General features: G+C 34.4%; 3 protein-coding genes across 11 annotated transcripts; all 3 read right to left on the bottom strand.

Annotated features, from left to right (window-relative positions):
• Positions 1–20,477: 20,477 nt before the first annotated feature.
• Positions 20,478–26,954, bottom strand: LOC132283778 (ras-related protein RABB1b). The gene is made up of 6 exons (XM_059785792.1): positions 26,543–26,954; positions 26,233–26,372; positions 22,108–22,190; positions 21,133–21,337; positions 20,982–21,050; positions 20,478–20,756 (listed from the first exon to the last, which is right to left on the bottom strand). Exons 1-6 carry the CDS (start codon positions 26,586–26,588, stop codon positions 20,667–20,669), a joined length of 633 nt encoding a protein of 210 aa, XP_059641775.1. The 5' UTR covers positions 26,589–26,954; the 3' UTR covers positions 20,478–20,666.
• A 2,693-nt stretch (positions 26,955–29,647) lies between these two features.
• LOC132282811 (E3 ubiquitin-protein ligase RGLG2) lies at positions 29,648–37,145 on the bottom strand. Of its 6 annotated transcripts, none has more exons than XM_059784612.1 (12): positions 36,917–37,145; positions 35,777–36,144; positions 34,826–34,910; positions 34,601–34,741; positions 34,387–34,500; positions 34,212–34,309; positions 31,725–31,804; positions 31,521–31,626; positions 31,284–31,411; positions 31,001–31,187; positions 30,188–30,244; positions 29,648–30,095 (listed from the first exon to the last, which is right to left on the bottom strand). In XM_059784612.1, exons 2-12 carry the CDS (start codon positions 36,089–36,091, stop codon positions 30,015–30,017), a joined length of 1,392 nt encoding a protein of 463 aa, XP_059640595.1. In that variant the 5' UTR covers positions 36,092–36,144; positions 36,917–37,145; the 3' UTR covers positions 29,648–30,014. The 6 variants fall into 6 exon arrangements, with proteins under 6 accessions (XP_059640595.1, XP_059640596.1, XP_059640594.1 ...); XM_059784613.1 differs by having other exon boundaries at positions 35,777–36,139; XM_059784611.1 differs by having other exon boundaries at positions 35,777–36,103.
• A 4,789-nt stretch (positions 37,146–41,934) lies between these two features.
• Positions 41,935–57,647, bottom strand: LOC132280852 (probable hexosyltransferase MUCI70). Of its 4 annotated transcripts, XM_059782611.1 has the most exons (12): positions 57,383–57,643; positions 57,154–57,277; positions 55,478–55,843; positions 55,308–55,395; positions 51,665–51,722; positions 51,188–51,314; positions 50,910–51,089; positions 48,130–48,201; positions 47,844–48,043; positions 44,811–45,226; positions 44,216–44,400; positions 41,935–42,604 (listed from the first exon to the last, which is right to left on the bottom strand). In XM_059782611.1, exons 6-12 carry the CDS (start codon positions 51,267–51,269, stop codon positions 42,234–42,236), a joined length of 1,506 nt encoding a protein of 501 aa, XP_059638594.1. In that variant the 5' UTR covers positions 51,270–51,314; positions 51,665–51,722; positions 55,308–55,395; positions 55,478–55,843; positions 57,154–57,277; positions 57,383–57,643; the 3' UTR covers positions 41,935–42,233. The 4 variants fall into 4 exon arrangements, with proteins under 4 accessions (XP_059638594.1, XP_059638593.1, XP_059638592.1 ...); XM_059782610.1 differs by lacking the exons at positions 55,308–55,395; positions 55,478–55,843 and having other exon boundaries at positions 57,154–57,310; XM_059782609.1 differs by lacking the exons at positions 55,308–55,395; positions 55,478–55,843.
• Positions 57,648–72,089: the final 14,442 nt, after the last annotated feature.

Raw genomic sequence — 72,089 nt, 5'->3', positions numbered from 1 at the left:
GTGTGAGTGCAAATTACCCTTTATGTTTTTTGCCATATAAACCTAATCAATCTCAAAAACATTTCAAGAAGCAGCAATTATCATAGGCCATTTTTGAATTGTACAATATCCAAATCCTTAATATTATGTTTGGGAATACAGTTTAATTAAATTTCTTTCGATTCTAAATATAAAATATTCACTGGGTGTTCTAAATACATCATAAGACCATTTCTATATTAACTTAATCAACCTTAAATGAAAATAATTTTTATTTTCAAAATTTTGTAAACATTTCATCAGTCGCATTTGAACATTTATGATCTCTTTATTGGATATGATTCTCAATATCAGCAGTGTTTATTTCCCCAAGTCACTTATTATACCAAGTCAATTTTATTACAACTTCGGTGAATTTTATTAATAAAAAAAAATGCAACCATTTACTCGATCGCATTGGAACTATTTGAGATCCACCACATTTAATGGCCAAGGTGAGATAATAATAACATTTAAGAAAATAATATAGGTGTTTTCTGGCTTTCAAGAAGTTCGTTCTGCTATTGAAAATTTGATTACAGGAAACCCATTTCAATAGGCAAGGTGAGGTTCCAGTCTCTTGTTGATGCTACAAACAACCCAAGAACAAATCACCGAATTATACGGTTCAATTTATTGAAAGGACTTTAAGATTGTATTTGATATTGTAAGAAGAAAAAAAAAAATTAAAGAGTAAGGTGAAAAAAAACTCTCCTGAATTATAAGTCAATTACACAAAACTACTCTGAATTAATAATTGTCTCTCTGAACTATCAAAAAATTGCAGTTAAGGTCAAAATTAAAAACTATTGTCACCGAAAATGTTAGATTACAAAGATACCCTTTGTGAGACGCCCTCGTTGTTTCAAATACAATCTCAACTACTGCCAAACACAGCCTTGCCCTTACGGTTCTCTCTCTCTCTCTTCGCTCTCCTTCTTCCACAGCCGACACCAACCAATCGCAACCTCTTGCAGCCAACTTCCGTCGACCAGATGGGTCTTCAATGAAGTTCTCGGGTTGGGTCTCCAAAGATGCTCACTAATTAGTCAGCCGTGTTTGTATGATGCTCACCGGAAAGCTTTGCCGCCTGTCTGTTTGTGGTTCACCGGAATGAGACTCACTGGTTTGATCGCTGCGGTTGTGTCTCCGATTGTGTCGTTGATGCTTAGAGCTTCTCGCCGGCGGTCATGAATTTTGAGGTTGGCTTTCATGCTCGTTAATGCTTAGAGTTTCTCGCCGGCGATCATGGAGTTTGACGTTGGCCGGTGAGAGCCCAACCTCAAACTCCTAACTTTCATTTTGTAGGTGAAATTGCTTTAATTTACGGTGAGATGATGAAGGCTATGTTGTCAAAGTCTCAATTATATGCCAAAATGATTCTATGACCGTTTATATATATATATATATACATATATATATTATGGGCAATATAAACCATTTTGCTGGAAGTCAATTGTTTGTTTGCTTCTTAGAAGATGAGGATGACCAATCTTTAATTGTTGGAGAAAAAAAAACTAACAATTCTAGGCTACCAATCGCAAACGAATAATTGAAAAAACAAGTTTTTTTGGTAGCATAGAATTGTTAGTTTTTTTTTTTTTTTTCTTGTGTAGCTTGTTCCCAGCCCACACCAACCCATCATCACCTCCAATTATCCAAACGAAGTTTTTTTGCCCAAATGTTCAAACCCAATAATTGTGCACAACTCAAGGCGGCATCGGATTCCGGTAGCCATGGAAAAACATCAACAACAAAAGCAAAATTCAGACTTGAAATGCAAAATTTTGAACAACATGTTTAAAATTATCAATTGTCTTATGCACTTTTAAACAAGCTACTAAAGCTTATCTTGAAAGGCACAAGTGATTTAATTAAGGTTGATTTTGTGATTATTTTGGTTTGATTTGCCCAAATCAGCGCCGAGGTTTGGGTTTTGAACGTGGTCAATGGAGAAGGTATATATGTTTTAAATATATATATATATATATATATATATATATAGTATAGTATAACCTATGTATTTTGTATATAAGGGTAGGATTGCCATTTATAATATACAGCATATAGGGGCGGCCAAAAATTAACCGGAACAGTATCACCTTGGTTTCTTTTGCAAAAATGGGGATAAATAAATGATAATATCAGTTCTAATTATTGATGGTTTAGAATTCAGTCGAATCTCTTGGTGATGCTACAAATAATCCAATGAACAAAGAAACAAATTACGAGTTCACGACAGAAACACCTGACACAAAAAAAATATAGAGATTTATGATGTTCGATATAAGTTGGACTAACGTTTAATGTGAAAATCCAACAAATATTTTCATTATGTAAAAAATAAAAAATTACATGTTTTAGCCTCAAACACTGACTCTCGTTCTTACTCTCTATTATACGGTTTTTTGTGTGTGTGGTGATTAAGCCCAACAAACTCGGGATTACTTGAGTTATGTTTTTTGAAAAAAAAAAAATGCAGAATTGGTATTTAGCTCAACTTTAAAACCCAACCCGGAACACTCCAGAAAGCATTGGGTGTAGGGCACCCTATGATTGGAAAGATCTGGTCTACTTTTAAATGCAAAAAACGGTGTGCAATTTTGTCATTCCGTTATGGCATTTTTCGTGTAGTGTGATTTTTGCTGACCCATAAATCTGAATTCGAGAAATTGAAAGTTTTTGGACTGTTTATTTATCTTCTTGGTTCCAGCACATTTTGACAAGTTTCCAAGTGCGTTATTTTTGGACTGTTTATTTATCTTCTTGGTTCCAGCACATTTTGACAAGTTTCCAAGTGCGTTATTCTCATTTTTAGGTTTTCTTTTGATGGACTTTTAGGTTTTCTTTTTTGCGTGGTCTTTATGTAATTTGCTTTTAAAAATCTACCTATTGATGGAGGGTTGTGATCCATCTCCCTATTTAAGCTCGTATTGATGTATTAGTCTAAGATGTAAAATTGTAATCAAGATATTTTGATAATCAAAACATATTCGGATCGAGTTGTAATTTTTTTAATTTTCATTAGAGTCTTTATTTCGGAAGCAGAAAATTCAAGTGAAGCTACTCACATTCTCGATTCGACAATGGACAATAAATAATTAAGATAAGTGTGTGAGGATGACTAAGTATGAATTTAAAAATTAGATTTGCTTATTTTAAAGTTTTTTTTAGCAAAATCAACCAATTGGACTTCATTTTTTAACGGATTATGTTATATTTTCAACGCAAAGACCAGCCTCTGTCAAGCAACCGCTTGAGTAGTTGAGTGACGATGCTGAGCATTTTCTTCTCATCAAGTAAACATTTAAGCAAATCATTAAATAAACAATAAAGCAAGCAGTTGAGTGACAATGTACAGCATTTCTTTCATATTAAATAAGTAATATTTATGGTGATTGAAAAGTATATGGTCGCAGTTGCTTAGTTCTGTGAATTTTGGAGTGTCAAGTTTCGACTCTCCATCAACTAACTTAACATCTAATACTTTTTACTTAAAAAAATAAATAAATAAATAAAAATAAAATCAAAAATCATCATAACAACTGTATTGCATATCATATGGTCGGATTAATCAAATTCTAACATTTTTTTATTTGTTATTTGCATTGATCAAATTAAATTGTCATATTTAGTAGATTGGTGATTTTAATTCAAAGTATTTTAAGCTAGTTTTTATTTTAGTGAAAGCATGTTAATATGTACAACACTATGACGTAACTTGTGCAATAATTTTTGTGCTCGAATTATGCCAAAAACGAAAAGAAAAAAAGAAAGAAGATTTTATCGTAATAATTATCATCAAATCAATTTCATGATAGCCTTGTTATCATGTATAAAACACTAGATCTTTTTGTAATATGATCAATATATTAAAAAGATTGCAAGTTCTAGCATCGTCCGTCCATTGGACAAGATTGATCTAGGGAGTAGAGTACACCGTACAGCTCAGCTCAAAAACTTTAAAATAACCATAAAAATTGGGTTGATTAAGGCTTTGATTGATTCCGAAAAATAATAATAATAAAATAAAATAAAATAAAAAATAAAATTGCCTTTGTTTGGATTTTTTTAGTTATGGGAAAAAGAAATGAAATGTTTTAAGATTGGTGAGAGAAAAAAATAAAATAAAATAATCAAATTACTATAATACTCTCTTTCTATATATACATATAAATATCACCATCGGGAAATGGGTTCCAATGAGCGGAATAGACTTTTATGGTAAACGGCAAACACGAAATTGAAAAGTAATATCAAATATTATTGATAAATAATAATTATTCTTCTCATGTATCTATAATAGCAAAAACCTAATATCAAAAAGTACATAAAAAGAACACTAAGATGATACTAACTCTAAAAAGACCCAATTCCAATTTCAAAAAGCCTAACGGACAGACTTATATAGTAAACGCCAAACACAAGTTGAACAGTAATTTGAAATATTATTAGTAAATAATAATCATTCTTTTCACAAATTTATAATAGCAAAAACCTAACATCATAAAAAAAAATATAAAAAGAACACTAAGATGGTACTAATTCTAAAAATTACGGAAACAAAAAGAGAAAAAAATTAATCACTAAACTAATATAAAAACGCTACCAACACTTATAGATTAGTGTTACTTTCTCAAATTTTAAAGTAGAAAATAGAGAGTTTAAATTTCTTGTCAAAGTAAAAAATAAAAAATAAAAATTAAAGATATATAAATACTAAAAATCAGCTTAATTGGAATCCATATCGAGCAAGTTCACTCAAGGGATTAGATGTTAATAGGCAGTACCATCTCAACAGAAAAAAATAATCATTGGGTGACAGAAGAAGGAAAAAACGATAAGAAAGGCCTATAGCTACTTTTACGGCCCATACCCACATGGACATAATTATAGGACTTGTTATTGCCTCAAAGTGGAATATATTCTGCATATGTTAAGTGTCAGGAGGAAATGATTTATACAGAGAGAACATTTTTTTTTTTTCCCTGGCAAACAAAGGAAGCACTAACAACAACAGGCATGAGAACAATTAAGCATTGCTAACTGAAACACTTCAGGAAGAAGTTGAGAGAGAACATCATCAGCTTGCATAGTCGAAGATGAGAATGAAGCAAGAGTATGGGCCACTCTATTGCCTTGTCTGCAGACATAAGAAATTTTAACCAAAGAGAAAAGGCTGAGGTCATGCCGGATATCAAAGATAATAGGATAAAGAACAGAAGGCCACTTGCTGCCCATATTCAAAGCTTCCACAAGGAGCTTGGAATCACTCTCAAACCAGACCTAAAGGAAGGAGAACACACTAGCCCATATAACTGCAAGCCTGAAAGTGTACGCCTCAAAAAACAAAGGAGAATAAGCTGGAAAATGCTTAAAGACAACAACATGAAGAATAGAGCCATCTGAATCACAGAAAACGGCTCCCCCGCCACCCATCCCAACTGAAGATAAAAAAGAAGCGTCAACGTTGTATTTAACAACACCAACAGAGGGTGGGAGCCAGGTAGAAGAAGAAACGTGTGGCTTAGGAGCCGCTAACACATATTAACAACTGCGTTAGCAATAAGTGAACTCCCAAAACGTTTGAATAGCCATTGCAGCCACGGCACAGGGAGTCCACACCTCCCCTTCAAAAATCAATTTATTCAGAGCTTTCCAAATGAACCAGCAGCAAAACGATGTCAAACTTAACAAATTGACCCTCTCCGCTGGCCTGCTAACTAGCTTCTCAGGACTTAACCTATAACGACCCGAATCCGTAGGTCCGAACCGCTAGCCGGGTCCTTACCCAAACCCGAGGTTACCTAAGTAATTAACTTCAGTTCTAGGGTCAATACATCATTATCACGTCATATTTATACCTCATGAGGACTCAAGACAAGGTTACAAGGCTTTGGGCTAATTATATCAAGAGATGGAACAAGGTTCACAAATTAGTAGCATTTTGGCCGACCGAAGTGGAGCTTTGGTCGTCTGAAATGGCTCCTATACCGGTCAACCGAAATAGCTATTCCGGTCGGCCAGTTGTGACCCCAACAGTAGCTGAAGCTACTGGAATGTTTGGTCGACCAAAATGCCCATTTCGGTCTACCGAAATGGCTTGCGAACTGTAAAAAATTGCAATGAGTTTGTTATGTATATGGAAATGATAAATAGTCTCAATAGAGACCTTGAAATTGGTCCAAACCTATCCCAAAGCACTGCAAAATGGTATACCACATCCCATACATTCAAGACATGAAATTTACATAATTTCAAAGTCGTTTACATGAAAATAAACATTTGTACATCAAGTGTGTTAAACACTAATTGACTCTAAAAAGGGGGTGAATAGAGTCAATGGCCAATTTTTCAAATTTACAAATTCAACTTTCAATCTACTAGTATGCAATAAACAATGATGGTAGATAAATCATACAAAGCATAAATATAAGAGAGATAAGGATAAGAGATTGCAAACAGTGACACGAAGATTTTAGCGAGGTTCATAAATTCCTACTCCTCAGCTCAAGATCCCTCTTGAGACTTCCCAATCTAATAAAGCTTCTCCTTAATGGTGGAGAGCAAACCTTCACATGAAGTAAGTCCTTGCTTCTCCCTTTTTCTAGGAGAACACCCTTCCCCTAGGCTTCTTTGGGTCACACCAACCCTTACAAGTTTGTAGAAAAGTTTGTAGGTGAAATACAAGATTGAATCTCTCTCAAGATAGATATACAGAAGTAAGCTCACAAGACTAGAGTAATAAATAAATCAGAATGAAGCTCAAGTCTTAATATGGTTGAATGAAAAGAATTGGAGTAAATGCTTTTGAGTGGTTTTTCAAATTGTTCTCTCAACCGCGCACATACCTTCTTCAATGCTTGAACTTATATAGAGTGAGGAGGAAGATGAAGTGCATTAATTGCTCAAATATGACTGTTGGAGTAGGTTGAGGAGCATTAAATGTGTAAATAACCGTTAGAGCAATAAATACTCAGATTTCAGATCTGTCTTAGCTTCTTTCAAGAACTCGAGTAAATGAGATTGGATCTCATCCAACCGGTTACAAGATTTTATCTAACCGGTTACATCAACTAGGAGATTATTTAGTTTAAGATCAACTAATCGATTACAATAGACTTCCTAATCGGTTACATGATTCCCCAACAAAAGTAACATTCTGTTTTAGTGAATCTAATCGGTTACATATGTTCTCCTAACCGGTTACATCAATGGCCAAAAGGTGTTGTTTTGTTCAAGCGAAGATAACCAGTTATATATTTCTTTCTAACCGGTTACATCATTGGCCAAGAATAATTACAATTTGTTTGAGCTAAGGTAAGCGGATACATGAATTTTCCTAACCGGTTATGAAGGATTTTGAAAAGAAACATCATTCTGTGTGTGTTGATCTAAACGTTTAGACCCAGCTTTCTAACCGGTTACAAGATGCATTATGTCAGGTCGAGCTTTCTGCTTTGTTCATCTAACCGGTTACATGGCGTCTCCTAACCGGTTACAATTTCAAGGGAAATTTTGATTTTTCTTTTAAATGCAAGATTTTGGAAAATATTTTTGAAGAGAACGCATAAGTGTAATACCCCTAATTTTAAAAGGATAGTATCGGTATTTATTTATTTGTTTTAATTGTATTTTTAATTATTTAATTGATTATTTGACTAATTGTTTATGTGTTTAATTGAATTAGGTATTACTTGATTATTTGATTACGTGTCTATGTATTATTTGTATTTGTCTATGTGTTAATTGTTTAATTAGATTACGTACTTAAATGGTATTTTGATTAATTGTAAATTAAATGTTTTCGTTTCTTTTATTATTTTATTTTATTTTTCTTTTATGGTTATGGTTAGTGATAATTGGCCAACCAATTGGGTCCCATGAACTACTTGGATAGGAGGTTGGATGTGTATGAATTATTACCCGTGAATAGTTGTGTATGTATATATATAGATATATATTATATACATATATAAAAAGGAAAGTAATTTATTAATTACTTTTATGGTAACTTGGGTAGTAATATTTTATGTGATGTACATGTTTTATATTTAAATAATAAAAATATACATAGATTTGATACGTATTATGTTTTAAGTTACTTTATAATATTATGGTAACTTAAGTATTATTAGATAATCCATTAATAAATAATGGGATGTGTATAATTTATTTATTTAATAAAGATATACATAAATTATATACGCAACATATTTTACTTACCTTTTTAATATTTTTTTTTTTTTTTTTTTTTTTAAGTTGACTTGGATTGGGAAAAGGGTTAGGATTATTTTATTTAGCTTATAAATATATAGCTATAGGTTGTAAAATGGGGTTAGAAATATTCAGGTGATATATGCTAGAGAGAGAGAGAGAGTTAGAGAAGGAATGAGGAGAAAAATTCTGTAGAGAGAAGATCAAGGAAGAAGAAGTTTAACTTTCGATCCGAAAGTTTAAGGCAAGTTCTTCTTCTATCTCTTTCCCTTTGATTCGTGTTTCTATGCATACCTAGGAAATTCCATAATTTATTAAACACATAAAATTAAATAATTGTGCATGTTTAATTGGATTAGAACACAGGTTTTATGAAATTGGTTCATATTTGTGCTTGTGTTATGAATTGATAAATACATGATTTTGATTTGATTTCCGGTGTGAATTTTTATATGTTTACATTATGTATTTTTTCATATCTGTGGAATGATGGAACGTAGAAACATGCCTAGGATTCCTGAACATTAAATAGGAACTAGGTTTGGGGTTTAAATAAATTTAAATAGACTCAATCATAATGATACTTTCTATTTGAATGTCTTAAACAAACGAATGGATTTAATCTTTTAAAAATGTTTTAGCAATTGAGATTAAATGTGTAGGATGGATTGGATATGGAGAATGCTTATTTAACGGTATAATAAAATATCATCATGTATAAGATTCAGTTTATGTAGGACATATGATATAGGAAGCTTAAATAAATAATAAGTCATTTCTATTATGTGATAACTTGATATCATATTATCATAGTTATTTCTGGAATGTTTGATATATTTCCTTAATTGTTACATCAATTGTTGGATTGTGTGGTTTAATGCACCGTTATGGGACGGTGGCATTTTAGGGACGGATTAACTTATCAGTTAAGTCCTACCTATTTTATATAAGGGAATGGATTAACTAAAATGTTAAGTCCTACTTATATTTAAGTCAGGTCAACTGAACAAGTTGAATGACTTATGGAGGATTAATTTATTATATAAGGGAATGGATTAACTAAAATGTTAAGTCCTACTTCTATTCAAGTCAGGTCAGCTGAACAAGTTGAATGACTTATGGAGGATTAATTTATACTGGATATGATGGTTACTAAATTATATATATATATAAGTATGGTGCCATGATATGAGCTTGAGTCTCAGGATCAGTGGTTAAGGTGTGTATATTGCCAGGGATGTGTAGCTAGATATAGTGTAGTTGTGTACCCTGGTAGGTCTAGGTACTCATGCCCACTATATGTGCGTTTTGCGTGTTGCTTACTATTCAGGTTGAGACAACCCTATAGTCTAGTGAGATTCCTTTAGTGTGTGTGTGTATATATATATATATACGGACTACTAGTTACTGTTGGATTGACTAGGATGTATACGTGTATCGGATCTCTGCTTGGACTGTAGTAGAGTAGAACTTGTTTGTGGGCCTGACCCACCATTATTTTTCAGGTGTTCGTCAGGAGTAGAGGTTATTCGTATTGAGCGATGATCAATCTACTTCATTCTTCCGATGCTGCATAAAAGTTCCTTTATGATTCAGTTTCCTGATTTAGATAATTATTGCTGTCATTTGTTTAGTTTGGATTTTCTAGGGGTCCACACAGTATGGATTCCCGAGTTGTATTTCGGAGGATCAGTTGTATCAGAAGAGTTTATTAACTAATGGAAATATATTCTGAGGTTTATTATGAGATTATCATTTTAGTTTCTTGTCAGCATTTTATTTATTCTTCTTTATTCTTTTGTACTCTGTGTTCGTTTATTGCCGATTCATTTTTGATATCCCCGGGTGTTAGGGCGTGGGCCTGGCCAACCCGCATTCGGAAATTTGGGGGTATCACAGTTGGTATCAGAGCACTCCAGGTTCAAGTGTCTTTAGGAGTGTCTTTCGTTATGTAACTTCCGCGTTGCGTCTCTTAAAACTTAAAACCCGTATTAGGATTCGTTGTACTCTATTTACGGTTTGTTAGGAGGAGCTGATGTCAATTATATTCTGTAGCCATAGAATGGTTGGCATTGGGAAAATGATGGGTTCAAGGCAAAAGCAATAAAGACCCAAAGGAGTAAAGGAGTACGTTATCGATTTCGTTGCCAGAAGGAAGAGTTAGGAATCGATGGTTTAGGTTCGTTTGGCGTTACTTTAAAAGTATAAGCCAAGGAAGGATTTAGGTGTACGTGATAGGTCACCGCATATCGGGGCCAACACGACTTCAGTTGATTTCAAAAAGGAGGCAAGCGAGGAGTAGGAGCCGAAGAGGATCCTAATGAAGGAGATTTATGTGCATCCAATAGAGAGGGTACTAAATCTTGAAGATGGATGATCGCGCGAGGTGATCTGAATTGCTAATAGTATAGCGAATGTTATTAGTAGAATTGGGGTTGATCAATCTACAAATAATTAAGCTTTTTTATCATCTCTAAAAGAGGTATATAAGAAGTATTGTTCAGGAGTTTGGGGATCGGATGTGTTCTTATCAGAATGAAATACATAATTTTTAAATCACATACAAGAGGGCATTGGTATTATGTTGCGACGTTCTAATTCGCTTTAAAAAGCCAAGTTAGACAGTTTACATTCCGCATATAAGAAGGATGAGGGTTAAGCCCTTGGTATTTGCTTAGGCAAACATTTGTGTTTTTAAGCTATGTTTTAAAGGATATGTTTCGAGGTTGGATGATTATTTACGAAACTATAAAAGGAAATTTTGAAACAATCTAGTAAGGTTGATTTCAAATGAGACTTTCTTTTCTAGAAAGAACGATGTCCTAAGTAGGAGTATATTTTGTTTTATTGTGTTTATCATACGTGTTTTTTTTTTTTTTTTTTTTTTTTTTTTTGTTAATTAGTCGGGATTTGGTATGTGGTTTAGTTGGGGACATAAGTGTGTGATTAGCCAGTTATTGTTTTAATAACATGGTGTAATAGCGCTATTTACGCTAGATTTGTGAACATACGGTCGTAGGATTTGGTAGATACTCATAAATCTAGCCAATCTATTGGACCTGGGCATGTGTCATTATGGTGTGTTTTAGGATGGGATAATTAAACCATCACTATGAGTCAAACAATCTAGAACGATTAGTTTGATATACTTTACGTTAGGTATGGATTCGTATCATATTACAACGCCATGATATTGGTGGTTGTTAATGTTTCGGTATGCGTGAGGTAGTGGTAAATAAAGATCACTGTAACGCTATGATGATTTATTAGTGGTGCTGGATTTGCTGAACATCTTATTGAAAATTTCAGAAGTTGTTACCAAGTCAGAAGGAGGATTTAATATGTGATTAAGTACTTATTGGAATGACACCGAGTGAGGATAGGAGACTGAATAAATATTCATCAGTAAATTCTTAATTAAGAATTTATTCAAGAGGGTGTGTCATTAGAGGAATTTGCTGGTGTTGCACATGGAGGAGGAAACTAAGTCTCTTCATTTCCATAAATAATATGGAAATATTTTTTTTAGTCACAATTTGCAACAATTAGCTGTTGCAAGTAAATTGATGACTTATGTAGAGGATGGAAAGATTTCATATTCTTTTGAAATTAGACAAAGAAGTCGAATTGTCATTAACTTGTCTTAAAGAAGTAGGGTGTGTCAAAGACAAGATGGTGAGACCAAATACTTATATAAAGATGAGGTGCATGGTATGTATGGAAATGTCGTAGTTTGTTGACTTTTGTTGAATTAAGTCATAGTTGACTATAGATAAATGGAATTACCGATCGATTTTCAATATCGGTAAGTTTATCACGGATTAGTGGTGGATAGATTTAGTTACAGAATTCGCTTTTGAAGATGCTTCAATTTAAACGTTGGGTACAAACGAAAGCTGGTGGTACCAGACTAACGGTACTTTCTATAGACAAATTGGATGGAGGATGCACAGACTGAGTTTCACAACTTTTAGTTCTTCATCCTGGTGGAAACATGATGCTTCACTTGAGAATATGAGGATGTTTTTCACTCACAATTTCCAAACATAATGGAAGACAGTAAGGGCGAATTCCGAGGACGGAATTCCTTTTGTTAGGGGGGAAGAATGTAATACTCCTAATTTTAAAAGGATAGTCTCGGTATTTATTTATTTGTTTTAATTGTATTTTTAATTATTTAATTGATTATTTGACTAATTGTTTATGTGTTTAATTGAATTAGGTATTACTTGATTATTTGATTATGTGTCTATGTATTATTTGTATTTGTCTATGTGTTAATTGTTTAATTAGATTACGTACTTAAATGGTATTTTGATTAATTGTAAATTAAATGTTTTCGTTTCTTTTATTATTTTATTTTATTTTTCTTTTATGGTTATGGTTAGTGGTAATTGGCCAACCAATTGGGTCCCATGAACTACTTGGATAGGAGGTTGGATGTGTATGGATTATTATTACCCGTGAATAGTTGTGTATGTATATATATAGATATATATTATATACATATATAAAAAGGAAAGTAATTTATTAATTACTTTTATGGTAACTTGGGTAGTAATATTTTATGTGATGTACATGTTTTATATTTAAATAATAAAAATATACATAGATTTGATACGTATTATGTTTTAAGTTACTTTATAATATTATGGTAACTTAACTATTATTGGATAATCCATTAATAAATAATGGGATGTGTATAATTTATTTATTTAATAAAAATATACATAAATTATATACGTAACATATTCTACTTACCTTTTCAATATATATAAAAGGGAAAGTAATTTATTAATTACTTTTATAGTAACCTGGGTAGTAATATTTTATCTGATATATATGTTTTATGTTTAAATAATAAAAATATACATAGATTTGATACGTATTATGTTTTAAGTTACTTTATAATATTATGGTAACTTAAGTATTATTGGATAATCCATTAATAAATAATGGAATGTGTATAATTTATTTATTTAATAAAGATATACATAAATTATATAGGTAACATATTTTACTTATCTTTTTAATATTTTATTTTTTATTTTTTTTAAGTTGACTTGGATTGGGAAAAGGGTTAGGGTTATTTTATTTAGCTTATAAATATATAGCTATAGGTTGTAAAATGGGGTTAGAAATATTCAGGTGATATATGCTAGAGAGAGAGAGAGAGTTAGAGAAGGAAGGAGGAGAAAAATCATGTAGAGAGAAGATCAAGGAAGAAGAAGTTTAACTTTCGATCCGAAAGTTTAAGGCAAGTTCTTCTTCTATCTCTTTCCCTTTGATTCGTGTTTCTATGCATACCTAGGAAATTCCATAATTTATTAAACACATAAAATTAAATAATTGTGCATGTTTAATTGGATTAGAACACGGGTTTTATGAAATTGGTTCATATTTGTTCTTGTGTTATGAATTGATAAATGCATGATTTTGATTTGATTTCCGGTGTGAATTTTTATATGTTTACATTATGTACTTTTTCATATCTGTGGAATGATGGAACGTAGAAACATGCCTAGGATTCCTGAACATTAAATAGGAACTAGGTTTGGGGTTTAAATAAATTTAAATAGACTCAATCATAATGATGCTTTCTATTTGAATGTCTTAAACAAACGAATGGATTTAATCTTTTAAAAATGTTTTAGCAATTGAGATTAAATGTGTAGGATGGATTGGATATGGAGAATGCTTATTTAACGGTATAATAAAATATCATCATGTATAAGATTCAGTTTATGTAGGACATATGATATAGGAAGCTTAAATAAATAATAAGTCACTCCTATTATGTGATAACTTGATATCATATTATCATAGTTATTTCTGGAATGTTTGATATATTTCCTTAATTGTTACATCAATTGTTGGATTGTGTGGTTTAATGCACCGGTATGGGACGGTGGCATTTTAGGGACGGATTAATTTATCAGTTAAGTCCTACCTATTTTATATAAGGGAATGGATTAACTAAAATATTAAGTCCTACTTATATTTAAGTCAGGTCAACTGAACAAGTTGAATGACTTATGGAGGATTAATTTATTATATAAGGGAATGGATTAACTAAAATGTTAAGTCCTACTTATATTCAAGTCAGGTCAGCTGAACAAGTTGAATGACTTATGGACGATTAATTTATACTGGATAGGATGGTTACTAAATTATATATATATAAGTATGGTGCCATGATATGAGCTTGAGTCTCAGGATCAGTGGTTAGGGTGCCTATATTGCTAGGGATGTGTAGCTAGATATAGTGTAATTGTGTACCCTGGTAGGTCTAGGTACTTATGCCCACTATATGTGCGTTTTGTGTGTTGCCTACTATTCAGGTTGAGACAACCCTATAGTCTAGTGAGGTTCCTTTAGTGTGTGTGTGTGTATATATATATATATATACGGACTACTAGTTATTATTGGATTGACTAGGATGTATACGTGTATCGAATCTCTGCTTGGACTGTAGTAGAGTAGAACTTGTTTATGGGCCTGACCCACCATTATTTTTCAGGTGTTCGTCAGGAGTAGAGGTTATTCGTGCTGAGCGAGGATCAATCTACTTCATTCTTCCGATGCTACATAGGAGTTCCTTTATGATTCAGTTTCCTGATTTAGACAGTTATTGCTGTCATTTGTTTAGTTTGGATTTTCTAGGGGTCCACACAGTATGGATTCCCTAGTTGTATTTTGGAGGATCAGTTGTATCAGAAGAGTTTATTAACTAATGGAAATATATTCTGAGGTTTATTATTAGATTATCATTTTAGTTTCTTGTCAGCATTTTATTTATTCTTCTTTATTCTTTTGTATTCTGTGTTCGTTTATCATCAATTTGTTTTGATATCCTCGGGTATTTGGGCGTGGGCCTGGCCAACCTGCATTCGGGAATCCGGGGGTATCACAGTGAGCTTGTAAATATGAGCTTCTAACTGATTCATGAATTACTTTAACAAAGATCCTAATCACTCACCAAACTGTCTACCCCTTTTTCTTCAATTTGATTAACAATGCTTTGTGCTTGAGATGAATCTTGTTTTCACTCAAAATGATTTTTTCGTCTTTGTTTGCTTGGTTGTAATTTCTTTACGCATTTGATTCCTTTTCTCTGCATACTCAATGTAAACATTAGTCCGAGAACACTTATTAATGTTTTGTAATCATCAAAATCATTAGACGGTCTTTGAATGACCTTTGGGGTCAACAAAGTGGTTCAAGTCTTCCGTATTACAAAACAATAACTGAAAGCTATACAAAATAATTGTAAAAATTCTATAAAAGATTACGTGACATATGCTTTCATACAAAAGATAGCCAGGTACAATTTCCAATCCAATTTAAACCTGTGGTGGATTATCATCCGCCACCTCTTTCTAGTGTCCTGAAATTTGTTAAAAATAAGGGGTGAGCGTAAAGCTCGATAGAAGTTACCTAAGGCGTTAGTTTTGAACTCCCTTGAGCCGAACAACATATAATGGAAGTGAAAGATGTCGGGATCATGCAATGGGGATTCATACACCATAAACAACTTAGCAAGAAACAACTTCAACATTTGTCACAATTCCACCAAATGGTATGCATGAAATGGAATGTGATGCACCCGTCCCAAATCTGGTCTATACTGACCCAAATCACACTTTTAGAAATCCACTAACTGACTTTACCGAAGTGAGATGGATAACTATCCCCGGTTCCAATTTTGGCAATGTCTGGCAACCGTTGAAGGGCCTAGTATCAACTTTTTCACTCCCTAGACCGAGCCGCGCTCCCTCTAGGTCAAGCTAGCCCCGAACTCGCGAAATCCGGTTCATTTTTTTTTAAAAAAAAAAAAAAAAACTTCCCTTCTTTAAAAGAAACTTTACTTTTCAAAATAACTTTTCCATCAAATCTTTCCCAAATTATGCCCAATTCTCATTTTATGCCATGATATGCAATATAAGAATTTTTCAACCTCAAATCACAATTTCATTATATAAGTGTCACTAACAATGTCAACCATCTTATAAAAAAAGCAATTCAAATTCCATGGCATATCTTTAAAATTTAGCATAATAAAGACTTACTTTTCTTAAATCAACATGTTCAAGAGTCCACATATAGTAAAATTAAACAAACCATTAACATAGGATTGAAACAACTCATGTTTCACATATAAAGATATTCACAAATCAACAATTTTCATTTCATAAATTCTCAACATATATAGAAAGAGGTAAAAACTTGCTCAATTGAAAGACAAAACTCAAGACATTAGGGAACCCCTACCTCAATGGAGATGAAAACCCCCAAAATACTCAAATCCAAGCCCTAATTTTGAAATCCCAATGTCGGGCTAAATGGTGCTTGGCTCCTATCAAATCGACGGCCTCAACGAACTCTCCGACTTTGCTTCACAAGGTTCTACCAAATTCCCAAAGGAACTAGGCTTAATCAAGCCTTGAAATTGAATAAAAAAAGAAAATGTGAGGAGAGAGAGAGCTGTCGGGAAGAAAGAGAGGAAAATGAGGCCTTGAATGGCCTCTTGGCCACTAAAGAAAGTGAGTGGGGAATGGGCCCTACCACTAACTCAAAATATCCTACTTTTTTTTTTTTTTTTTTTTTTTCTATTTATATATATATATGTATAAATAATCCCACCCACACCTCTTTAACCCACAACAATACAATTAGGCATAAAATAAATATGCATGGAATGCAAATAGACCCATGACACAACCCCAGTGCACAACAATTCCGGTAGTAAGTCCCACCCGGGACCTTTCGGCCCGAAAAACAGAAAAATACCGAAATGACAACCATTGCATTTCCAAGAGTCCTAAACTCAAGAAAATGCCCAAATCAACTCTCGGACACTTCCGGCACACCCCACGGTGTCCGGCACGCAAAATCTGAAAAGACAAAAATGCCCTTGCAAAAACAGAAAATTCCAGAAAAAGGAAAATGGCGAAAATCAGAAACATTACATAACCACCAATCTGAGAAGGATGAAATTGCATTATTCGTAAAATCAAAATGAAGAGGAGTCAATTTCCATGTCTGAATGGAGTGAGGACACCTGAAGAAAAAGTGCTGAATGTTTTCCTCCTCAAAATCACAACGGGGGCAAATCACATCAACATTGAATCCTCTACGAAGGAGCATAGAACCCAAAGGAAAGGCCTCACGACAACATCGCCACAAGAAATGATTAATTTTAGGATAAGTTTTACATTTCCAAATCACCTTCCAGATTTTACTACCATGATTGACAAAATTTCCCTGCAAATAGGAGTTATCAAGCAGAGATTGAGCCAAGTGATAAGCGGATCTAACCGTAAAAAACCTAGACGATTCTGGGGCCCAAATTTGTGTATCCTTTTTATTGCGGACACTAAAAGGACACTGTGAAATAGCCTTCACCTCATGAGGCAAAAAAATTTGTTGAAAGACATCTTGTTTCCATGAATGCTGCTGCACATTAATAAGGTCTGCCACTCTAACAAGATGGGCTTCAACTTGTCTAAAAAGAAGCGGGTCTTGTAAGCATGGAATCCACCTATCCTTCCAAATATTAATTAACAAACCATTCCCAACTGACCACATAAGCCCTTTACAAATCAAATCTTGTGTTGACCAAATACTTCTCCATTCCCAGGACCTAGCCTCCAAGAAAGAAGATGAGGAGAAGTATTTCACCTTGAGAAGTTTATAAGCAAACCCTTGTCTAGTTACTTGAAAATTCCAGCCATATTTTGCCAAAAGGGCATAATTAAAAGCTTCAAAATTACTAAATCCTAAACCCCCTTGCTCTTTGCTGGCACAAAGATCATCCCATTTAATCCAATGCACTGAGCGAGCCTGTTCTTTTTTACAGACCCACTCCATTTGACTTGTTAGTTTGGGGCATTGCCACTATACAAGTTACTGTTGAAATGGCAACACTTTCTTTTTTAACCCCATATAAATGACTTTTAGGCACTGTCCTCGTGGGAATGGTCTCCATGATGCATGCTGGTTCTTCTTCTTTTTTGTTTTTTTCTTTTTTTTTTCTTTTTTTTTTCTTTTTCTTTTTTGGTTCTGACAAAAAGTTGCAAGGAAGACTCTAAACACTCTAGTAAAAGCAAATAGCGCTTGATCACATACTTTTTAATTAATGAATCTGTTATATTTTAAATAAGGAATAATTCTATAAAAATGGAGTTTTGGAGGTCAAATGACAAAATAATGAAGTTAAAATCAAATTTTCTAAATTAATGAAATTTTATAAAAGTCTGACGTGGACATGAAAAATTACTGTACATCATTTTTTTTTTCCGAAAATGTCTTTCTATAGTCGTTATGAAATTATGCTAGTACCCTCTCATATCTAGAGAGAGAGAAACCCATCTATGTCAATACTTTCAAACTTTCCTTCTCGGACAGCTCCTCTTTCCTTAAACTCCCAAAACAAACTGTCAAAATCACCGAAAAACGACGCGATGGAGCCATGATAACTGACAGCACTGCCGGATGTAATGCCCAAGCCCTCACCGACGTCACCAAGTCCAAACCAAACCCTAGAAATTAAGAAATTTTATATATATATATAGGTAGATATTTGCTACTTTGATACTATAAACCTTCAAGAAAAATGGAGAGGCCTAATTCTCATTTGTGAATATTCTAATTTTTATGATTTGACTTGGATTTCACAGACCCACTTGAAGATTTCTTGTGGATCCACAAGCGTTTGCATTAACCTTTTGTATTGTCAAACTGTGGATCAACCATTACAGAGAATTGGGTTGGTTTTTTCATTATGTTTCATGTTGAATTTTTTAATCTCAACTTGAATCTTGATTTTCTTTTGTCTAATATGGATTTTGGGTTTAAATATGGTTTGGAGGAAAAGATGTTTTGGAGGGAACGTGAGAGGGAGAACAAAAATTTTTATTTATTATTTATTTTTTTTTAAATGGGTTTGTTGATAAGGTGGGTGAAAGAGAGAGATGACAGATAGGATTGTTGGTTGTTCGTTTGGAAATTAGGGTTACCATAGATAAGTTTCTCTCTCTAGATATGAGAGAAGGGTGTTTTGGGAATAAAAAGATGATGTACAATAAATTTTCATGTCCACGTCAAACTTTTATAAAATTTCATTAATCTAGAAAACTTAATTTTGACTCCATTTTTTTATCCTTTGACTCCCAAAATTCCATTTTTATGGAATTATCCCTTTAAATAATTTATAACTGTTCGTAATTTCAGTTCTTACAAAAGTTTAATTACACTAAATTTTGAATAAAACTCTAATTACAAAAGTTTAATTCTTATTTTAAAAAATGGTATTAAAAAAAAAAAAAAAACCCTATTGATTACCAACAGGTCAGTGGCCTAACAATACCAAATTCCTACTTTTCAAAAGAAAGTCAGGGGTTCGAGTTTTGGTGGAGGCAAGTATGTGTGAATACCAACTAGAAAAAAATAAAAAATAAAAAACTATTAATTCATTGCTCAGTTGGAAGAAGATTTCCACTAAAAAAATAAATAAAATGATAGGCCTCATCAGTGTTTAAAAAGAAAATGCATATTGGGGAAAAAAAGAAAAGAAAAAGGAAATGCATAATATTTAAATAATCTCTTCAGTCATAAATTATTTAAAATTTTAATTCAAACATTTAAATTCAATCTTTTTTCGTGGATGAGTAAATAACGGTTTCTATTATTTTACATGCTTAGGGGTATTTTTGGAATAACAAAAAACGTGTAGCATCACATAGTTGGCACATGTTTTTGCAAGGGTAATTTTGTCACTAAAAATATTTTGTCAATGCAAGCAGCCCTAAACTAACAGAATTGAGCAATGTGATGTGATAACTTTGTAATAGAGTTGGGTTTTAAAAACTCATTGAAATTTTATGATCAAAAATTAAAAGTAATAGGAATTTTATAATTTTAGCCCTATAAAAAATGAAAAAAATTGTAAGACACATTGTACTATATAGATACATAGAGAGATTAACTTAGTCATTCTGAATGCGATTATTGAAATTTTGTAGAATTTCTCCCAGTTAAACAAAAATTAACTGTAATTTGTAAAAACTAGTGGTGACTTTTGGATTGCAAACCTTCTGGAATGTGTTGATATTTTGTAAAAATAAATAATGAGTGCTTCCATATTGATATATGATTATTTTTCTCCTCTCCTTACCCATTATTTCAGTATTGCAAGATAAGTTAGGTGAAAACACCATTATAATCCACCCCTAGTTTAAGAATTCTTAAGAACAACACCGACCATTCACCACTCCAATCCAATTAAGTTTAATTAGTTTATTGAATTAGTTCATAACCAACTCAATTTTGCTATGCACATTCTCAAAGCTCAAGCTACATTCATTGAGATGATGGCCAACCAAATATAAAAGGATGGGATATCTATTCTAATTCACTGCAACACCCACTTATTAACTACAACATCCACTTGTCTGTGATACCGTTCCATCTCCTGCGCCTGTACCTTGTGTACGTCCATATCCTACCTTGATGCCGGATGACTGCAAATGTTACATTACAAAAAAAAAATTCAAAAATATGATACCACCTTTTCACTCTGATTTCATAATGGTAATCACCTGATTTTATAATGGTGTTTGTCTGGAATAAATACGACAAGTGATGACAATAAAACAGAACTCTAATGATATATCAATAAGAAATATACATTTAATTTATGTTTTAATATCAAATATGCCATTTAAACTCAAGACTTAATATGTTACCTCGTTGGATACATCAAAAACGCCGTCCTTGATATTCTGAAGTATCTTTGCAGCCGTTTGTATAAAGGCCTGTAAGATACTATATTATATTAGTTTTAAACATGTAAACACCAAATGAAAGCTTTGTTTTACTTTGGTTGAGTTACATCACCTCCTCAACATTTTGGGCTGTTCTTGCAGATGCCTCCAAAAATAGAAGCCCATTTTCCTTTGCAAATTGTTCCCCTTCCTCTTTGCTGACAGCTCTTCGGTGTGCAAGATCGGACTTGTTCCCTAAGAGCATGATGGTCATATTGGGGTTTGCATGCTGCCGAGCATCTTCGAGCCAGCTTGCTAGATGATTAAATGTCTCTCTCCTGAAGAAGAGAACATCTTCCTGATCTAAGTCAAACACACTCCAAAATGTACCAAAACAAAGAATCATAGTGGATGGAAGCTCAAATTGTAGGCGGCATGTAGGCAGGTGTGATCATGTCTGGGAAGAAAAAAAATTCCAGATATTCCCTGATGCCAAACCACTGGAGCTATATCCACCACTTATATAGAGTGAGCCCAACAGTCCACTCGGATTATAAATAATTAGCTCAGTGAACAAAAAATGGCACAGGCTATAACAATAAAGCCTACGAGAACTTTTGGAAGCATATCCATATACCATTCACTTTGTACATATAAATGCAGATGATGGCCTTGCAACTTACATCGACAATCTGTAATCTAAGTAACCAAACCGAAATGATTGAACCTGGTTGCCATTGTTAATTCTTACTAATGTTAATCACACACGGCCAATATGTTGTCTGGCCAAAAATAATAATATCTTGATGCTCTTTGACAAAAAATTTAACCTATGTTTATGTGGGCATGTAAGCACATGTGTGTTTGGTTGAGAAGGGGTTAGCTCTGTTTCAATAGTAGGGTCACTTGGGGATATAGAAACATTTTCCCGGCCTCAAGGGAGCAAGTCCGAAGTTAAGGTCTAGAAATTGCATAACTTGGGATCAACTCATTCAGCAAGAGGTTTATAAGATAATTATCTGTTAAACACACAACAAAAAAAAAAAAAAAAGGAAGAAGAAGAAACACACAAACATGCTTGTGAAAGCTCATCCATATACGTGCCTACCTCGTTATGTCATAAACTAGAAGTGCCCCCGCTGCTCCTCTGTAATACGATCTGGTGATGGACCTGAAGGATTCTTGACCGGCCTAAAACAAAGCCGAGGTTCTTGGCTTATAACACATAGATATGTATACAAAAACTAATATTCAGTGCAAGTGAAACGTTGATAAATCAGGAGCTACAAGTTAATAACAGTAAAGTATCATCATCATCCAGCATTCCACAACTTCTGCATTGTTTGAGAACATAAGGTTCCAATGACAGGCATTATATGCATGCAACTAAAATATCAAACAATTTTGAGTGCGCGAGTGGGATGCAAGAATGGACTCAATTCAAAAATGATAAAAGACCCAAAACTGGAATATCAGATACTTTATCAAAATAAAATTAAATTAAATAAACTGGGAAATCTGATAAACTAAAAGCTAAAGAAATGTTAAGAAATCAAATAGAAGAGGCACTGATGAACCAAAATCTGCCATACTTTTAAGTTTATTATTTGGATCTCAATTATAGAAAATTTCCAAGGTTTCGCACTCACTAATATCATTAGAGATCAGACAGTTGTTTGATCGTGAAACAACTAAGTAACAGATAACTCTGGTTGGGGTGAACTCAAGTTGGACATGAATGGGAACAGTCTTTAATCCAGGGGCTATGAATGTTCAAGGACAGTTAGAGCAAGCAAAAGCACTGTGAGAACATATGAATTTAATGGGAGAAGAAACACTTCCTCATGTTGTTTGAAAAATGGAACCATTAGCCCTAAGAGAACCCAAAACAAAAATGTGATCATATAATAAGGTAGGAGTTCAATTATTAATGCTATAAAAATCAACAATGCAAGAGACTGGTTTGTCGGCTAAAAGAGGGGCAAAGAGGGATGTAACATCTAGCATTCTGCAACGGGAATGCCAAGACTATTCAATTGATTTGCTTCGAATTGGATCTTATGATTCTGGGTTTAGATTTAGATTATTTGTTTTGAGAGGCTTGCATTGGCATATTTCTAAACTCTCTCTCTTCCTCATCTCTCGTATAGCTTTCCCCTATATCAATACAACTGTTACCCATATCACCATACTTTTAAGCATGAACTTTCAACGTACAGATTTGTTAATTTTCAGAAAACTGACAACCAAACAAGTTTCTGTATAGTTTTTTATTTTATTTTTAATTTCATTTCTCTGAAAACATAAAAAATTGAACCAAATAGTCTAATAGCTGCTTATTGTTTAATTTCACAAACAGATCTAGTTTTTCTTTGAATTCAAGCTCCATCCACTGCTGCCAAGACTAAAGACAAGGCCACCAACATCGATTTGGACACGACCTCCAACTTCTTTGGCGTATGGCAAAACCAACTGTGGCGAGATCATGACCAAGGCAACCGCACCACCCCGTCCTACGTCTAACTGGATGGCATGCAAATTATAAAGTTGAGAAGCCTTGACCTTTAAGGAAAATGTTATAAAACCATAAACCTCAAGCATAGCGAGTGTAACTTTGTAATACAAAGAAAACTTTCTGTATTTTCCTCTAACTGGAACGCAGGGTAAATTACTATTGTTGTGAGGATGGTTTTCATGCCTAGGATCACAAATTTTCATGCCTGGGATCATAGCAATATGCATGATTTAAGAAAGTGTGTCAACGTCCATGGAGAAGAGATACAGATCAAAATTCACTATCTGAAAGAATTAGGACTACAAGAGCACTCAACATCAAAACTCTTAGCCATCTTTCTCTATTACAGGTTATTTAATCATGCTTTAAGAGATTAATTATACATTTATAACTGACTGATGGAGAACCGGGCCTGGCCGAGAGCTTGAAGACCACATGGCCCACACCTACTACTGGAGATGTGGGAAAGAAAGATAGAATTATGGGATATTTCAGCAATTTAGGGTTTTATTTATGGTAATAGGCTGATTAGGGTTTTTCTTTGATGTCTATTTTATATGTTGGTTCAGACATTCTGAAAGTTAGCTTTGATGATTGATTATTGATTATTATTCAGAAATAATTGTTTTTCTTCTCCCTCAATTCTGATTTCTCTCTGTGATTCTTCTCTTCTCTCCTACTGGCCAGCAGTTCACATGACTTTCTCCTTCAAAATCCACGCCTATTGGCCCTTTGCCTTCTGGAAAAGTCCCCATTTACAGTTAGAGGTTATTCAGAAGAATCAAATACAAATAATCGATCTCAACAAAATGCACTCTAAGAGCCAGATCCATGAAAACCACAAAAATTAGTGAAATTGATACCTTTGACGTGTCAAAGTCATGAATTGAAGGGACAAGAATGGAAATTAACCTAAATTCTTGACTAACCTGTCCTACCTAATCCTCATGGAACAAACATCGGGAGCAATCAAACCAGGTAAGGGTAGGTTAGTGAGGAAGTACGCCAACCTGACCCAGGTTCAGGATTGCTCAGGATAAGGTAAAACCTGCACTACCCTGCCCAATTATGCAAATAAATTTTTTTTTTTTTTCGTAGTTGGTACTCACACACACTTGTCTCTTCTAAGACTTAAACCCCTGACCTCCCTTTGAGAAGTAAGAGAGAGATACCGGCATACCGCTAGGCCACTAGCCCGTTGGTAATTATGCAGATAATTTACAATAACCTCTTAACACACTTATTAATTCTTGAAATCTCATGTTGTCCTTTACTTGCATGTAAATCCATTTGGCATTTCAGTTGTATCTATATATATTTACTTCTGCAGAATGGTGAATATTAATTTTCATTTGAGCTTAAGCAAGCTCGCAAACACAACTACAAAAGTAAAGGTAAATAAACATCATAGAAAATTTCACAGTCCAGTACAAATTTGATGTGGAAGATAAGTCAATATGAAGTAACAAAAACTGTGAAAATTGACTGATTAAATGTAAAGAATATAAACATGTCTCAACTCTCATATCAGAAGGAAATTAAAGGTAAAGGGCATCTTCCTATATAAAAATGAAGTGCTTCCCCACTCACCAATGCTAGCAATCAGTGCATGTGCTTTTGCATGCCAAGTTTAATAATAAAAGTTATTTAAAATTGAAGTCAAAATATTCTACTCAACTCAAATCAATAGAGCCTTTTCTAAGTCCAAAAATTCAATAGGTAATAAAATAATATTCATTTGTTGATTTGTTCTCACACGCCAAAATTTTTAATGTTACAACTTACAACTTGTCCCTCAACCTGCCTCCACCCCCAACAGCTTATGCCTTACCCCTCTCCACTGAATAGCAGGTTCAGGATAAGTTGAGAGAAGATTATCCTTTTCTCGGATGGGTCCAGAAGACAGTCCCAGGCCAAAACTGCACTGCTGCTATTCCTAGAGGCAGATTTTTCACTAATGGTTTGTGAACAATATTAGAGTATGCCTCTAGATCCCATGGATTAGGTATCATAGTTATCACGCATCCACTGTCTAATAGTATGCGAAAATGATGTAATATTGGCTTCGGAAATGAGCTTTGTATAAAACATCAGAGAAATAGTCCTCCTATTCTAAAGAAACTAGAAATTTATGAAGACTCCATAGAAGGAGTGTCTTGGTTGCTAGAACAATCAAACAAACCACCATCCATCTGCAAATCCAACAGTTACGGAAGTCAACAAAATCCCAAGAAAGCACTCACTGTTCCAGAAAGACAAATTTATATTTAAATTCATCATTAAGACAGATTTAATATAAATTTGGTCATTTACAAATTGCCTTTAAACTGGATCCAACAAATATTCCCCAAAAATACAAAATTATATTTAGATCTTCTTCTCTCTTCTTTATTTTAAGCATTTCATGCGCTCGAAAAATTAAAATTAAACAAACTTTTGAATTATTAGATTAAGATGATAACTATAACAAATAAAAGATTCCATAACGAACGTTTACTCCTACGTTCCAAAATTTAAAATAAAAATTGCAAAATTACGTAAAGGTAAAGCAGAATATATAACCACTCTGATGTTCAACACATCAACTTATGTTATGTTTATGTATTCAAGCAACATATCATTAACCTTATAAATTTAAAAAAAATTACAAATAATCAAGCAAAAATAAATATATAAAAGGTTGAAATCAAAGAGTGGTGTAGAGTAAGTAGTAATTACAGTGTCCCAAATCTGGAGCTTAATGGGCCTTCCATCGATTGTGACCATGCGAGCACCGAATTCGACTCCTATTGTGAGATCATGTACTGGTTGAAACCTCTTGTCTGTAAATTGCAACAGCAGACAAGATTTTCCCACTCCTGAAACTCCCAAATAAACCCCCAAATTTAAACACATTAGGTACTTACCAATATATGTATAAACATATATATTACACATGAAGATTCTGAACATTAGACTTCCATGACGAATAATAAAAAGGAGAAATTAACATCAAAGATTCCGATTGAAAAGAGCAGAAAGTTCGGACCTGTGTCTCCGATGATTATGTACTTGAAGAGATAGTCGTAAGACATTTCCGATGTACGCCGTCGACGAAGATGAAGAAAGAGATGAGGTTATGGTTTGGAAGAGTTTGAGATTTGAGATGCTGCAATAAACGTGTCGTGTGCGACTGTGCCGCCTGTGCGTCTAGAAGTTAGAGAGAGGAGAGAGAAAGCGCGGAGGAGGATAAAGAAATACAGTATGAGATCGACACGCTAAGATTGCTTGAGAGTCGTAGTTCTGGATACGTACAAGTCTGTTTTATCTTCTTTATGACATTATAATGTGATTAATTGATGCAGTTTTGAATTTTACAATTAAACATAGAATAACGTTGATGGAAAGGAAACTTTTGCTATGCTTTTGTGCAGTTCGAGTTTGTTGGGAGGGGATGTCGAACTCAAGACCACGAGTGGAGGGCAACGAGTTTGATCAATTTTTCTTGGATTTAGTAAATAATTTTACAATTATGGTTTGCTTACATTGAAACAATTATGGTTTGCTTATATTGAAAATTTTCAATAATTAAGTTGGATAAACTTCAACTCCATCTCCAATTTTAATTTTATATATATATTATTTATTTTAAATAAATTAATTATTTATTTCAAATTATGATTGGATTGGTCTAGTTAGTGGTCCATTTATTATTAGGGTAAAGTAAAAAAAATATATATCAATTATCACATTATGTTGCAAGATGTCTAATACTTAGACTATTTTTTATTAAATGACCATAATACCCTTTCTTTTTGAAATACACTTAATTTATTTTTCTTATTGAAATAAATTATGAAAAAAACTCATACTATATTGATAACATATTCTCTATTAAATTTGCATAGATTTATTTTTAATTTTTTATATTAATTATTTAAATTAAATTTGCATAGATTTATCTTTAATTTTTTATATTAATTATTTAAATAAAAATCTTAAGTGAAAATTTTATAACAATTTAAGTAACTTCTTATTTTTTATGAATATATTGCATGAAAAATAAGGTATTTTTTAAAATAATTTATTAATTTTTCATGAATATATTGTATGAAAAATAAGGTATTTTATGGTAAAAAAAAAAAAGTTTAAAATAGTAAGTTTTATTATAAATAGTATAGTTTAATTATAAGTTAATCATATTATAAAATTTAATTATAAATTTTTTTTTTCTATTATTATGGTAAATTGATATTAATAATAAAATTAAGGTAAATTGTATAATTAATATTTAGATGAGAGAAAATAAAATCAAAATAATTTAATAAGAAATGACAAATTTAATGAGAAATAGTAAAATAGTATTTTGTGATTGGTTTGCCCTTAATTGCAACAAATTAATAGTTTAAAGAGGTCATTTTTAGTTCATTGAGGTTATTTACAAAAGGGCAATAGTTTAGGGGAATTTTTTTATGTTTTACCCTTGTTGTTATACCATAGGACGTGCCTTAAACACAACAAGACAATTAGAAAGTAATCTCACATAAAATATTATGTAAGGAATATTGTTTATATGATAAATTCAGCGTCACAATGGAGTTGTAAGTCCCCAATTCAATTTGAGCTAAAAATAAAAAATAAAGAATAGGTTGGAATTGGGTTGGTTAGCTCAGGTTAAACGTCATAAGAACTAAAGTCTAAATTGTAACGCTAGCACGTTCAACTTACCAAGTTACACTTTTAATGTCCATGATAAAGAAGGAAGGCCAAATAGAAACAAAGTAATATTTTTTCATCCTCGGCCAAATAGATAGGTGAGAAAGGAGAAAAATTGCTTCATAAATATGAAACATCATTTTTACCTTCAACAATTTACCAAATTACTTAAACCCTAACAAATAATACACATTTCACTTAAAAACATAGTAGCAAACCTATCTGATTTTAGATGCATATTTGAAGGAGCGCAAACATCAATGGACTAGTGTGACTTATTGAATTTGGATTTAATTTTTTTTTGGGGATTGCCAGTAGTTTTATTTTTTCTTTCAATAATCTGTCATTATTATTATTATTAAGACAATAAGTGTTAGATATTAGATTAGTATATGTAGAGGGTTGAAATTACATCAAGATCTACGGATTTACGGGAAGCACTAATTCACCGGACTACTGAGGCAACTTACAATAATATGTCATTATTGAGTCTATGTTGATACTCAATTATAACACAAATCCCTTCTTCTTCTTCTTCTTCTTCTTCCTTTTTTTTTTTTTTTTTTTCTTTTTTCTTTTTTCCCACTGATTTTAATGGTTTCACATTACAATTTGGTTCCAATTTTTATGAAACCACAAAAACGGTTTAGCTCCAAAATATTTAATAAATGGTCCAATCCAAAACACTGAGCTGTGCAATATGGGAAGTGACCCTGGGCTTTCATACAGCTTGGTGACATAATCTTGAACTTCTAGCAAGGATGGGAAAACTTCAACAGTTGGCATCCAGACACGTTTGGACAAATAGTTTGCTTCTATGTTCTTAAGACGTTCATAAATAAGTGGTTCAAGAGAATGAATATAACAATTATAAGAGAATCAAAGACATTTTTTTCGCGAATGTGCATCAGTTCTATATCTTATTTTAGGAAATATAGGAAAATAAATAAAACATCATATACTTATAAATTCGTGCATGTAACATTTTACCAAACAATTATACATCCTCCATGGGCAACCAACCGACCCACCGACATATGGGTCTTATCAATATATGGGCACTTGCCAAAGTTGGCTCCAGAAGTGCCAAAGAAAAAATTATGTAACAACTCGACCTAGTTTGGTAACGACCTAGTTTGGTAACGGATGGAATGAAAATTATTCCGAGGGATGAAATTCTTGACCGCCACCACAATCTGCCACTGCCGCCCTCCCCTACCACCGCCAACGCCTCCACCGCTACCACAGCCACCACCACTGCCATCCACCATCACTTAGAATTGTGATTATGAGTTCATTCTAACATCATTTCATATTTGCAACCACAAAAGAAAATGAGAATGACCATTTCATTCTCATTCTCAAATTCATTTCATTCCTGGGTAACAAACTAGGCCTAAGAATAAGTCAAAATGCAGCAACGCCCAAACAAACAGCATACCAAAAAGGTACAAGGTGCAATATTTGCTTCATTGTTTCCAACGTCATTTTCAATCAATATTTTGTAATTTATTGTGTAGGTAAATAGATTAATAAACAGCGTGACATACAGCCGAAAAAAGCAGCGGCAAATTGAACAGAAAACCCAATCCTAACAACCTCCTTTAAAGAAATCCTTGCCTCCCAGGTCCAATTCCAAACTAACTTTTGGGGTTGCCAAATGCTTAGACCAGCAGTTCCAAATAGAAGAAATAATCTGAATAAAACAATGTACAAAGAGGAGTTTTGACCACTGGCTAGGAGGATTTTTTTTTTTCAAATTTTTTGCACCGGCTATGAGGAATTAAAGCACCAAAAAGAACTGCTTAGTAGAGCTTTATTCTGGTTTGGATTGGACTCCGACAAATTGGGCACGACTGAAGGTCTTGTCCACAATCACAACATGTCTGCAAAAAGAAGAAAATAAAAAGGAATCCCTAAAGGTTAATATCAGACACTCCACTTTTAATAGTAGAGGAAATGAATTTGACAGATTTACCTGATGCCCACAGCCAAAGGCCATATCTTTCGGATTACTGAGGCAAATGGGACAAACCTATCGCAAGTCAATGGAAGATATTAGCACTCTTTGCCATCGCTCAAGATCATAAAATGATGACATTGTTAACTATCTCACACGTGCACATAAATACACACAAGCATGATGATTATGACTGCCTATAGGGCCCAGCAAACCCAAATCCTAACTGTTAGGCCCAAAGGCGCTTTGAAGAAAATTTTGAGTTAATTCAGGCAGAACTCTGGCTATTCATAGCTCAGCCAATTCTAAAATAACGGAGGTTTCGTAGATTATTGTATGATTATTAATTCATTTCTCAGCCTTAAAAGTTGCAGGCTAACCATTAGCGCCTCTTGTCTCTCGCAGCACACCAATCTGGCCCGCAACGGTAGTAATTACTTGAACTTGTGAATGAGTTTCATTCACCCCTTGAAGTTAACAAAGAGTTGTTTCCTTAGTTTAGGAAGAGAGGCTTTAACAGACTAAACTCGGGTTTGGGAAGATTTGGCAAAGCTTGGGCAGTCATGCGCCCGGCTCGGAACGGCCTGATGACAGCCTAATTATAATTAATAACACCCCCTTCTTGCCTCTCCCCAAAATACACAGATGAATATTAAAGTGACTTCAACGCATTCAAGCAAGTCCTGTTTAAATATCCTAAATAGCTAGGACAACAGCAACAACCAAGCCTTTTCCCAACTACATGAATCCAATGTTTCCATTCCGCTCTATTTAAGGCTATATCCTCGGTCAAACCACATGCCATCATATCTAAATAGATAAGGTAGGTACCTGGTTATCATAAGTAGAAGTTGGAGCAGATGGAGCAGTGCCTACAGGACTGCTGTGGCCATGATAAGGAGAGGAGCTCTGCTGAAAACTAGTTGATTGAAAAGATTTTGAACTGCAAAAAGAAGCAGCACCATACACAGGAGGGGGTAGAGGAATCCTCTCAGGAGCATTCCCTTTCCGACCACTGCTGAGGCAAATAGAAGATAATGAATGACAATTGAAACTCTTTTCCACTAGAGGTAATTAAAGCATGCATAATAATTAGAGTAAACCCATTAATTACCCCAAAATATTTAGCTCTATTGTTGCTTTGTATTGAGAAGGAATTTCCATCAATGCTGCAAGAGCAAACTCTGTCTCTTTCCGTGACGGGGCCACATTCTTTAACATAATTTCTGTAAAATTCACAAACTGAAGAGGAAGAGAAATTCAACTTCTCAATAAAGTTCACAACAATAGTATGTAACAAATGAGGCTGGCAAATAAAATGCCATAAGCTCCAAATGCAACTATTACTTACCTGGAAATTATCGAAGGCACGGGCAGGGATGTTATCATCGAATTCCCTCATCATGTCCCAGGGCCCATCTCCTACCCCAACTAAGATAATAGATAGTGGGAACTTGCTGTAACAAGAAAAGAAATTATTATTATTAAAAAACAAATATAAATGGTTCAGCAAACGGACAATAATTGGAGAAAACAAAGCCAAGTCCGAACACACCTTGCTTCTACAATTGCTTCGACAGTTTTCTGCTCCTGTGGACTTAACTGACCGTGCTCAGTATCAACACTTCTAGTTACCTGTCCCAACACACATGGATGAGACGTACCACATGAAACATAAGAAATACACTAGAATAACCTGGACATTGTAAGGCAAGCCACACAATTTGGAATCATAAGAACAAACATAAAGAGGATTTGTACTAAGTTTTCATCATATTCTATTTAAAAAAATGTACTACAACATTAATGTTTAACCAAGTCAGTTTCTTAATTAATCAGTAATAATAGTAAGTTATAAATAAATAAATAAGGTAATTCAAAGAACAAAACAGCAAGATAATCTGATTGATGAGCTTCATTGGCAGTATTAAACCCCACAAGTCTGTAAAAAAATTTCATTATATAGGCAAAGAAGAAACACCTAAATATATGAATTAAATAAATGAATGAAGAAACATCAATGACACGCTTCAAACTTTGAGAGACTACTTCTCAGTTTCCATTAACGGCCTAAATTTTGTACAATAAATTAGAGTATTTTATTTTAAGTTTGAGGTGAAATTATAAAATTAAGAGAAGGGGGGAGGATAAATCAACCAACTTTATGGCATGCGAATCTCAAATCACTTCTACGCTCAGCCCCGTCCATTTCTGGTGACCCGATTAAGTTAATCGTCTATAATTTAAACAATGTAGTCAAGGGACCTGATGTCTGTCCCTCCAATATCTCATTCTTTTATGACATAAGCTCAACTGGTATATTCTCCTCCTTCCAAATGGAAGGTTAAGGATTCAAATCCCCATAAGGGCATTAGTGACTAGTGGTCACCACTCTGCTCAGAAACAGCCATGGCTATTTCAGTGACTTGTCACTATTAATAAAAGGGTAAATTACAGAAACTACCCCTCAGGTTTTTATCTCTTGCATTAAGGCAGAACGTGGCGTGATATATTGGTCAACCACCCTTGAAAACCTAACACATAACCTCCCATCTTGAGTGAGTCGCCAAATCAATGTGGGATAAAAATATTTTTGGACAAAAATAACTTTTCTATTGTGAGACAACCAAATTGTCCCTCATGTGAACTGAAATTACAGTATCAGTCGGACATAAGTACCATTCTGCTAATTGAATTTTCAGAATTAATGTTTGGATGAAGAATGGTCTGTTACTGGAAATTCAAGCACCTCAGGTTTTCAGGCAGAAATGAGCATCAAGATTCGATTTGAGTACGTATCGCAAGTGACGGAGCCAAAAGTGTTTTGTGGTCGAAGGGCATGCAGTGGGTATCTCTAAATCACCCAAGAATCCTAGGAAACTATACGTGAATATGAGCAAAGGGATCCTGTGAGTTGTGACTGACTACTTTTCATTTTGGAAGCCTGAAGGAGAAGTTGGGCAAGAAGCAACCTATGCTGCAGCAATGAGGAACGTCTGCTCCATCAAACCAATCCATATTGTCGTGTTTGGAATTGTCAAGACAATGGTTTGGGAAGAAAATATTCTAATAAAAGAATCAAGAAACAATCACACTGGACAGAAAGAAGGCACTTTTCCAATAGTGAGGGTTATCATCAGCACTTATCAATAGGAAAATATCATTTGATTTCAACGGCAATGTTATTTTAGCAGTAGTGGAATTGCCTCAACTTCCAACAAAGAGAACTCATAACAGGTGAGAGAGATAGAGAAATCATTTAACAAACTTCTCCACAAGAATACAAGATCCAATTTACGGTAAAGATTGGAAAAAAAATCATATTGTACACACACATATGGGAGCCAATGGCCAAAGTAATAATAATAATAATAATAATAAAGGGATGAAAACACCCGCACACACATTGCGGTCATAGAATTGAAAGAATGATAAGCTCAATTAAGTGTAAGAAAAGGTAAAAAAGAGAAAATTTGAATCTTGCTTGTCTCTGTTATCAAATAAACCAAACAAAGCATTGATTTATATACATATGTATTAGAAAAACAGTTATTTTTTTGTTGCAAGAATATGATGACATGAATCCATATATATATATACACACACACACACATATATTAATATATACATAGAGAGAGAAAGAGAACCGTCAATCGGAATGGCTATGAGAATAGGGAACAATACAGTAAACCCATATTGGAAAGAAGCATGCGTTATCTACGAGGGGGGGCAAAAACGTAACTTAATAATACCATATCCCTTCTAGATTTTTCCTTTAAACCAACCCAAGGTCATATAGGTAAATTCATGTTGATGCACTAAGGTCAAATGGTCAACTAGGACCTTCCCGTTATATCGCGCCTACTTTCATATTACTGCACAAGATGAAAACTTGGAGGGTACTTTCTGTAATTTGCCCTTAATAAAACATTGCACCGTAAGGCCATCTTTTTTAATTTCAACAGCAGTGTAGTCCACTGACCAGGATATTCGCCCTCTAATATCTTACTAAACAACGACTAATAAATTAAAAGACAAATACCTGTCCATCTGCAATTATTACTAAAACATGGTACTGGCCACCACTCTGCTCTACAATAGTCATAGCCATTTCAATGATGGGAGCAAATGATGTTGGTCCTGCAGCAAATGACAAAGAAGCATAAGATATAAGAACCAATTAGCTGAACAAGACCATGGCTGAGTAGAATTCAAACCTGCAAGTTTTAGATGAGGGACTATTTCCCTGTACCGACTTAAAACCTCCTCAAATCCATTACAAAATCTCTCATCTGGATGGAAACTGAAGACGTCTTGATCATGTGTTGATGCTGCCAAATTTTAAAGAAAATTGCAGTCCTTGTACCAAAATCCAAATTAATCAATTCTATAAAAATAATAATAACAAAATCATTAGCTCAAGAAAAGTACCATCTCCAAATCCAAAACATGGAATCAAGTTATCCTCATCAAATGCTGCTAAGGTTTTCCCAATAATAGATATAGCGTGTTGATAGGGATTTAAACCATCTCCAATGTGATGTAAACTTCGTCTGTTGAATGACTTTGCACCTGTTTACCAATCCAAGTTCAGGACGTTTCATGATAATCATTAAAAAAAAAATTATACATTCGAATGAGAAATAAAGGCCTAACCTGTCCATTCGTTACTTTTAGTGAAATCAATACCAACTATGAGATTAGAAGACTCAAGACCAGCACGTGCAAGAGCCTCAGTCACCTGCAGAGAAGATAAAATCTCATTTTAACTTGATACTTTTGTAACCACTAAAATGCTTGTAGTTAACACCATTAGGAAAAAGAAAAAAAAAAAATTTATTAACATCATTATTATTATTATTTTTTTTCTCGGAAGGTATCATTACGTTGTTGCGCCTTAAAAATAGTAACAAGTAAGCAACGTAATCGTGTAAAAGAAAAAATTAATCATCGCATCTTTATAATTATCAAAGAATCAAAGAGGTTGACTGGTAGTATCTTTTTTGCTATAGCTTGAGGTCTAGATTAGCTACTGATTAAATTAACAATTTAACGTAGGCATGTGTGATTTTTGTAAATACTATGTGGTGAACGAAAGAAAAACTGCCGGCTGCATTTTTTATTACTTGGATGACATCTCAACATGGACATGCACTGAAATTTAGTTTGCCAGGGCCACAGATTAGTTTAGCACATTCAAGAACCAAGCATGTTCACAATGTGGCTGGTTCCACAAGAATAGAGTGCCAACCGTCACTCCGTTGAAAGTTACTCCATGTGAGCAACATATTTAACATTGTTTGATTCCAACAAATGTCAAGCTCAAATATATCATTGCAAGGTGGGCCTAAAATATTAGATATTTATGATTACAAAATTCATCTTGCATAAGCAAACCTTTGTCTGCTTTCTAATCATTTTTTTACTACAATCAATCATTTGTCAAAGCGAGTGAAATCCGCAACACACTTCAGGTCTTCAGAGTAACTATTATGTTTTCTAAATGATGCATGCATGCATATATTATCTTAATGATGCATCTTTCACGTGTTCCACGTTATAAGCAAATTTAGAGATGTTGACACAAGCTGTAAAATATAATCTTACCTCTTCTAAGGATCTGTAATTATCAGCAATCCTTGAATACCTCCTGTCAAGCTTCCTCTGTGGGTCATGAGACTGACCCCCATAGTTTTGAGGAGGAGGTGGATAATTATGTTGCGGTGGAATCTGTTGGGGTGGATAAGCTGGATAAGCCTCTTGAGGAGCGTAATATGGACTCTCTTGAGGATATGAAGATTGTGGATATTCTTGAGGATATGAAGATTGCGGATATTCGTACTGACTCCGCGAAGATGAAGACGTAGATCGAAGCGACGAAGACTGCCTCCAACTCCCCTCCCTTGAACTTCTGCCCCCCATCAACTCAATAATCTACACAAATTTCCACAATTCTTAACAACCCGGCCTCTACCCTTTATGAAAAAGAAAAAAAAAAAAAAACAAACACCGAAACCAACCTATCAAAATCAATCACCAAAAAACAGAAAACCCAAAAAAACTTCCCCAATTAAATAACCCTAATTCGAAATCTTGGTATGACCTGGTTTTCAAGGATCATAAAATATAATAAAGCTTCTGTATAAATGCAAGAAAATTAATAAATGGAAAATGTGAATTCCAGCAAACCAAGAAAAAAGGCGGCGAGAGAAGACTAACTAGTATGCGTAAACGCTTCACCTACGTCAAAAGAACGCTTCACCGACGTCAATAGACCTTAACAACTAATTTTCATCTACAATTCCTTCCCAAGATAATTCTTCTGCAAATACTGCCTCTTGATTAAAAGTCACAAGACTCCAAGTTGGTGCCAAATGGCCAAACGAAGATATGAACACGCGGCACATTTATTTATACCTACCAAAAGGAAACGTATCTAGCAGAAATAACGAGCCCAGTCAAACAACAACGTCGTCGTCGTCGTCTTCGTCCCGAACTCTTAGACCAATACTTTACTTCCAAATCCCTAAATTTAACGGTTAATTGAGCAGAACCGCCAAATCTGAAATGCTGAAATTTAACCGCATTGTTCAAGATCTAAAATCTTTCTCTTCAAAACCCTAAACACCTAATTTATCTGAATCCATTCAAATATATATATATATACACACACACACAACATAACAGTATGTGAACATATAAAATGATTGATGAAATGGATCGATTGAAAACGAGTGGGTGACCAACCTTGGTGAGACATAGAGATTCCCTGCAACTTTAGAACTTCTTGCCTGAATCACACTAAAAGTATTGTTGCAGATTTTCAATGGCGAATCGGAATTGTTAGAAAATTTGAGGAAAAGGGATTAAACTTTTCCGATTTCTTCTTGAATTATAAGTTGAACAGAAAGACAAGCACATGGAACTTTCTCGCCGAATATTAATGATTGGGTGTTTTTCTTATTTTTATTTAAAAGGTCTAAAATCTACCTACTAACCCCAAGTATTAAAAAAAAAAAACCATATAACATAAACTACCACGGTACCTCCATTTCGCCATAGAACAATTAAGTTCACGTAAAATGACAAAAATATCTTTAATAGTATATTAATATTTATTTAAAAATTAGTTATATTTTTATAAAATGACAAAAATACCTTTAATAGTATATTAATATTTATTTAAATATAATTATAGTAATTATATATAATTATAATATAAAGAAGCCCTAATTTTTTACCTTGTATAGAAAGTTAGGGCTATATAAATGTAATGACGAATGGTGGCGACTACGATGAATCAAGTTCTTCACCAACCGATTGAAAAGTGCTTCCTTTATATAGGGAATTGATAGCAACAAACCAAAAATCATGGATGAGCGCCCCTGTGTGAGCTTTTACAGTTGACGAACTTAGGGCCTCTGCAGTTGACGAACTCAGGGCGATTGGGTTGTTTTGTTGTGTAGATGTGGTGGTCAAAGATTTACAACGGCGGCTGCGGTGACGATCTGAGGTGGTGGTTATGGGTGTCACATGTCCCTTCTCACTATCTCTTCTCCATCTTTCTAATTCTACAACCAATTTCAAGACAAAACCCTAACACACACCGTCAATGCCTTTACTAATTTCCTCGACGCCATCGACGAATTGCTCGCCCCCATTCATGATTGGACTCCTATGGCAGCTAAGAAGCCCGTTAAAGTGTGTCATCGTGGGTGATCATCAATGATATGCACGAGATCACAAAATGGATGGTGGCATGTACAATAATTGTATTGAATTAAATCTGACCCAATTTAATTTTAGCCCTATTTAAAAAATAGGTTTTATAAGTCGGGGGAGTTTTCGAAGCAGCAATTGTTTTTTTTTTTAAGGGAAACTTATGGTGGGATGAACCGATGAAAGGTTAGCTGGAAAGTGTCCAAACTCCAAAGTTCCAATCTAAGGAAAGAAAATTAAATATATTAGGCAGAGTTAATTACACTCACATCCCCTGGAGTTTACTTTATTGATAATCAGATGAAAAATAGCATATTTTTAAACAATGGCACCCCCTCAAGTTTGCTCCGATTGACAAAGACACCCTTATTGACAAAGACATCCTTTAGCATTCTGACATGTGATAAAATGACTAGAAAACCTTTTGACCTGTCAATTGACCCATTACAGTGTTAAAATTACAAATTTAACCTTCTAACTAATTTTAATATACCAAACTAACCTCTTCAGAATACATATACATATATGTATAGATATATATTATCTTCTCTAGTTATACTTAAACACATACATATATAATTATATATATAGAAAGAGAATGAAGAAGAGGAGGGGAAAAAGAGGATATAAACCATTTTAATCCTACTAGTATGGAGAGAAAAACTGAATAATTTTGGAAGCAAATCCTTATGCAATATAAATGGAAATTAAAATTATTTTTATATATAGTTCTTCTTCAGTTTTTTTATATTGTAAATAAATAAAAAAGCTTCCAAACACACACACACACACATATACACACACACCAAGGGTTTTGAAGAGAGACCCACATCTTTCTTAAAATAAAAAAAAAAGGTGCTCCTCTTTGGAGCAGTGAGCGAACCAGATGAGGCGATGGTGGAGGCGCCACCGACAGTGAGCGGGCGGCGAGACCCTCCATTCCTCGCCACCGTCATACCACCTTGTCTATAATTGCCGCCGCCGTCGGACCACCTCATCCACCTTCACCACGATGCCAAATGGGTTTGATTAGGTTTTATTGGTTTGATTTTAGGGTTTCGGGTTAGCATGTGTGGAGGAGGATCATTGGAGAAGAGGAGGGATTGAATGCTATTTTTTTCACCAGTATAGAAGGATTGTTGAAGAGCTTGATGTAGATGGGTTGGATTGGATTGGAGATACATAATGGGGATGTGTGTGTATGTATATATGTATGTGTGTTTGATTCCTAAATCAATTTATTTCTGGTAAATACAAACATGTGATTAATATTGTAGTGGAGATGCTGGTGGGTGGTGGAGGTTGCAGTGGGTGGTGGTGGTGGTGGGTTTTTGACGAAGGTGAGAGGGTAGAGAGAGGAAGAAAGTTTGGGTTTTTGAGTGGGGAGGTAGAGAGAGAAACCTAAGAGCAATTTCGTCATTTAAAAATTATGATATTTTATTGAAGGGTAATCTCGTCATTTTTCATCTTTTAAGGGCCTGTTTGGTTCAAATTTTTTAGAGGGGGTATCATTGTTAAAAAATACATTAATTTTCATCTGACTATCAATAAGGCAAAATAAATAATATCAGTGGTTGATGCTGATATCTGCTAAAGGATATACTCTGAAGTTCCAACTTATTATTCAAGGCTGTGTTTCAATTATTCTGCTGAAAAAGTTTTTTTTTTTTTTTTTTTTTTGGACAAGCTAAAATATTATGATGGGATGAATCGATGAAAGGTCACGGGTTTAAGTCTTTCTTGGAAAGTGTCCAAACTCCAAAGTTCCAATATAAGAAAAGAAAATTAAATAAATTAGGCATTTTTTTTAAACTTTTGACTTAAATAAAAGGTGCATTTCCTTTTTCGATTACTTAAACTTTTGATGCTGACATCTGCTAAAGGATATACTCTGGAGTTCCCACTTATTATTCAAAGGCTGTGTTTCAATTACTCTGCTGAAAAAGGGTTTTTTTTTTTTTTTTTTTTTCCGAAGCAGCAATTTTTTTTTTTTTTCCTTGGTCAAGCTTAAATATTATGGTGGGATGAACCGATGAAAGGTCACGGGTTTAAGTCGCTCTTGGAAAGTGTCCAAATTCCAAAGTTCCAATCTAAGGAAAGAAAATTAAATAAATTAGGCATCTTTTTTAAACTTTTGACTTAAATAAAAGGTGCATTTCCTTTTTCGATTACTTTTGGATTAATAAAGACTAGAGGCCTTCATATTGGGCGACCTACAACTCTACAAGTAAAGGAAAATACTCCGTATTATATATGTAAATATTTTATATTTTCTAAAGATTAATTCAATAAGTATTATACATGTATGATTTATAAATTTCAATTTGTACGATAATTTTTGAGGTAAAATTCAATAATATAATGGTTCGGATTCAAAATAAATAATATCAGTGGTGTAATAGGCAATAATTATGACAACGGTACAAAACCTTTTGGATAGAGTATAAATACGGATAGTTATTATAATTTAGAAATTTTTACATTAAACAGAAAACTAACTTATATTATATATATAATTATTTTTATATTAAAAGAAAACAAAAATAGTATTTGAATTCCTTTTTTATAATAAATTTTAATTTCCAACTTATTTTACTTTTAAAATGATAAAGAAATAAAAAATAAAAAAAACTATTAGAATACTTGTTATACACTCAGAAAGTTATTTTTTACTATTTGTGGCGACAAAAACACGTATTTTTAATGAAAATATTAATTAACTTGTTAACGACATAAAATAAATAAATTTATTGAATCTGTGTGACATTGTGACATGACATCTCAATTACTAATTTACAAATGGTAGGAAAGTGAAGTAAAAGTGATTGAATAATGATATTCTATTCACACTAGTCATCAGAAGCGCAGGGACGTCAAACAATCACTAAATTCCACGCCTAATTTTAAAGTTCTTATGTGGAAAATAAATAAATAAATTTAAAGTTCTTCAAGACAAATAAATGAATAATGGTGTTTCCATAATGTTGCGTTGAGATGTCAACTTCGAGCTTCACCGTTCAAGTTGTCCCTACAGTACGAGTAATTAACAAATTTTCATCATTTTGCATACACCAGAGTCCTCCAAGACCTAGTCTCCTAGACGACTATTATTAATGTGCATTTTGGTACAAGTTACAACTTACAATCTATCCAGAAAAGGAACAAGTGCAGGAAATATCCAATATACCCCGCGCACTTTCTTTTTTTTTTTTCTTTTTTTTTTATTTATTAAAATGTACAAAAAATAAATATAATATTTTCACATTATGCAAAATATCTCTCAATACAAAATCTGACATAAATTAGTGTTATAACACTCGTTTTACTTTTTTACTCTTCAAAAAATGCCCAAAAGGTATATGCGCCACTAATCTCATAATATAAGAATGTTATGTGTATATTTACCTTATATATATATATATATAACTATTTTCTCTATATATATTTCTAAACTGATTTTTTTTTTTTTTTTTTTTTTTTTACTTTAAAAATTTGTAGAATAAGGATTTAAATTTTTTGAGATTTCAATTTACTGTTTTTTAATATTTTTATTAGCAGCCGAAGTTGCACCACAATCACCATGCGGGGTTAATTATTACAAGACGGTTTCGGGCTTTGGACCTCAAGGCTTAAATTTGGATACGATGTGACATGTTTCCTACATATGTTACGAAGCATTCTTTCAAATATAAAAAATTTAAAATAGATATAAAAAATTATATTTTTATTTTAATAATTCGTCAGTTTATTTTATTTATTTTGTTTGGCTTAAAATGGATATAAAAAATATTCTTTTTTAGTTGGCAGTGATTTAGTGAAGGGAAAGAAAAACAAAAATGAAAGAAACCGAAATCAAATTCCCTCGCTGTCCCTCTTGCTTGCTTGCTTAGAGACTATAAACTGTTATCTTGATCATGACAGTACTGGAGCCCGAGGTATTTTTCTTCAACCATTACTACTCTAGAGAAAAGAGGAAAATTGCAGTAATGAGAACTAGAATTTGGAGAGAACAAAGAAAAGAAAAAAATAGTACACGTGTCATACAGTTATATGAAGTTAAATACGTTCCATGCATAAACATATACACGTGTCTACATTTATTTGTATGTATTACATCCAAACACATTATGAAAAGTTCTAAACCAACAATTAGAGAAGATGGTAAGCAGGAACATACAGTTGCAATTATGCATAACCTACTTCAACTTCTTCAAAATATTGAACAAAGACTTTCTACAAGGCCTTAATGATTTTCCCCTTGAAACAAGGAAAAATGTATAAATTTTCCGACAACAAAAAAAAATTCCGAAATTGACACCAAAAAAAATTTGGAGTAAAGAAAAACTCATCCTGCTTTTGATGTTCTTGATACAGGTGGTAAAGCAACTGAATTAAGATTTCCAGGATAAGGAGTCCACAAGCCTAATCCTCCCCTACTCTCTTTCAAAGTACTATTGTTCTTGAACTCATTTAAATCTTTCACCCACTCTATAACAGAAGAGTGCTCGCGTGTATGTGGGTGCAACACAAACAGCGAGTTATACTCGCAGTTATCAAACATAAAGAATTTGAACGCACCTCCTAACCTGTACACAACATATCCAAAGCTCAGCTGATCTCTTGGTGTGAAGAGGTCGACCTCATTGAACCACAAGCAACTAAACAAATTATTCATCGCTGTATGCTCACGTATGATGATGGCTCCTTCTGGAACATCTGCATTTTTGAAAGAAAAAAAAAAAAAGAAATCTCTCAATATAACATAGAATGGCAAAAAGATTATTAGAAACATTAAAGGGGAACTGTGTAGCTTTTTATCAGCATTGAAATGACAGTGTAGGAAGCAGGACTGCGCCATTCTAAATCCTACTACCTTTTAGCAAGAATTTAACCCAATAATACAGCCATGAAAATCCATGATTGCAATATCATACTAGTTACTTGTAAAAACATGTACAACATAAGGCACCCTGCCTGTCAAATTTCTACACGTGGTACAACATGAAACTATAGATTTAGATCCTGTATCAGTCTGTCATAGGCAAGAGGCTTCCGTATCCTCATTCTTTTAAAAATAATAGAAAATCTATGGAAGGAAATCCATCTCCCCAACACTAAAATGGTCGTTTTGAAGGTGCTTCAAATCACAAAGGCACATAAAAAATTGATGATGCCAGTTGAAATACAGGATAACCTCAACTTTGCCAGGCTAGAGATGCCACATGGGACCACATCCATCTGCCTTGTACAAACGAATGGCAGAATAAAAAAGATCCCCTAAACTACACCTCCTCATGAAGTGTGCATCTACGTGTCCATTCATGTACAAAAGCCATCACCCTTCCGAGTGAAGGCAAGTATAAAGTGGTACCATGATGCTTATGCTTAAATCTGCTTCAGGTCGAAATGTCAATGCACAGGAGGTCCCTCCCTCAGGGAGTGGGGTGCAGTGCTTGTCAGTGGAGTGATTCCACAAAATGTCATGGCTTTGGAATGTTCAAGCAAACTTAGCTGGCTCCTTACTCCATTTCAAATCTGGAGAATAGTAGAACATCTAGCCTAGTCAAGAAGAAAGTGAGAATCGATGTCTTCATATGCAAATGACGCTCTATGAGCAATCATGAGGCCTAATTCATGACATTCCTGTTTATATAGGCCCCACAGCGTTGACACTTAACACCATTGTCTTTAGGTCTCCGCCAAGTTGCATCACTTATCCACACCGTTCTAAGACCCCTACAAATATGCTTAACAGCACAATTAAATGGGCCAACCTAACAAGGATTAGCGTTCTCAGTTTGACAGATCCCTGAGTGGAACTCGTGATTATAAGGCCTCACTACTGTCATTTATTCACATATATATTCAGGCTGCTCCCACTCTTACCGGTCAAGCCTACTTCATGTGTGTTGATGCTGCCTATTTGTACCAATCCCAGGAAACATGCAAGGCACCCAGCCAAGAGGTTGACAGTGTGAATTAGTGGTGTGCCCGATTCGGCCTTCAAGAGTCTAGTCAGGTGTAATAGTTTTTGATCGAGAAAATAAAGATTGGGTCCTGTATTTCTTACGTGTTCCTTGACAATTGACCATAGTTAGTGATTGGCTAAGAATGTGTACACCAAATCCATTACTGTAGTGAAAGTTCATTGTAAAATTAGACCCCTTGGACACTAATCTGTTAAGTCTTATGCACCTCCCAGTGCAAAGATCCTGACCTGTCAACAACCCTCAGGGGCATATATATATCTGACCTTCACTTAAAAACCAAAAAAGCATAAGAAGAGAAGAAATGAAACGAAAAGAGTTTAGATAGTTCCTTTCTTACCACTGATGGTTTTTTTCTTTGGACTCCATGGTTCCAGTCCTTCATAACGGTATATTTTCATGTGAAGATCAATAAGAGGTCGAGCATATCGCTTCCTCCGTTTATTTGCATCAGCCTCCTCATAGATATTCCGATGGTGCTTGTGCTGAGCAATGGCAAATGTGTGCTTTCCACGCCATAAATACCTGAAAAACAATATATATATATATATATATATATATTAAAAAAAATAAAAACCCTTCATCATGACTCAAGGGAACTTAACCAACAGATCCCATTAGTTTAAAGGGAAACTTCATCAGATCATCATTAAACAACCCTTTATATTTATAAAAATGGTAGAAAAATATTGGGAAACTAAATTCAAAGATTTAAAGGTACAAGTGTGTTCCTCATCTAAGAAGGGGCACATGTTCCGTTCCAAAGCACTATGCATGATACACATGGTGCACACCAGTATTCTTGTGAACTAAATTCGACTCTTTTAGTCATCAGTATCAATTTATCAAAAAGCTTCAGTTTCACCTCATTGTAAAGCTCCATAAGAAATAATAAATAAAAAAATTTATACAATGTTTTCAGCAAAAGAACATACCTTTCCAGAATAAGCAATGGATCAACTATAAGCTCCATTTTACCATCAATCCAGATGCTGTACTGTGCTTGAGGAAATAACCTGTGGGTTAATATCTTTGGAACCTTTCCGTTTCTTCTGGGTTCATCATACGGTGGATACTTCAGAAGAATAAGCCGCCAAATGCCCACCCATTGTCCCCCATCACGGTCCTGCCTGACAGTAACATTCTTACTTATGAAGTCAAGAGAACTTTCATCCACCACCATAAGAAAGCAAAAAAGCTTTTTAGAACGGGGGCTTAAATCCAATGGCTGATGAGGTGTATCATATCCATCAAAAATGCCTGATGCAACCACAAATCTACACTTCTTGGCATATTCAATGTCTTTTGGAGCCATTTCTGCACCACCATTTCGCATAAAACCACAGTGCACCTAAAGATAGATTACGCAATTAAAACTTAGACCTAAAGTAAAGGGAAGAAGACAAGAATGCCGATACATATCTTTTCAAAATAATAAAAAAGAGTTAAAGTTGGCATTCTGCTGAGGTCCACTCAGCTTGCCTTCCCTTCCGTTTCCTTTAAAGTTGTCAAATTATAAGTCATATGCAACACATCACAAATATATATAAAGAGATTCTTTCTTAATAGTAAGTCTCTATTTTGCAAGTTGAGCGGCAAGTGATTGACATGAACTCAATACCTATTGGTTGAAAGTGAACTATTTTAAGCCAAACAGAATGCCTTATAATCGTTTGTCATTTTGACCAACCAATTGAATGCAATTCTGTTGGGTATTCAAACTACTGCAGAATGCTTCACAACAGGTTGGGACAAATCACTAATCAGTTGTACAAGGTTCTGGAGTCATTAAACTCAATTTTAGCATACTTCACAACTGATTGACAAAAAACCCAACCGGTTGTACTTGCCCCTGGAATTTTTTATCTTGTGCTCCAAAGATCTACTCAACCGGTTGGCCCAAAATCACAACAGGATGAATGTGTCTTGTACAAGATCGAAATTTTCATTTTGATAAAGGTTTTTAGTCCAACATAAACCGAACTCAAAGAGACGTCCGTTAGTGTTTTTATACTTCTTTCTCAATGTTTTCAAGGACTCTCTGCATTATAAATTCTCAGCTTTGATAAGGATTTTATGAGAAAGAATACCAGAGATTACATTGAGTATTTTGTGAGATTTTGAGAGAAAAATCAAACTGGGATTTTTCTAAATTTCATCTTCATATTGTGAGCATACATGCTCTCATTGAGTGTTTAGTGCGAAATTCATCATCTGATCGAGAGTATTGTGAGATTTTTAACAAAGTTATGCAGTCGATCAGAGAAGCAGATGCCATTCAATCTTCGCACAGAAAGCAAAGGCGGAGGTGAGTTCAATCACTAGGAGAAGCAGATTATGGTGAGGTGATTGCATTGGCGTGGATCAGTGTTGCCGTTGATTCCAAAAGGCACCGGAGTCAGAAGGCACTGAGCGTCGGAGGTAAAACAATGACAGGTGAGTCCAAAAGGTCCTGGAATCGACAACTCATGGAGTAGTTCCAAAACACTAGAACTCATACTCTCTCGGTTGTTGTGGGTTGCTTCGCCAGGGACGAATCTCCATGGTTTTTCTCGGAAAGGTTCTCCACGTTAAAAATCCTAGTGTCATCTCTCTTACTTTTCTCGTCTTTCTTTTTATTGCTTTTGTGTGACTGACTAATAGTGCTCTAATTGGTTAAAATTGAAAATAACTTTAAAATCAATCAAATAAGAAAACTATTCAAACCACCATCCTCATTCTTTTACCTGCTCAAAAGATGATCTTTAACCCTTTTGATCAAGGTAGAATGAGCTTCGTATTTGTCTTGATAAAAACAACTTTTATTCAGAGTAAGATACCGGGACAAGGAGTCTTTCCACGAAACACAACAAACAAAAGATAAGCCAGCTTTTAGTTATAGTCCTTCATAGATGTATATAATAATTTTTATTAATCAAGATCTAATAAGACAGATTAGGAACAACTATCTTAACCTCATTAATATATTAACAGAATTATATACCCCATACATCTAAGAAATGCTCAAAATTCTGCACCCTGCACTCAAACCTATCTTCAAGCTGATTACAATTACTGTTGGAGGAGAGACAATCTTCACAATCATCAATCACACCACAACTCCAACACAACTCCAGTACCAGCAGCAACTACAGTAGCATAATTTATTTATTTACTATGTAAATCAGTATTTAGACTTGTGAGATTAAGTACTACTGGGAAAACATTTTTAATCTAAGCTATTATTGCTTAGAACTATTTCAAGCAAGGGGGAAAGAAAAGAACAAGTATAGGTTTGCACCCATTTTTCTCCCAATATTTCTTGATTTCAAACAAGTACTTTTTCCCCTAACAAGTGTGATAAAAAATTTACTACTCTTTTTAGGAGATGCTGCTAAAATTACATAATATTGAAACATCTATTACTACGTAAAAACCTATATATTAAGAATCGTCCGGATTTAGAAGCTCCCATACCAGTCTATGCACATCGACCAGAAAGTATTTTCATTTAATTCATAAAAAATTAATTTTCATTTTAGAAAAACAGAAATGATATTATAGGGAAACTCACCAAAAATCTATATACGGCCCAGCAAATAATAATAACAAAGTAGACTAGATTTCATTAATGACCACCCATTGTTTAATGGGAAATAAAAATAGAGAAGAAGGGGAAAAAGCTACTGTTTTAATTGGGTTGGAGATGGCTCTATGTTTTTCACCTAATTTTTTTTTTGAATCTTCATAGTTCAAACACGTCATTAGAAAAACAAAAGTCAAAAGGAAAACCTTCATTCATTGGCAGCAACAAGAATGTGATGATATTCACTTAGCTTTGTAGTTGAGATTGATTTATAATTTTATACTCTTCTCATAAGAACATTTATTGAAACAACTGCATAGAGATGCCTCGATGTCATTTTTAGAATTAAATAAACAAAAATATAACTAGCATGAAATTGACTATATATAGAGTAGGTGTTCACCATCATCGCCGACTTAAGTTTAAAACTATCATCTCTCTGCGACCAGCTTTGATGCCCTCCAAATAGTGGAGATGACTGAGATCCATTAGTTGCTAGCTCATCCTCCATAGCATACGATAAAGTTTTAACAATTTTGTCCAGCGATCTTCTCTTCGGAATAGCTACTTTGTCTGGGTCATCGGCAACGGGAATAGGACAGCCTAATTGCATGTCATAACCAAAAAAAAGTGATCTTCATATTGAGAGATGAAAACTTAATACAAGAGAAAATGCTATATAGGCTTACGATGTGGTGGTTTTAGTCCAAATCCCATGTTGTTTAACACATCAATTACCTTGCTATCTTTGTTACAAATAGCTGTAGATCAAGCAGAAAACAGCAAAATCACTGAAAAATAAAATTTATATAATCTTGGGTAGAAAATTTGAAATCGTATGCAACATCCTGACATTTTCATTTAGCAGACACAAACATATCAATGCAAGTATTCACATTGAAAATTAGCAAATGAACTACAAATTTGTGAACCATTCTGATTCATTCAAAAAATAAATCCTCAAACATTGAGAATGGTTCCATAATGACAAGAGTTTCCTTCCCCTTCAATGCATTGTTTTCACTAACTCAATTTTGATTCCTATATATTCTTTCTACCACTAGCTCCACAGACCACGAGTTCTCTAGGTTTATGTAGATTTCAAAATTGCCATTGTCTTGCTAACCACTAAGTTTAGTTACAAAAAAAGTTGACATAGAAGAACCCCAAAGGGTTGGCCTAGTTGGAAAAGACTTGGGCACTGGTGCCTCATGAAGTATCAAGTTTGAGGATCGATTCCTCTTAGGTGCAAACAATTCCATAAGGGTCACGCCCGCGGACATAGTCTAAGCTTTACCCGATCCATGTGGAGGGGGCGCTTTGCACAGGTCCTGTGATTAGTCGGGACAAAGCCCCAGACACCCCAGCTATTGAAGAAAAAAAAACGTTGACATAGGAGGTATAACCAAAAAGTTGGGATATACAAGAAGCAATAGAAGTTTCATTCTGCGCTAGAATGCTAAAAAGCTACTGCCCGCAGGTATCCTTTATGGAGTTGGATATTCTATTCATTAGGCTGGCATAAGATTTAGTTACTTCACTATTTTTTTTAACTAGAAATATTTTCCTCAATACAAAAACCTAAAAAAAGTTTAGCATCTACATAGGCTTTGAAAAAGTAACAAGAAGCCAAGGAGTCCAGAAAAGGAAGGTATGAATGACAACTAGGAAGCACGGAAAAACCTAAAAGGGCAAAGAATCCGTGTCGGACACCAACACAAGCCTGAAACACCTCGACACGTGTCGGACACGCCAAAATATGTGTCCGAATATTTTATATTTTTTCAAATATCCGGACACACCGTGGACACGCTTCCGACACGCCATGGATACGTGTCCGACACGCGTGTCCCACTCATTGGGGATTTTTAAGTTAGTTTTAGAAACAATGTTGAGTTGAAGTGTAAATATTAGGAGTTGTTTAATTACATAATTTCTTAAAAAATTGTTGTTTCATAAAACAATTTTATACTCAAAAATTAGATATTTATTCTTATATTTTAGTTTAAAGGTTCGAACCCTTGCACGATCATCTTGACTCTCTTGTTGTCCCACCAACCAAGCTTCGCTACCAATGAATGGTCTTTCTATCTCTCTCCTCTCTTTCTCCTCTTTTCTTTCTTCTTCTTCTTGTTCTTCACAGACCCTAAAATACTTCTTTTTTTTCCTTTCACAATAAATTTCTTTTTGTCTCTTTTTTTTTTTCCCTCTATTCCCCATAAACTTTTTCTCTTCTATGGATTCTTACCTTTATTTTTTACTAAGGTCTAATCCTTTTACTAACAAAACCCTAATCCTCTTTGTCTCTTTGGAAAAGACTTGGGCATTGATGCCTCATGAAGTATCAGGTTTGAGGATCGATTCCTCTTAGGTGCAAACAATTCCATAGGGGTCACGCCCAAGGACATAGTCTAAGCTTTACCCGATCCATGTGGAGGGGTAGCTTTGCACTGGACCTGTGATTAGTCGGGACAAAGCCCCAAACACCCTGGTTATCTAAGCAAAAAAAAGTTGACATAGGAGGTATAACCAAAAAGGTGGGATATACAAGCAGCAATAGAAGTTTCATTCTGCGCTAGAATGCTAAAAAGCTACTGCCCGCAGGTATCCTTTATGGACTCGGATATTCTATTTTATTAGGCTGGCATAAGATTTAGTTACTTCATTATTTTTTTGAACTAGAAATATTTTCCTCAATACAAAATTCTAAAAAAAGTAGCATCTACATAGGCTTTTAAAAAGCAACAAGAAGCCAAGGAGTCCAGAAAAGGAAGGTATGAATGACAAGGAAGGTGAACTTCTAATGAAATAACATGGCGTGTATCATTTAATTAAAGATAAAAAAAAAAAGGTCATTTCAAAGTACCAAATCTTCTCTTATTTTGTTCAATACCGAGCCACTTTGTAAATGACTATAATTCTCCTATTTTTCTAAAAAATCACCAAGTTTAGCAAAAACCAAGAGATAAACTAAATGTAATTCATAAGTATATCCCGGTCATCCAAACACAGTATCCAGCCATCCAATGTCAACCTTTATGTTAACCTTTAACACAATAATCATATCTGTCCGATGCCTTGGCCTTCAAATTCCCATGGATACTACAAATAAAACCACCCGCCACGAAATCCATACAAATGGCATTAATTGCAAATGCAAAAAGTTGATCTAGGATCAATCCTGGCAATTGTTTCTTCTTGTAAAAAATTCTTAATGATGAAAATATGAAGGATGATCATAGATTGTGACTTTCATTATTGGAAATATGAATGCTTGAGTATAACAGTAAGGAATCTAACACCGTTCAGTACAGTCATCAATAGTTCCATTAATTCATCTCTCCTCTGAGCAAATTTTCTCTAAACTTTTGCACAATATGTACAAACTTAAACATACATTCAAGAAATAACTAGGTATAAATTCCATTATAAAACAAAAAAAAAAGTTATGTTGCTAGTTCTGGAATACCTGAAAGGAAAGTCAGTGAAGATTGGCAAGACCAAACATGAAATAATAGTACACTGAGAATGAGTAACATCCATATAATGCCACCGACAAGAACCAAACGAATAAATCCCCTTTTCCAAACAAGCTTTATTGGATAATCTTGAGAAAACCTCACAGGAGAAAAGAAACTACCTTCAGGATCTGCATCAACCACCACATAATTTACTCCTACTATTTGTCCAAATCCAAAAACTCACTCACTCCATATATAAGAACGCACACATGTATGTGTGGCTTACCTTTAGTTTGTTGTTGTTGAAAACAACGGTCTGTCCTACGATTTGCCCGTAAAGATATGGACCGTTGAACTTCATTTTCCATAATCACAGTCTTAGGCTTCTTAGCATTACAATCAAAACATGTACTCTACAAAAGAATGATAAGAATTTGATCCGTGATCTAGATATAGAAGTTGGATGTTTCTTGAAATAATGCTACAGTACAAGAAAAACAGTTTTTTACCACGGTGGAAAATGCTTTCTACCACAGTTTTGAACCGTGGTGGAAACGGCCGTGGTCGTAAGTAGAAGACTTTCTACCACGGTGCAGAACCGTGGTAGAAAAAAGACTTTCTACCATGGAAAGTGTTATATAATTTTTTTTTTTAAAATAGTGTAGCCACTATAAGGCATTTTTTTTCCCTACTACTAGCCTTGCAAGGACCCCAGAAGCAAACCCTAAATAAATAAAAATAGCATCACAACCAGAAAACTTACAGTTCACTTGAACAACGGGCGATCAGTGATGGAAAAGAAGTTGCAAAGATGAAGGCCCCTAAATCAAAATAAAGAATGAACAATTACGAAGAAAAAAAAATTAAAGAAAGAATTTTTTATCCCTCCAAAGAAGATATACTACTGTAGATGAAATTAAGGATATCATAAATGACAAACTGTTTAATGTGATACCATATTAACCACCAACTCTTCCAAAAGCTCAAACCTTTTTGACTAAATGATGCTTAACAATAACATAATGAATATAACCTGCATCTCTAAAGAAACTTTAAAAACAATTGACCAAGGGTCTAAGGTAATCGGGATAGGGAGTAAACTTGGAGAACATTTCGGTTGGACGTGGAACTTGGGGTATTGCTTGCATTTGCTGTTAGTTCTTAGAAGAATTCTTTGAATTGTTCTTTTAATAACAAAAAGTTTACCGTTTTGTTACAGTTCAAACGCATTTTCTATTGTTTAAGTAAAAGTAATGTTTTATCATTTCCGGTTCATTCCTCCCGAACTACTGGTCTTTTTAACATTATTCATACAGATAAGTTGGATCTTTTCTACCTTCTTAAATAAAAGGTAAAAAATTCAAATTCTTGCTTAACAAAAGTAAGCATGTGAATTACTTGCTAGTATAAAAATAAAAATAAAAAATGTTTGAATAATAATATATAATATGTTCTTTCGAATGGGATGTGAGGGGATGATGATATACTATTTTACTTTGTTCACGGGAGATGGAATAATCTTAGTTACAATATGCAGTCATGCAGAAATTTTAAAGAGAGAGAGAGAGAGGAGTTAATTAACTATATTGAAGGGTGTTTGAAGGTAATGTGTGAGTCGGTAATCAAATTCTCAGTTGGCAGACTGTGTTGGCACATTGATTGGATTGGGAAAACATCAGTTCGTTCTATCACATACCACAATAAAAATCAACTAAAAAAACTACAGAGTCCACTAACAAAAATTATAGAGATGTATGGAAGTTTACCTAAGAAACAAACTTTCCAAACAAGATTTTAAGCTCACCAAAATGAAGATGAAGCGCATTCGGTAAGAAACAAAGGAAAGGAAAAAAATATGGATCAGATCCGTTTGCACTAGGGTTCCATAACTAAACAAATATTCTGTTAAATTCTGTATGTCCTTTTGTCGATTTGAACTAAAGATTTCAACTTTGAAACAATATTTCAGAGTAAATCGACAATAGCACATGCGATTTAATCTTCTCATCTTTTTTTTCTCAAACCTAGGGTTTTTACATATGACGAAAATAAGGTGTTGATTTGAACTCATTAATAGAAAATAAACAAAGGTTGAGTGAAAAACAAAGAAAATGAGATGCGATTCAATCTTCAAGAAAGAAAATGAAAAAAAAAAAAAAAAATCTTACCGGAGTATATGGTGCTCGTTAGAGGCCGTCCGCAGCCAGAAATTTCAGTTCTGTTGAAAGAGGCAATATTCAAAATATGAAATCTCTGCAACTGCTGCGATGTAGGGTTTTGTAGCGAGAGAGACTATAAAGTAGAGAAAAAAATGTAAAATCGCCAGAAATTTTGTGCTGATCGAAGACTATCCAAAATTAGGGTTTGTTGTAACTCTGAGTGAGGGTGTTTCTTGCCGTCACAAATTGTAAATCATTCCCCTACATTATCGTGACGGCAAGAAACACCCTCACTCAGAGTTACAACAAACCCTAATTATGGATAGTCTTCGATCAGCACAAAATTTATGACGATTTTACATTTTTTTCTCTACTTTATAGTCTCTCTCACTACAAAATCCTACATCGCAGCAGTTGCAGAGATCTCATATTTTGGATATTGCCTCTTTCGACAGAACTGAAATTTCTGGCTGCGGACGGCCTCTAACGAGCACCATATACTCCGGTAAGATTTTTTTTTTTTCATTTTCTTTGTTTTTCACTCAACCTTTGTTTATTTTCTATTAATATGAGTTCAAATCAACACCTTATTTTCGTCATATGTAAAAACCCTAGGTTTGAGAAAAAAAAGATGAGAAGATTAAATCGCAGATTAAATCGCATGTGCTATTGTCGATTTACTCTGAAATATTGTTTCAAAGTTGAAATCTTTAGTTCAAATCGACAAAAGGGCATACAGAATTTAACAGAATATTTGTTTAGTTATGGAACCCTAGTGCGAACAGATCTGATCCATATTTTTTTCCTTTCCTTTGTTTCTTACAGAATGCGCTTCATCTTCATTTTGGTGAGCTTAAAATCTTGTTTGGAAAGTTTGTTTCTCAGGTAAACTTCCGTACATCTCTATAATTTTTGTTAGTGGACTCCTCTGTAGTTTTTTTAGTTGATTTTTATTGTGGTATGTGATAGAACGAAGTGATGTTTCCCCAATCCAATCAATGTGCCAACACAGTCTGCCAACTGAGAATTCGATTACTGACTCACACATTACCTTCAAACACCCTTCAATATAGTTAATTAACTCCTCTCTCTCTCTCTAGAATTTCTGCATGACTGCATATTGTAACTATTGTTCATGACATTAAAGGAAGGAACTTTGCATTATATTTAAGGAAAAAAAAAAGAAAAGAAAAGAAAAATCAGTACTAAACAAATAAGTAACAATTCATAAAAATATATAAAATTGGGCTACAGACTCCTCAATATTAATAATTGTCTATGAAATCATATATAATATATTCTAAAGGTATGAACAATTTCTTTATATGAAATTTAAAATTAAAAACTGAACTATTACCAAGTAGTGTATATATATATATATTTATGATATTATCACACTCCTCTGTCTCGCTCTCTATCAACAATTCTGCAAGTGTTCATTATATCCCTAGAAGCACATAGCTACTTAACCCTCTCCTTTCTAAAGATCCCAAAAGAAATTGAGGATAGGTATTCAAAATCTTCTTCAAAGACTTCAGTAGTTTTTGTTTTCTTCCCAAAAGGCATAACGCAAGTGTTCATTATATCCCTATAATTTTTTTACTTTTTCATAATATGCCAATGGCAGAGTGAAACAAATAAAAAAAATTACACTGGAATTCTTGGCCTAAGATTATTCCATCTCCCGTGAACAAAGTAAAATAGTATGTCGTCATCCCCTCACATCCCATTCGAAAGAACATATTATATATTATTATTCAAACATTTTTTATTTTTATTTTTATACTAGCAAGTAATTCACATGCTTACTTTTGTTAAGCAAGAATTTGAATTTTTTACCTTTTATTTAAGAAGGTAGAAAAGATCCAACTTATCTATATGAATAATGTTAAAAAGACCAGTAGTTCAGGAGGAATGAACCGGAAATGATAAAACATTACTTTTACTTAAACAATAGAAAATGCGTTTGAACTGTTTTCATATTAGATGATGAAGAAGCGACTATAGCCCTTTCAATTCGATCTATTTTCTCTCTATAAGTATCACTCATTTTCTCCATGACACGATCCATTGTGGAGGCAAATCTCTCTCTCTTTGGTTTCTTACCACGAGGTTCAGGAGAAGGAGTGAACTCATGACGGCCTAACTCAGCAAAATCATCATTAAGGTCAAATGAGGTATGTGTGCCTTCATGGTGTGCAGGGGCTTGGTTGAGAATGGGTGTGTAGAAAGTATGGACATGTGCACCTGTAGCGTATGTGCCTCCAAATATGGTGGAGAGCTTGTCAAAATGATTGCATGGCTTCTTTCGATACTTATCATATTGGGCATTCACCTACAAATTATTAAATTACTATTAATATTAAGTTAAGTATAATTTTTTGTAAAATCAACATACATTTATTTGAATAACTAACCTTGATCAATCTAGTCCATCTTTCATTTTCAACTATAATCATGCCCGTCTCAGCATTGTATCCCACGCCTGTTTCTCCTAACAAACTCACAAAGGCTTTGTAGTCTACCCTCATGTGGTTGAATTTGCTCTTAAGTTGTTTCGGTACATAGTTCCTGCCTGTACGGACCATCATGCCTTTTCGTATATTCTTCCAACCATTTGGACTAAAAGTTGCGTTATTCCGATTACCAGCCTTCACTTCTTCCTCCATACAGATGATGAAAGCTTCAATATGAGAATCATCCCATACTAGTTTTCCATCATCGGTATTGCCTATAAGGTCCTCTATTTCTTCTCCCACCACATTGTCAGCATTGATATCCATCTAATTACATAGTTTTAATAAAATGTGTTAAAAGGGTCATTAACAACTGTAATCTTATTTGTAACATCGTCTAGTTTCAAAAGGGTCATTAACAACTGTAAATCCCATCTAGTTTCAAAAGGTTGCATTATGCATAATACACAACACGTGATGGAAATGACCATTTAATTGCCAAATCTTGTTTAGTTAAACAAAATATTCCATGTACATATGCATCAAGTTAATGTCGACTAAATTTCAACACCAATCCAAAGTTTACTTAGTATTGTTGCTTGAATGATACATTTTTTAACAACTCTCACCATATTATTAATGAAGTCTGATCCAAGAGCTACCTACAACCAAGATGTTCAAGCTGTCTGATTTTCCTTCAAAATCTTTATCCATCCTTTAAAAAATATAACTATTTGAGACAACACTAGAAGTAGACTGTCTACGTAAATATATACATACATCTTATTCAGTAAGCTGTATAGGCAAATTTCTTGCAAGTACAACCCCATTTCAGAAGAAGTTTACATTTTATCTACCGGATCATTGAACAACTCAATTTAAATTAACAACTCAATTTAAATTAACAACTTTAGCGAGCACTAGTTAAACTTCTTAATTTAAATAATATTAAATCATTGAATAACTTAATTTAAATTGTACCCTAGTAATAACTTTTTCCAAATAATTTAACTGTAATGTGAATTTAACACAAAAATTTGTTTAATGTCGTATCTTTAAAGACCATTATAAGAACTGAAGCTAAAGATCAAACTACAAAGGAGTGAGAATGCGATAATAAAATGCAGGGTGCAATCTGCCAAGCGTTTTCAAATGTGGCCTAAAATTTATTTCCTTTCCGTATATATTTTTTCTGTTCTGTTCATATATATACATATTGAATCAAAAATAGCATTCTCTCCTCCCCCAAATGTCAAAATTACAAGGAGTAACTATTACCACATCTACCCCATTTCATATACAGTCCAAACAATCCTCTACTTGCTACTTTTTCTTGATTGAAAACTAAAAATGAGAGACTTCTACAACGGGATTTCCAGCATTCCTGAAGCATTACTGTAATATTTTTCACGATTTTAGTTTATTTATATCATATTACTTGTCATTAACATTTTCTAATCACAAATAATAAAAATAAATTAAAACCACATTTCAACAGAGCATGATGATACACAATGCAAATGATTTGACCTTGCCGCCACCACCACCACCCAATACATCTAATATTCCGGGCAGAGCTACTAAAGGTCTTCATAAATAACATATATATTTTTCAAGCAAACAAAAAATTCACTCACTTGGTGTCGACGATGAACGTAAATAGACCGAGAATCGCCTGTGAATCCGAGAGTGCAGAGAGCAGCGGCGAAGCTTGGGTTCGCCGGAAAACGCAGAGGTCACACGGGAAGTTTCTCTTCAGATCTGCATACACAGTGGAACACCGAGAAGCCCGACCTTCATTATACAAAACATGTTTTAGACAGAACACAACGACCCTATTTATGAAGAAGAAGCAGAGCAACTCACCGGTGAGAACAAGACAATCTCGGGAAGCTTTGTATTTCGTTCAATGGTGTCGATTTCAACCCTAGGTCTCGGAAAGCTTCAGACACAAAAGGGTACACTGTGAATCGCCTCTGTGAATCGTCTAGAGAGAACCCTAGAAATGTTCCACCGATTCTTTAAATATGTGTTCTCATAATGCTCCAACTCTGGGCTGTGGTTCTCTTTTCTGCAGTGAATAGTGGGCCGGCTTTATTTTGGGTACACTTTGGAACACGAATTTTTAGTTCCGGAAATTGGCTCATTCTTGCAAATTGTTATTGCACTGTTGGACACAATACAGCCCATGCCAAACAAGTTGGTGTCTTCAATAGTGTCCATTTGCACTGAGAAGGGGCACAGAACAAGATAGAGCATCCCCAAACAGGCGCTAAAGTACTAGTAACAACAATGTTATATACTCCGTTATTTTTTTTTTTCACAATATATGTTGAATTATATGTTTGGCATATGCTTTGTTCAGGCCTCATAAAAAATAAAAATTGAAAGCACGTTTTGAACAATATTTTAGGCCTTTTGTTTTTGGTCTGTGTTGGAATACTGTTATGATTTTGAGTCATGAATAACTGTCAAAACAAGAAAAAACAACTTTTTAATGTTTTAGTTTTGGTTACTATTCACGAAATGTTTTAGCACTGTGTAAAATAAAATAAGGCCATACCAAACATTTTTTGTTGTCAAAATCTACATTGTAGCGGCCCAAAAAAAAAAACAGCAAAAACAAAACGCATGCAAGAAACAAAATTTCTTGTGATAAATAAGAAAAAATAAATTATCCTCAAATTTTTTTAGAGGAAAAATATTTTGAAAGAAAAAATTAAAAAAACTAAAAAATATTACTTTTAAAAATGAGAATTCTAGACTTATAATACGGAGTATTATTTTAGAACTAAGTAGCATTTTGTTTTTGCGTTTTTATTTTAATTTGAAAAAAAAAAAAAATTTGTCTTGTAGTGTGGTATTTTAAATAGTAAATGAAAACATATTTGGTAATATCTATTTATTACAAAAATGTTGAAAACAAAAATATAACAAGTGTTTGATAAAAAAAGTGTTGTAAATTTTAAAAATATAATGGATTGTTTAAAAAGTCATTTAAGAGCTTAAAAAAATAAATAAATAAATAATAAAAAGAATTGGGTACTTTTTATTGCCATAATACCCGCTATTACAGTACGAAAACATGTTAAAATATCAAATAGGTATTTCGACTTTTAGTTACTATTTATGAGATGTTTCGATACAAAACAAAATACTTTCTATCAATTTTTTTTTTTTAACACTTTTACAATACCGGACAAAATAAAAACACCACAAATAAAATGGAGGAGATGGTAACTGATAGTAGGGAAGGGAAAGGCTGTTAATGCAAGTCTGAATTTGGGGAAGCTAGTGTGATTTTGGGGCTAGGAAGATACAATAGTCATTTAATAGTCCCTTAATTTTTTATTGTCCTATGAAAAGTATTTTTATAAGGGTAAGACGTAATAAATAATACACTAATAATAATAATAATAATAAATAATTTAGTAATTGTTGGAGTGGCTCACAACTAAGTCACGTGTCAAAAAATTAGCAAAAGGTAAGCAATTTGTTCTAGTACTCCTTGAAACTAATTTAAATTCACTGAAAGACTTGAAAGGCCTCGCCATCGAACAAACATACCCTAACATTGCGCTAGGTCATTTAAAGCCTCGAATGTTTCTCACCAACGAGCAATCGAACCCTAGCGTCGCACTAGGTCATTTAAAGCCTCGAATGGTTCTCATCAACGAGCAATCGAACCCTAGCGTTGCGCTGGGTCATTAAAAGTCTCGAATGGTTCTCACCAACGAGCAATCGAACCCTAAGCATTGCGCTGGGTCATTATAAACCTCGAATGGTTCTCACCAACTAGTAATCAAACCCTAGCATTGCGCTGGGTCATCAAGAGCCTCGGATGGTTCTCACCAACTAGTAATCAAACCCTAGCATTGCGCTGGGTCATTAAGAGCCTCGGATGGTTCTCACCAACTAGTAATCAAACCCTAGCGTTGCGCTGGGTCATTAAGAGCCTCGGATGGTTCTCACCAACTAATAATCAAACCCTAGCGTTGCGCTGGGTCATTAAGAGCCTCGGATGGTTCTCACCAACGAGCAATTAAACCCTAGCGTTGCGCTGGGTCATTAAGAGCCTCGGATGGTTCTCACCAACGAGCAATCAAACCCTAGCGTTGCGCTGGGTCATTAAGAGCTCGGATGGTTCTCACCAACGAGCAATCAAACCCTAGCATTGCGCTGGGTCATTAAGAGCCTCGGATGGTTCTCACCAACGAGCAATCAAACCCTAGCGTTGCGCTGTGTCATTTATGCTCCGTTTGGTTGGAGGGATGGACAAATGGATGGAAAGGAGAGGGGGAGGGATGTATGAGTCATCCCTAAAGAAGGGAAAGTGTCTCCTTCATTTTTTGTTTGGTTGAATGGAAGAGACGACAGAAAGGATTGATGGAGTACTAGTTGTTTTTGTTTGGTTAGAAGGAATAAAATGATAGTTTTTATATATTTTTTTACTAATATACCCTTACTATATAAAGTTATAAAATTAATTAGTTTAAAATTATTTAATAATATTAAGCTCTACTAACAAGTTGTCTAAAATGAATGTTTTATACTTACATACCAAACAAATTTTTTTTTTTTTTTTTAAATGAATGTTTTTTTTTTTTACATACCAAACAATTAATTAATTTAAATTTATTTAATAATCACTTTAGTTGTTTAACACAACAGGGTTTTAACAAATTTTTAGGAAGGAAAGAAATGGAAATTATAACAAATTTTGGTAGTTATCCTTTTTTCTCTCCACTCTTCCCCCCAAATTTGGGCGGATAGGAAAATGTATAGCAAGGAGGGATGAAGCATCCCTCCTTGCTTCCTCCTTCTCTTTCCTTCCCTTCAACCAAACATGAAAACATTCATCCATCCCTCCTCCTATCTATCCTTCCCCAGTCCATCCCTCCAACCAAACATAGCATTAAAAAAAACCTCGAATGGTTCTCACCCACGAGTAATCAAACACTAATGTTGCGCTAGGCCACTTAAAACTTCGAATGACCCCATCATCAAGTCAACCAAACATCGATACTATTCTACACCTCCAAGGACTTCAAGAGTCCTTGATGGCCAAAATACCACATCATGCAGTACCATTGGTGTGTTACGGGACCAACGTTTGAAAAATGTGCTAAGATGAGAGTGACCAAGTTTTACATTTATAATTGTCACTACTACCTCTAACTATAAAATATAGATAGGGCAAGTAGAGATCGTCCCAAGGGATTAGTGGGTCGTATAAGGTTGTGGAATCGAGATTAGGGTTAGTAGGCCGAGTGATCAAAAGACTAGTTGGGGATTGAATTATACTAAGATGCAATTTAAACTAAAGTAAGCAATTAAATGCAATAGAGAGAGAATAAAAGATAGAGAGAGATCTTGGGGTTTAGAGGTCACCACTAAGCATAGATTTTCTACAAACTTAATGAATGATTAATGAGGGGGGAAACATGTATTACAACAATAGTGTGTGTGTGTGTGGTTGTTTCAACAAGCATGGATGACCAATTAAGCATATATTGTCTAAGCAACAAAGTGAAAAGCACAATATATCAAACTAAGCCTTTAATCCTTTCTTTAAGCTCACAATCCAAACACATCACAAGGTTAGAGACATATGCTTCTTGTTTTCACAAGTATGGAAAGTATGGAACATCAAACAACAAGCATGGGTTGTTCTCCCATTTAACATCTAAACTACAATTACACTACATCCAAGCTAATGACATGAAATTAAACTAATTAAACTAAGAGAGAGGCATAATCCATCAAGAAATGAGTATGAACCATCAAATAAACCACAAGAGCATTCTATTAAGCACTATATTTTGACAATCTCTAGATCCATAGCATCAACATACATAGACATGCATCAATAACACAAAATCTAGAGACAAACTCATGAACATCTATTATAGCATACATAGACATATTGATAGAATGAAATGATCAATTGGAAGTATTAAACCACACAAATCATTGAATAAACAAGATCTATGTATATAAAAATGTCAAAACATGAATCACAATACAAATCCCCTCAAAAATACATAAATCAAGATGTAAAAAGCATGCTTAGGGCTAACTCTAGCCCCAAGAGGATGTCTGGCCACTCATGGATGGTGTCCTCTAACCCTCAAGGGCTAACTCTATGGAAGAAATTGCTCCTCTTCTTGGTAGATGGAAGATCTCCAAGCTTGTGTCTCTAGCCTCCTCCTTTCTTTTCTTCCTTACTAAGAATATGGAAATTGTATCAAAAGTCTTTCTATCTAGCCCCCTCAAAAAGGTGCCTCTTATTCTTTATATAGGTAGGTTAAAATGTCACCCTAATGGTCTAGGCTCGCACTCCAACATTCCTCCAACGATTGGCTGTAATACCCCTAATTTAACAAGGATAGTTCTGGAATTTATTTAATTATTTAAATTGTGTTTTTATTTATTTAGTTGTGAATTTGTTGATTACGTGTGACTTTATTTGTTTTTGTTTATTTCGTGGTGGTTTGTGAATTAATTAATTAGTTTTTATTTATTTCGTGGTGGTTTGTAAATTAATTAATTCGTTTTTATTTATTTAGTGATGGTTTGTGAATTAATTAATTAGTTATTAAATTGTATTTTATTTTTTTTCTATTTTTCGTTAATTGAACTTAGGGTTTTGTTTTATTTTTCTTTAGCCGACTTAGTTGCCTGTCTAGTATTAGGACTAGAATTAGGGTAACCTTAATCCTATAAATATATACATTAAGGTTTACCTAGGGTTTTAGAACTTAAACACGTCGGTGGAGGCAGAGAGAGAGAACAGAGGAAGGCTTACAGTAGTCGGAGTTCGCCGGAGAATTTAGGAAGCAACGGTGCAAGGTTTCAAACTGAGACCTAAAGGCAAGTTCTAATCCTCACTCCTTCCTGTTGCCTCGTGTTCTTTGCATGTCTAACACAACTCCAGGGAACTGTTAAGGATTAAAATTAAACTGGATTTCTTGTACCTCTGTTATTTTAAAACTGATTGTAGTTGAATCGTGTATTGTTTGTTTTAATTTCTTCCTTGTGTAACCTCTGTTTAATTCGTGTAAATTGATGAGTAATGATTTTAATTAGTTCTATAACATATTTGGAAGCACTAGAATTAATTTAGGTTGCAAGTTTGATTTGCTACAACAGTCGATGCTCCGGAATGCTTAAACTGCTCGTATTAAACTCTTGATGCAAAATTCATGTTTTAATTAATTTTAGTAACTGAACAATGAATCTAGTGGATTCTGGTATAAGTTGGAACTTGATTTAAACACTTAGGAACCCTAGGTATGAAGGTCAGTTCATCAGAAACTCACCGAAATTGAAAACGATGAAGAACAGAGAGAGAGACGGCTTACTGTTTTAAAGAGCAGGCTCTTCCGGACGAAGAGCAGGCTCTAGGGGTCTTGGAGCAGGCTCTTCTTTTAAGTAGAGCCGGCTCCAAGATGGGAAGAGCAGGCTCTTCTTTTGGTGGAGCAGGCTCTTCCCTCGGGTGTGCGATTTTTAATTTTTTTGCGACTGTGTGGGCTACAGAACTTGGATTTTGGGATTTTCAGTTTCTGTTGGAAGCTATACTAAGGTGTTTAGAGGTGGTATAAGCTTGATTAAAATCCTTGAGAGAAGATTTATGCAAAATAAAACAACTTTGTTTTAATGTGACAGTGGACAATGCTTAATTAATCAGTTTACTGGGTTTTTGTTATGAAAGGATGCAGAATTGCTTAACACTTATAATAGCAATTCTTAGCAATAAAATTCTCAATTAAACCTATCTCAATGTTATAAAATAAGCATGTGGATTTAAATGGTTTAGTATGCTTATTTGGGCCTAAGTTAGTTTACAGTTTGGATGGGAGGAACTGCAAGATGTTTAAGCTTTGGTATTAAAATTCTTAGTGATGATTTGCAGTTAGTCATGTTCCAGAATTACTAAAAATAAACCTGTGAACATGTATATTCTATTATGGTTGATTAGAATTAATTGGTTTACATGTATAAACTGTAATATCAATTTGTGGACCTTGCAGAGTAGTATGGATTAAGCTTGTTAATTGACAATTATTTTATCATGCTTAATATGGAACAATTGATATTTGTACTTAGTGTTTTATTGTCAATTGTGGAATGTATGGATTGGTTGATAGTTATATTTTTATTTATTGTATTAACTGCCGGATGGATTGGATTGTATGCACCGGTATGGGACGGTGACATACTAGGTTTGGATTTGGCTCAAAATTGCTATATCCTACCTATACGGAATAAGGGAATGGATTAAAAATAAATCCTACTTATATTTAGGCTAAGTCAAAGAAGCTGCACAAGCTGAATGACTAGCTGGATTACTGGTTATCTATGTTAAGTCTGTGCAGTTGAATAAGCTGAACGACTTACTAGATTTATTATGGCTTGTTATGAACGGATTTTAAATATATGTTTATGGTACCACGAGAGGAGCTTGAGTCTCAGACTCGTTGGTTAGGGTGCGTATATGCAGTGGATGCGTAACTGGCTATAGTAGATTGAGGTGTACCCTGTTAGGTCTAGGTACTCATGCCCACCTTTGGGTGCGTTTTTGCATGTTGCCTTCTATTCAGGTTGAGACCCCTACTGTAGTCCAGTGAATGTCCCTTAATATGGATATATATATATATATATATATATATATATATATATATATATATATATATATATACACGACTTATATAGTTATTGTTGAGTTGGTTAGAGTGTATATGCGTATCAAGTCTCTGCTTGGATTGTAGTAGGTTAGAACTTGTTCGTGGGCCTGACCCACTCCTATTTTTCCAGGTGTACGTCAGTTCCAGGCTTGAGTTTGTTCGTGCTAGGCAGAGAAGATCTTCCATTCTACCGACGATGTAGGACTTCTTTCCAGATATATTTGATTTGGATTTTATCTTTAGTTTACTTTCATTCAGTTTGGTTTTTAGGGGTCCACTGGAGATGGATTCCCGAGTTGTTAACTTATGGAGGTTTTGGATTATTGGGATTTAAGTATATTTAATATTAAAGGTTTTTATATTTAGATTTCTTCCAGCTTAAACTTTATTTATCAAATTCATTTTTTCATCTGTGTTCGTATTACATATTAATTGTTTGATATTTCCCTCGGGTTTGGGCTTGGGCCTGATCAACCCGTGTCTCGGATCCGAGGGGTATCACATTGGTTATGAGACAACTTTCAATGAGCTGGATTTTTGTCTTTTCTCGCACTTAGGGAAGTTTGATCGATCGAACCTTGTCTGAGATCGATCGAACATGGCTGAGATCTATCGAACTAAGGCTGGATCGATCCACTATGGCGGTGCCTTTTTTGATAAAGACAAATCTGAGATATTTTTGGGACAAAGACAAAAGTGGTAGGTGGGGTGGTACAACTGGATAAGATGAAATCTTTTCGATCGATCGAAAGAAAGTCGGATCGATCGAACTTTGTGGGATCTTTGGATAAAGACAAAATAGCTTGGGTCCCTCTTGAAGTGCTGAAATTGATCAATATTGGATCGATTGAAGATATTCCATGATCGATCGAACTTGCTGAATTTCCACCATTTGCTTCCTTTTGCTCCCTTTTTGCTCATTTCCTTGATTCATCTCAAGATTGCTTCAATTATGCTCTTATTTAGCTGAGTTAGTTTTTTTTGGGAATAAGTACCTGAAAATGGAAATAACACGAAATCAATTTAAAGCGGGAAAATAAGATAGATAAAGGTTCTAGAATACTTAAGCTTAAGGGGTTTAAATGCGCACTTTTCAACGTTCATCAACTATGAAAGCAAATCATAATCAAGCAACTCGAGATACTGATAGGGTCTTCTCGATTCTTGGAGTTTCTCCCTATTGGGATCTATAGAAGGATTTGTTGAACCAAGAGGGGGGTGAATTGGTTAATAACTTTGCTTGAATTTAATTCCTCATGACAATTACACAAGCATTCAAAGATCAGTACAAACAAGGTTTACAAATAAACCCTCTTAACTAGGGAAAACCTTGGTTCTTGGCCTCAGCCAATATGAAGTCCCCTACTAGCTATATGTATCTTATTACACACTCAGCTGTCTCATTCTCTGCACACACCCAAGTACAAGAATAGACACTAGTTTTCACAACCAATACATACACTAGTTCATCATAGTGCATACAAGCACTCCCCCTGTCCTAAACAACCTTGCTTGGACCCAATAAGCTCTCATAGCTCACCACACACACCATTACAGATGTAAATCAATATAAACAAGTCTTTCCTACAATTGAAATAGGCTAGATAACACAAAACTCCAAGTTACTACCTCAAAACCATAATCTGCTGCAATTAGGGTTTGAGGGGTAAAATGGGAATTTCTTCTCGAGAACAATTCACCAGCACCTTACATAATCTTCTTTCACTGTAGTACTCATATTCATAGCATAAACAATCAAACACAGCATGAGCATATTACAAAGTTGATTCACAGCACTAACTTCAGTTCAGCATTATACACAGATAGGGTTTTCAACACTCAAGTCCAAAGTATACCACAATAAAATTCCACAGCCAACTTTAACAGCCTTGATTCGTCAAAATATACTTGCTAGCACTCAAATAAGTCATTAAACAACAATTTTTAATCATACTGTACTCAAATCACAGCAATAAACCAGAAAACAGCCTTAAGCACAGGTATCAGAGATCAAAATCACTTTCAACATGTTTTAGTGTAAAACAATGTACTGAGCAAGTGTAAATAACTTAGTTATACGTGTGATAGCCCTTAGAAATGACCACAGCAGCTTGGAACTCAAAATCACTACTCAGTCTAGTCCTTGCACTAGTAAACTTGATAGTAACATCATTTCAGCACTTTGTACACACACAAGGGTTGATTCAGTGAGTTTTCCTTGCATGGATCATCATCAAATAGCAGAGAAAAACTTGGTTTACATAGGGTGCTCGAGGGTTCTCAGCTGCAGCTCAATATTTGTGTATTCTCAAGGCTTAAACCCTAATAAACCTTATCACATCATATATATACTACTATACAGCATACACAAGGCCTTTCACAGCTAAAACATTCACCTATCACCTTCTACCAAACCTTGAGAGAGAATAATTCAGATACTTTCAAGGCAATGAACTAATGTAAGCCTGCCACCTCAGCTATTTTGTCACTATTCTCACCAACAACAAGAAGTTACAGGTTACAGGCTGTAATTGCATTTTCATTCAGACTTAGCCTCCAAGAAATGCAATATCCTTGCATTTACTTTCTCTCTGGGACCACTGAGACGTGTTACACTTTTGAGTATAGCTGGAAAGGACCAAAATGCCCTTGTAATATATTTTAGTCTTCTCAGTCAACAAATAATCCTGAGGCTGTATAATTCACAATGCAGGCACAACTAAGGTTGTTCAGTGCAATGCAGGTATCAAGGCAAACGTATATCCATAGAATTCAACTGAGAAAAGACCATAGTACCCCTATAAGCACTTGTAGCTAAATTTCAAGTACTAAACCTTAACTGTAACATTAATTTAAGCCAAAATAAGCTGATACATTGTAATGCACTATCACAGACCAGTATATAAAATGTGTTACTGAGTAGTAAATGACAATACTACACCTGGACCTTATTTCAAAACACAATATAGATAGAGTTCATATATGTAGTAATTGAAATAATACTTTTTGACATTAAACAGGCAAACACTCTTTAAGGCAGCTTAGGACCAACAATCTCCCCCTTTTGCCTTTAATGACAAAAACCAATTTTTCTTGAAATAAGATCTTTGAGAATGAGAACCACAGAGATTCAGTAAATAGAACAACCCAAATGCAAAAGGAATAGCTTGAAACTATCCTTATTTCAGTCTATTTCTCCCTCTTTTTGATATTGAATGTCAAAAGGTGAGCAGAACCAACAATAATAAGTTCAGAAAGGAGGAGGAATAACCCTGAGAAGATCTCTAAGAGTTGAAAATCTCCGAAGAAGTAAAGGTTTGGTCATGATATCTGCAAGTTGATCCTCAGTGGGCAAGTAAGTAATATCAATAAGGCCTTTTTGAACTTTATCTCTGAGAAAGTGATACATGATGTCAGTGTGTTTGCTTTTCCAATGCAGTGTGGGATTTTTACTGATGACAATAACACTTTGGTTGTCACAGAAAAGCTTGGGAGGTCCGAAAAATTGAATTCCAAGGTCTGATAGTGTAGTTTTCATCCAAAGTAGTTGTGAACCAGCTTGTGATGTAGCTATATACTCAGCTTCAGAGGTTAAAAGAGAGACTATGTCTTGCTTTTTACTTAGCCAAGAAACCATATTAGAGCCAAGAACATAACAGCAACCAGAGGTACTTTTTTCTGTCAGGTAAAGATCCACCCTAATCAGCATCTGAGAAGGCTGCAATAGACATTGAGGGTGAGAAAATATAGTATAGACCATATGAAATGGTGCCTTTGATATATCTGAGAATTCTTTTGGTAGCTTGGAGATAAGAAACCCTTGGATTGCTTTGAAATCTAGCTATTAAACCCACTGAGTACATTATATCAGGCCTTGAAGCTGTAAAATACAACAAACTACCAATGATAGACCTGTAAAGTGTTAAAGGGACTGCTTCAGTGGTACATTCCAGTGAGAGTTTGGTATTAGGACATAGTGGTGTTGAGACAGCCTTACAATCATCTATTTTAAACTTTTTAAGTAGCTCAGAGGCATCCTTTTGCTCAGAAATGAAGATTCATATGGATGAGAAGGGATCAGTTATCAGGAATAAGGCTTAAACCCAAATGAACCTTATCACAACATCATATATATACTACCATATGGCACACACAAGGCCTTTCACAGCTAGAGCATACATATGTCACTTTCTATCAAACCTTGAGAGAGAATAATTCAGATATTTTTAAGGCAATGAACCAATGTAAGCCTGCTACCTCAGTTATTTTGTCACTATTTTCACCACCACTAACAAGTTGCAGGTTATAAGTTGCAATTGCATTTTCATTCAGACTTAGCCTCCAAGAAATGCAATATCCTTGCATATACTATCTCTCTAGGACCACTGAGAAGTGTTACACTTTTGAGTGTAGCTAGAAAGGACCAAAATGCCCTTGTAACAGATTTTAGTCTTCTCAGTCAACAAATAATCCTGAGGCTGTATAATTTACAATGCAGGCACAACTAAGGTTGTTCAGTGCAATGCAGGTATCAAGGCAAACGTATATCCATAGAATACAACTGAGAAAAAACCATAGCACCCCTATGAGCACTTGTAGCTAAATTTCAAGTACTAAAACTCAACTGTAACATTAATTTAAGCCAAAACAGGCTGATACATTGTAATGCACTATTATAGACCAGTATATAAAATGCGTTACTGAGTAGTAAATGACAATACTACACCTGGACCTTATTTCAAAACATAATGCAGATAGAGTTCATACTTGTAGTAACTGAAACAATAGTTTTTAACATTAAACAGGCAACCATTCCTTAAGGCAGCTAAGGACCAACAGGATTTGGTTTAGTGGATGAGAAACTAGAACATGCTCTTTAGACGAGCCTAGTTAGTGAGACGATGGATGCACGCTGTAAAGCAGAGACTTCGCATCACATTTAATGCCTTGACATAGTCATAATCAACTTAGTTACCACCTGTTATAAAAAATGACGAGAAGTGCATTTAATGCAATGGATAGAAATAACCAGCAGGTTCTAGGCTCGATAAGAGGAAGTGACCTCTTTGAGTCCTAGGGTCATCATGACAACTTCAGTAGCCATGATTCATGACAAGGACTATTGGGTAAATATCTAAGGTGTTTGAAGGCTATAAATAAAAGTCTCAACACAAGCATTAAAGGTAGAGTATTAAGGAAAAGTATTAAGGTGATATTGATAACGCATTCCCTATCTATGACGGCCCTGGTTTTAAAAGCCAGTGCATCCTGTGTTGACTCGAAGGTTGATCCGATAACGGATCCGAATGCGCAAGCAAAAGATAAAATCAAGATCTTTAGAGATATAACACATCCCAAAGATGCCAAAATGACCTTCCATGAGGTCACGGAACTCAAAGAAAATAAAAACGAAAGCTAGGATTGAAAATAAACCAAGTATGGCCAAGGGCAAAATGGTCATTTCAAAACAAAAGTGGGTGCTGCCAAGTACACCATTGGATATACAATGAAAAATTAACGAAGTTAGACTCAAGAATCGCCTGATTCGGAGTCTGGGCGAAGAAGTTATGGTCAAACGAAAACAGGTCATCGAGGCTGCCAAGAAGGGCACCATGGGCGCCCACGGAGCACGCCGCGTGCGCTGGTGCACCCTGACAAGCAACCCCAAAATGCACCAGATTTCTGAGGTTCAAAAGGGATTTTGAGGGCTTAAATGATATCTTTTGGAAAAAAGTTGTGAAGTGACCCCCCCAAATTATATTTTCTACATGACCATGTCAAGAAAAATTCCTATTTTTCAAATGAAATACCAAAAATGCCCTTTAAACCAGATTTGCAAAAAACAAATAAAATGAAAGCTACTCCAAGTGTTCATTTCATCAAGAAAGGTGTTGTGTGCGATTGTGAACATGCACGCAAACGTAAAATACGTATTAAGACGCGCTATAATGGCCCACGACCCCCAAATACGCCAAATGCAAAAAATCACATGTCAAACCTCAAATATCCATAAAATTGCCTTTAAAAGTAAATTACAATACCAAAGCACATAAATGAAAACGAAAAGGTGTTCGGCCCTTGGCCACACCTCATATATATAAAAAGAGTCCTAAAGAGTGTGCTAAGGCACACTTTACATATTTCGAATTGAAAACGACATGTTAAAACTTAGTTAAGTATTACAACTCCAAAGACAAAATAAACCATGCTAACACTTGCATGTTTACAAAAAATACATCAAAGCACTCCAAATGAACATGTCAACCTAGGGATGTTGTACATTCCAAAACAAAGTCTCCATACCTGAAAAATATCCCAAACAACTAGGGTGAGTAAACAAGTTACTCGTAGGAAATGAACATGCGTATAACCTAAAGTTTTAATAGTTTTTTTTACAAGTTAGTATAAATCAATCCATGTGGTTCATGCCACCTAACGTCTATGTTCAAAATGAGTTTATAGGATCATTCCTAGGCTATTTTAGAACAATTTAACACAAACCACAATATTTATGCAATTTAACAACATATAATTATTGTAAGCTTATATGGATGGTTGCCATTATTTTATGATTTTCATGTCTAAGATGCTATAGTTGTGATCTTGATTGTGTTGAAGCTATAATATCAAGTTGTTGCAAAAGCATGTGAGCATGATTATATTTAAATTGTGAGCTTCATATTGACATGATGGTATAATGCATGATACCTTCATATCATTGGCATTGGGTGAGTGTGGGAATTGTTTTTGAAAATAGAAATTGATTTGAAAAAGGTTTTAAAATAAAGTTTGCGAAAATCGGATGGCAAGGAGTCACCTTGTGTCCGTGGGGTTAATGGAACCTAGAAGGAATATAGGGAGACTTCCCTATGTGTGGTTGAGTTACCTAGGCCCAAATGATGCCAAGGAGTCGCCTTATGTCAGGGATAGTTAGCCAATCCTTCTCTCGTAGCGCCGGGGAGTCGCCCTGGGTCGGGTTATATTAACAGTTTGACGGTTATTATGCAGTATAAAGATTTTAGAAATGGGGCTGAACATTTGCATTACATTGGCATTGCATAACATTGCATTAATGATACTTGGATTGTATGATGATGATCATGTTGATTATTTTTCCCCAAATTAATCATGACTCCTTTTTTTATATCATATTCTTTATGTGTAATTCATGGAATCATTAAGGAGTGCGTTTTAGGCACCACTTACTAAGCCTTTGTACTCACCCCTTTATTACCAATTTTCAGGAACCGGAAAGGAGGTAATGGACGACCCATAACTTCTATCATGATAGCATCGTGGAATTCTTCTATATACTAGACATGTAGTCTATTTTGATGTTATAATTTTTATGTAAATGAAGAATTTGAAATTGCTATGTAATTTATTTTGTCACAAGCTTGTATATGACCGGTATTGGTATTTATTTTGTCGATAGAAATAGTTTCGAGATCATTTTTTTATCTTTTGTGGTCTCATTAGGTTTTTAATCCCATGTACGGCCACAAGGCCATGTTATAATGTAATTGAACTCATTTTGGTCATATGAGACGTATTAAGCTCGTTAATGTTTATATAAATGTATAAATGTTTATTTGTGGATGTAATTGATTAAATGAGTGTTATGGGACAGGTTTGGCTCGGTCTATATGACCAATTTACGATTTAGATGAGAGAACAATCCAAAAAGGGGCCATTACAGCATTTTCTGCTCTTAATCCGATTTATCGGATTTCAATCCGATCGATCGGATTTTTTCATACTTAGATTATTTCGAAATCTCCTTAAAATATGCTCTCGGTCTGATTGATCAGACTTCAATCCGATCAATCGGATTTTGTGATACCCCTCGGATCCGAGACACGGGTTGATCAGGCCCAGGCCCAAAC

This window comes from Cornus florida, unplaced genomic scaffold, assembly GCF_030987335.1.
Source record: "Cornus florida cultivar Cherokee Brave unplaced genomic scaffold, ASM3098733v1 CherokeeBrave_3.0.0_Hap2_Chr11, whole genome shotgun sequence".
Lineage (NCBI taxonomy): Eukaryota > Viridiplantae > Streptophyta > Magnoliopsida > Cornales > Cornaceae > Cornus > Cornus florida.
This window is presented reverse-complemented; position numbering and strand designations above follow the sequence as displayed.

Bases quoted from the DNA above. Each gene is read 5' to 3' on its own strand.
- LOC132283778 (XM_059785792.1), bottom strand. From the start codon at position 26,588: ATGTCTTACGACTATCTCTTCAAGTACATAATCATCGGAGACACAG. The intron at 22,191-26,232 runs GTAATTACTACT...GCTTTGTTTTAG, and splicing joins AGCTCCAGATTTGGGACACT to GCCGGTCAAGAATCCTTCAG. The intron at 20,757-20,981 runs GTAACATATTAA...TAACATTTGCAG, and splicing joins TTTTTGATGTATCCAACGAG to TCATCCGGCATCAAGGTAGG.
- LOC132282811 (XM_059784612.1), bottom strand. From the start codon at position 36,091: ATGGGGGGCAGAAGTTCAAGGGAGGGGAGTTGGAGGCAGTCTTCGTCG. The intron at 34,501-34,600 runs GTACTTTTCTTG...AAAATTTGGCAG, and splicing joins ATGTTTTGGATTTGGAGATG to CATCAACACATGATCAAGAC. The intron at 30,096-30,187 runs GTAAATCTGTCA...TTCTTTTTGCAG, and splicing joins CCTTTGGCTGTGGGCATCAG to ACATGTTGTGATTGTGGACA.
- LOC132280852 (XM_059782610.1), bottom strand. From the start codon at position 51,269: ATGGAAAATGAAGTTCAACGGTCCATATCTTTACGGGCAAATCGTAGG. The intron at 45,227-47,843 runs GTGAACACCTAC...ATCTATCTTTAG, and splicing joins AACTTAAGTCGGCGATGATG to GTGCACTGTGGTTTTATGCG. The intron at 42,605-44,215 runs GTAAGAAAGGAA...TCAAAAATGCAG, and splicing joins AAAGAAAAAAACCATCAGTG to ATGTTCCAGAAGGAGCCATC.